General features: G+C 41.4%; 1 protein-coding gene across 3 annotated transcripts; it reads right to left on the bottom strand.

Moving 5' to 3' along the window:
• Window positions 1-40,148: 40,148 nt before the first annotated feature.
• On the bottom strand, window positions 40,149-66,086 carry NDUFAF6 (NADH:ubiquinone oxidoreductase complex assembly factor 6). 3 transcript variants are annotated; one of them, XM_032421910.1, is made up of 9 exons: window positions 65,890-66,086; window positions 59,710-59,809; window positions 57,853-57,975; window positions 53,848-53,904; window positions 49,135-49,237; window positions 47,979-48,112; window positions 47,452-47,553; window positions 43,604-43,660; window positions 40,149-41,111 (listed from the first exon to the last, which is right to left on the bottom strand). In XM_032421910.1, exons 1-9 carry the CDS (start codon window positions 66,084-66,086, stop codon window positions 40,983-40,985), a joined length of 1,002 nt encoding a protein of 333 aa, XP_032277801.1. In that variant the 3' UTR covers window positions 40,149-40,982. The 3 variants fall into 3 exon arrangements, with proteins under 3 accessions (XP_032277801.1, XP_032277804.1, XP_032277802.1); XM_032421913.1 differs by lacking the exon at window positions 59,710-59,809 and having other exon boundaries at window positions 65,890-65,951; XM_032421911.1 differs by lacking the exon at window positions 65,890-66,086 and having other exon boundaries at window positions 59,706-59,920.
• Between the last annotated feature and the right edge of the window lie 5,750 nt (window positions 66,087-71,836).

Below are 71,836 nucleotides of genomic sequence, written 5' to 3'. Positions count from 1 at the left end.
TCAAATCAAAATTTCTTAAAAATCACTTTGTACTCGGGGCTCCTGGGTAGCTCAGTTGGTTAAGCATCCAACTCTTGGTTTCAGCTCACATCGAGCAGGGAGTCTGCTTGAAGATTCCCTCTCTCTGCCCCCCTCTCGCTTACTTGCTCTAAAATAAATAAATCTTTAAAAAGAATTACCTTGTACTTGGCATCTACACTAATTGAAATATTTTTCTTACAACAGTATACTCATGCGAAATTTTGCCCCTAGAAAGCAGAATTTTAAGCCGTAAAACCCAGAGTATTTCTCTCTGCCCCCACTGGCAATGTAGTGTGGACAAAAACAAACTGCCACTGGTACCATGGCTTGGCATGCGAACCCTATCGTTTTATCAAGAACGGAAAAGTAGAGGAAGTTGGTTGATAATATTGTTAACACTATCTTGTCTTCACCATCCAAACCGTTGTTACATTATTCATACTAGTTAAAATGCAGTAAAGCTTTGATGGTATTATCAAATAGTTTATCAAGAAAAAAGTAACAGTAAGTACCACTTTACTCTGAATTTGCATACTGCTATCATTTTAATACTTAGAAGAAATACGTGCTTTACTATTCTTTATTTTTAGCAGTTTTGAGCCATAATTCACATACCACACAACTCAATTCAAGGTACAAAATTCAATGGTTTTTGGTATATTGGCTAAAAGCATGCCACTATTTCCAGAACATTTTCATCACTGCAAAAAGAAATGCACTGTTAGCAGTCTTTCCCCTTTGATTCCCCAATCCCCTAGCCCTAAGCAGGCACTAATCCACTTTCTCTCTATGGATGTGCCTTATCTGGACATTTCACAAATGAAATCGTGTATTATGTGGTCTTTGGTGACTGGTTTCTTTCACTTAGTATGTTTTTAAGAATCATTCATGTTGTATCAAGTAAGAGTACTTCTTTTTATTGCGAAATATTCTATGATATGGATGTCCCATATTTATATTCATCAGTAGACATTTGGGCTGTTAACACTTTGGGGCTATTACGAATAATGTTGCTGTGAACATTTGTGTTCAAGCTTTTGTGTAGACATGTTTTCCTTCCTCTTGGGTATATACCTCGAAGTGGAACTGCTGGGTTATGTTGTTCCTCTATCTTTAACGTTTGGACATTTTTTCCAAAGGCTGCACCATTTTACTTTCCCATCAGCAATATAGGAGGGTTCCAGTTTCTCCCCATCTTCCCCAACACCTGCTATCTCTGATTATAGCATGTGAAATATCTCTGTTTTTCATTTGCATTTTCCTAATGGCTAATGATGTTAAGGATCTTTGCGTGTGATTATTGGCCATTTGCGTATCTTCTTAGGAGAAGTGTCTATTCTGATCCTTTGCTCTAGGTGGTTTTTTATGATTGAGCTGTAGGAGTGTTATTTATATAATCTGAATAGAAGACCCTAACCAGTGCAGGATTTGCAAATGTTTTCTCCAATTCTGTGACTTGCCTTTTCGCTTTCTTGATGGTACTGTTTGAAGCACAAAAGTTTTATTTTAATGAAGTCCAATTTATCAATTTTTTCTTTTGTCAATGATGCTCTTGGTGTCCTTGCCTCACTCAAGATCGTGAAGATTGACGCCGCTGTTTTCTTCCACCTCTTGAGTCTGATGAGGACTCTTGGTTATTGATACACAGAACATAGTCTTAATGTCACCCCCAGAATTAAGATTTGGAAACTATTTCTCTGACAGTGAAAGACTGGGTCGTATTTGCTTTAGTATATTTAAATTATTTGATCAGTCTCCCTGTTTGTAACCTGTCTCGTCACCACTGCTACCTCTCTCTCACATGGATACTTCTAACCCTACTCGGGCTCTGATGCTTCATACCAGGCTGTTCCCATCATAGATGCCCCCCTTATCCCACTTAGGTTCCAACACCCCATGCTGGGCCTCCCCCACTCCCACCCCCTGTGAACATCTTCACCCTCTGTTTTCTAAAACCTCGTTCTGGGCTGCCCTCACCTATGGATACTCTCCACACTTGGGTTCCAGTCCTCATCAGTGGACCCCCTCTCTCTGGGGACACTCTCCTCACTCTGCCCAGCTCTGAGCCCCCATGGAAGGATACCCTCTCTCCTCACTGGGCTCAAGCTCCAGCCACCATGCCAAGCCGCTCCCCACCCGTGGACACCTTGCCCTCTTTGGGCTCTGACTCCTTGCACCAGGCTATCGAGCCTCCCACACCCTTCACACCCCGTCTGCGCACTCTCCTCTAGTCTCTGACACTTCACACCAGCTGCCCCTCTGCACAGACCCCTGCCTCGCTCTGGCCCACCTAATGGCATTAGGACAGAATCATTCGTGCAGAAGAAGGGAAGCGCTGCACATTCCATACCTCCTAGAAAAAGAAAGGCAGGAGGTGGCGCAGAGAAAAAAGAGAAAGCAAGCAAGCAAAACAAACTCAGTGGTAGCATATACAAGTCAGACAGATAAAACCAGAGGTGTGAGCTACTCTGGCTGAAGGGAGCGTTGGAGAACCAGGAACCAGGCCCACCCCTCACTTGTCCTAACTCCACCCCTGCTAAGACCCCAGGGGTTTGAAACCCGCTGCTTTACACCGAGTCAGTGGACATCTGTCACAGCACCCGAGAACTAGCTTTCCCAAGATAAGCCAGGTGGTTTCCAGTTGTTCTTACTTCATGATGATGATTAAAAAGTAAAGGCGTAAAGTTATTTTCAGGGCTTCACTTTAACTTCTAAGTAAATCACAAATCAACTGGTTTTAACAGTCGTATAAACCTGACAGAGAGTAAGCTTGAGGGAGAAGACTTAGGACCTCACATTGGATGAGGAATTCATGAATGAAATCTATTAAATTTTGAGAGGGTTTTAGTGAAAAGCCTTGAAGTGGGTTTGAAGCACACAGTTCTCCAGAAATTACTTGAAAATGTATTTCTGCAATAGGAAAAATAAGTGGTCACTATTCTATACAATTCTATATCTGTGTTTGAGCCAGTATGACACATCATGGTATATTTCAGGAAAATAAAATATGTAAACAGAAACACTGGTATTCACACGTACAAAGGGAATGTTGCTAATTAAATGAAAATAATTATACAGCGCGATGTGTCAGGAAATAGAAAAAGCAGAGCAAACCACTAGAGCAAGGACAATAAGGTTAAAAGAGATTATATTTTTGAATACCCAGCTTTTTTTGAAACCAGTTTACTTTTAACTTGGTATAATAAGGCATATTTGGGAGCGTAATGACTCCCAATTTTATAAGCTTCTGTCTTTTAAAAGCATTTCTCAGGGCAATTTTATCTAAGTCTGTCAGTATAGAAGCTAAAACCTGTGTTAATGAAAGTCAGGTTTTTCCCTGTTGCTTTCCTTGCCTGAATAAAAGAGTGAAAAGCATGTTTGATGTATAAACATAGATGACTTATAAAACTGTTAATGATTTCCTAAAATTTATATTCCATAATAGGGAGGTATCAATGGTAACATCAAGTTTACAGCAATAGTTCGACATTTTACATCTGGTGGTTTAGAAATAGCTTTTGTGACTCAGAATATTTCGTAGTAGCTTTTAGGGTATTAAAAACAGAATCAATGACAAAATATTAAAAGCGGCTTTCACTTGGCCAGTTGCTAAGATGCCAGATTATCTTAATTCCAACCAAAGCAAGTTTTAGAGTCTGACTAGAAAGTGTAAATTAATATACAGTTGGCCCTTTAACAATGCAGAGGAAGGGGTGCTGACCCCCATATGTTGGAACGTCCACTATAACTTTTGACTCCCCACAAACGTCGCTGATAGACCAGAAGACATAAAGTCAATCAACAAACATTTTGTATAAGTATTAGATACTGTATTCTTACAGCAAAGTAAGCTGGAGAAAAGGAAATTATTAAGAAAAGCATGAGGAAGAGAACATCCATCTACAGTACTGTACTGTATTTATGGATATGCTAAGTTGATATCACCTGTTTCCAGGTTGGATCATCTGTCATTAGCTACATCAATATTGTCTTATAAGATATAAACACTGTAGCTGTTACATGTATTATTCACACTAGACATCAAAAATGAAAAGATAATGTGAAAAAGAAATTCTTATTGACAAAGATAACAATTCATGCGTTGATAGTGAAGAAGCAGCAATACAATTACTTTATGGCAGCCTACTGTAATCAATAGTATTGCTTCACGGTAGCCTAGCCTATGCACTAATGAGTGGTTATAAAATTTTTATGGCATACCATATTACAGTCATATTTATAATACAATATTTTTTTGGTTTTTTTTTATTTTATGTTATGTTAATCACCATACATTACATCATTAGTTTTTGATGTAGTGTTCCATGATTCATTGTTTGCATATAATACCCAGTGCTCCATGCAGAACGTGCCCTCCTTAATACCCATCACCGGGCTAACCCATTCCCCCACCCCCCTCCCCTCTAGAACCCTCAGTTTGTTTCTCAGAGTCCATAGTCTCTCATGGTTTGTCTCCCCCTCCGACTTCACCCCCTTCATTTTTCCCTTCCTACTATCTTCTTTTTTTTTTTTTTAACATATACTGTATTATTTGTTTCAGAGGTACAGGTCTGTGATTCAACAGTCCTACACAATTCACAGCGCTTACCATAGCACATACCCTCCCCAATGTCTATCACCCAGCCACCCCATCCCTCCCACCCCCCACCACTCCAGCAACCCTCAGTTTGTTTCCTGAGATTAAGAATTCCTCATATCAGTGAGATCATATGAATGAAAGAGGAGAGATCACAACCAACACCAAAGAAATACAAACAATTATAAGAACATATTATGAGCAACTATATGCCAGCAGATTAGATAATCTGGAAGAAATGGATGCATTCCTAGGGATGTATAAACTACCAAAACTGAACCAGGAAGAAATAGAAAACCTGAACAGACCTATAACCACTAAGGAAATTGAAGCAGTCATCAAAAATCTCCCAACAAACAAAAGCCCAGGGCCAGATGGCTTCCCAGGGGAATTCTACCAAACATTTCAAGAAGAATTAATACCTATTCTTCTGAAACTGTTCCAAAAAATAGAAAGGGAAGGAAAATTTCCAAACTCGTTTTATGAGGCCACCATTACCTTGATCCCAAAACCAGACAAAGACCCCATCAAAAAGGAGAATTACAGACCAATATCCTTGATGAACATGGATGCAAAAATTTCTCACCAAAATACTAGCCAATAGGATCCAACAGTACATTAAAAGGATTATCCACCACTACCAGGTGGGATTTATACCTGGGCTGCAAGTTTGGTTCAACATCTGTAAATCAATCAATGTGATACAATACATTAATAAAAGAAAGAATAAGAACCATATGATCCTCTCAAAAGGTGCAGAAAAAGCATTTGACAAAGTACAGCATTCTTTCTTGATCAAAACTCTTCAGAGTATAGGGATAGAGGGGACATACCTCAATATCATAAAAGCCATCTATGAAAAACCCACAGCAAATATCATTCTCAATGGGGAAAAACTGAGAGCTTTCCCCCTAAGGTCGGGAACACGGCAGGGATGTCCACTATCACCACTGCTATTCAACATAGTACTAGAAGTCCTCGCCACAGTAATCAGACAACAAAAAGAAATAAAAGGCATCTGAATCGGCAAAGAAGAAGTCAAACTCTCACTCTTTGCAGATGATATGATACTTTATATGGAAAACCCAAAGGAATCCACCCCAAAACTGCTAGAACTCACACAGGAATTCAGTAAAGTGGCAGGATATAAAATCAATGCACAGAAATCAGTGGCATTCCTATACACCAACAACAAGACAGAAGAAAGAGAAATTAAGGAGTCGATCCCATTTACAACTGCACCCAAAACCATAAGATACCTAGGAATAAATCTAACCAAAGAGGCAAAGAATCTGTACTCAGAAAACTATAAAATACTCATGAAAGAAATTGAGGAAGACACAAAGAAATGGAAAAACATTCCATGCTCATGGATTGGAAGAACAAATATTGTGAAGATGTCAATGCCACCTAGAGCAATCTACACATTTAATGCAATCCCTATCAAAATACCATCAACTTTTTTCAAAGAAATGGAACAAATAATCTTAAAATTTGTATGGAACCAGAAAAGACCCCGAATGGCCAGAGGAATGTTGAGAAAGAAAAGCAAAGCTGGTGGCATCACAATTCCGGACTTCAAGCTCTATTACAAAGCTGTCATCAGGGGCACCTGGGTGGCTCAGTCGTTAAGTGTCTGCCTTCGGCTCAGGTCATGATCCCAGGGTCCTGGGATCGAGCCCCGCATCAGGCTCCCTGCTCCGCAGGAAGCCTGCTTCTCTCTCTCCCGCTCCCCCTGCTTGTGCTTCCTCTCTCGCTGTGTCTCTCCCTGTCAAATAAATAAATAAAATCTTAAAAAAAAAAACAAAAAAAAAAAACAAAGCTGTCATCATCAAGACAGTATGGTACTGGCATAAAAACAGACACATAGATCAATGGAACAGAATAGAGAGCCCAGAAATGGACCCTCAACTCTATGATCAACTAATCTTTGACAAAGCAGGAAAGAATGTCCAATGGAAAAAAGACAGTCTCTTCAACAAATGGTGTTGGGAAAATTGGACAGCCACATGCAGAAGAATGAAACTGGACCATTTCCTTACACCACACACAAAAATAGACTCAAAATGGATGAAAGACCTAAATGTCAGACAGGAGTCCATCAAAATCCTAAAGGAGAACACAGGCAGCAACCTCTTCGACCTCAGCCGCAGCAACTTCTTCCTAGAAACATCGCCAAAGGCAAGGGAAGCAAGGGCAAAAATGAACTGTTGGGACTTCATCAAGATAAAAAGCTTTTGCACAGCAAAAGAAACAGTCCACAAAACCAAAAGACAACCGACAGAATGGGAGAAGATATTTGCAAATGACATATCAGATAAAGGGCTATTATCCTAAATCTATAAGAACTTATCAAACTCAACACCCAAAGAACAAATGATCCAATCAAGAAATGGGCAGAAGACATGAACAAAAAGACATTTTTCCAAAGAAGACATCCAAATGGCCAACAGACGCATGAAAAAGTGCTCAACATCACTCGGCATCAGGGAAATCCAAATCAAAACCTCAATGAGATACCACCTCACACCAGTCAGAATGGCTAAAATTAACAACTCAGGAAACGACAGATGTTGGTGGGGATGCGGAGAAAGGGGAACCCTCCTACACTGTTGGTGGGAATGCAAGCTGGTGCAGCCACTCTGGAAAACAGTATGGAGGTTCCTCAAAAAGTTGAAAATAGAGCTACCCTACGACCAAGCAATTGCACAACTGGGTATTTACCCCAAAAATACAAATGTAGGGATCCAAAGGGGTACATGCACCTCGATGTTTATAGCAGCAATGTCCACATAGCCAAACTATGGAAAGAGCCAAGATGTCCATCGACGGATGAATGGATAAAGAAGCTTTGGTATATATATACAATGGAATATTATGCAGCCATCAAAAGGAATGAGATCTTGCCATTTGCAACAACGTGGATGGAACTGGCGGGTATTATGCTGAGCAAAATAAGTCAATCAGAGAAAGACATGTATCATATGACCTCACTGATACGAGGAATTCTTAATCTCAGGATATAATACAGTATTAGAAACATGGTTACATGTTCTTTTTTTTTTTTTTAAGATTTTATTCATTTATTTGACAGAGAGAGAGGTAGCAAGAGCAGGAACACAAGCAGGGGGAGTGGGAGAGGGAGAAGCAGGCTTCCCGCTGAGCAGGGAGCCCGATGCGGGGCTGGATCCCAGGACGCTGGGATCATGACCTGAGCCGAAGGCAGATGCGTAACGACTGAGCCACCCAGGCACCCCCATGCTTTTCTTTCTGTTGGGGTTCTCCTCCCTAGTGTTGACAATCTTCTCCTTACAGTACCATGTGTAATGAGCTTGAAAGGTCCTTATGACTCCCTGATCTAGAGGCTGAACTAGAAATGTTATATTTGGGGACAAGTAGATTACTTTGACTCCTTCACTTTTGAACTCATGGGGTCTGGGTGGCCTGGGGCATTTGTCCAATATCAAAAGAACTTTAAAAGGCAGTCCCTTACTGGAAAGGTACTCCTGAGTTCAGGGACAAAGCATGGATGGAAAAAATCTAGAAAAGTGTTTCTCATTGTCCAGGCCTTCTTGTACAACCAAAAGCCTGACAGCTGGTGTTTATCTCTTCCCTTCCAGGCTAGGGCATTAGCAACTTTATAAGTAAGGGCAGTCCTGATCATAAACCCAACTGCATTTGCACAAAACAGTAAAGCAACCTATCCCTTCCTGCCTTAAATCCTGGTTCTCACTTCTCTTCTTTACTAATAAATGTCCTTTGTGGCATTTTTTTTTCCAGAATAGGACACTTACACCTGCATTAAAAATTTTTCAGGTAGGGGCGCCTGGCAGGCATGGCACTTTTGATCTTGGGGTCGTGAGTTTGAGCCCCACGTTGGGCGTAGAGCTCACTTAAAAAAAAAAAAGAAGAAAGAAAAAAATCTTTTCAGGTAGATATCCTTTCTCCTCAATGATTTTTTTTCTTTTTAAATTGAATTATAGTTGACACACAATGTTACATTAGTTTCAGTGCACAACATAGTAATTCAACAACCCTTACATTATGCTACAGTCACCACAAGGATAGCTACCATCTGTCACCATACAATGCTATTACATTATTGACTCTATTCCCTATGCTGTGCCTGCAACCCCATGACTTATTCATTCCATAACTGGAAGCCTGTATCTCCCACACCCCTTCACCCATTTTGCCCATCCCCCACCCATCTCCCCTCTGGCATCCATCAGTTTGTTCTCTGTATTTACAGGTCTGTTTCTGCTTTTTAAAATGTTTGTTTGTTTTGGTTTTTAGATTCTACATATAAGTGAAATTATATGGCATTTGTCTTTATCTGACTTATTTCACTTAGCATAATACCCTCTAGGTCCATCCATGTTGTCGAAACGGCAAGATCTCATTCTTTTTCATGACCAAGTTATTTTCTATGACTATGTGTGTATATTTCTATATATACACATATATATAAATGGCACATCTCCTTATCCACTCATCTATCAGTAAGCCCTTGGGTTACTTCCATATCTTGGCTATTGTAAATAATGCTGCAATAAACATAGGGATGCATGTATCCTTTTGAGTTAGTGTTTTTATTTTCTTTGGATAAATATCCAGTAGTGGAATTATTGGATCATATGGTAGCTCTATTTTTAACTTTTTGAGGAACCTCCATACTGTTTTCCACAGTGGCTGCACCAGCTTGCATTCCCACCAATGGTGCACAATGGTTCCTTCTCCACATTCTCACCATCATTTGTTATTTCTTATCTTTTTGACACTAGGCATTCTGACAGGTGTGAGGTGATATCTCATTGTGGTTTTAATTTACATTTCCCTGATGATTAGTGATGTTGAGCATCTTTTCATGGTCCTCAGTGATTTTCTTATCGGCGTCTGGGATCTCGTCTGTTGCCACTCGGTCAGCAGAAGCTGCTTCTCCTTTTGACATTTTTTAACCAAACCTCTTTCTAAAATTATCAGACCAGGATGCCTGGGTGGCTCAGTTGGTTAGCGTCTGCCTTCGGCTCAGGTCATGATCCCAGGGTCCTGGGATCGAGCCCCGCATCGGGCTCCCTGCTCAGTGAGGAGCCCGCTACCCCCTCTCCTCCCTGCTTGTACTCTCTCACGCTATCTCATAGCTATCTCTCTCTCAAATAAATAAATAAAAATCTTTAAAAAATAAAATTATCAGACCATTCTTTGCTGGCATTAAATTCTCCAGCTTGAGATCTTTCACCTTCCTTTTGCTTTCAGTTGTTGTATAATGACTTCACTTTTTCTCAAATCATATTAGCGTCCATAGGTGTATGCCTTTCTTTTAGCAATCCTACACCCATACAAAGGCTGCATTTTTAATATGAGACGAAAAGGTATTTTGCAAAGAGTGCAAGGTTTTTGCAACCTGCTGGCGTAGCTGCAGCATAGCTTCACGAATTTTGTTCCTTTATTTTTTTTTTTTTTTACAATGATCCTTACACTGGATTCATTTATCTTGAAAGGGTGGGCCACTGCAGGTGCAGACCTCAATCTGTGGATGTATCAAGCAATTCAACCTTTTCTTGTAATGTTACAATTGTACTGTCACTGGTGGCTCGGCATGTGGGTCTCATGATGTTATTCAAGGTTTAAGGTACTGCACTAAACACGATGAAAAATATGTGGGAACAGCGAGATCAGTTTTTACAGGGATACACGATTTGCTGCAGAGACAAAGGCTTCAGGCAGATAATTAGCATCACGTGACGTTTCAAGCGGCTACTCACACCACTTGAGCTCAGTGCAGTAGCAACAGGAGGTGGCCGTGAAATTATTACAGTACTACAGTAATTTTATGCAGTTATGATTTAATACTGCATCTTTCCATTTGTTTACATTTTCCTCCACGCGAATAACACCATGTACAGTCTGTATGCGCTTGTGTGCATAAATTTTGATACATTTTAACTTTTTATAATAGATTCATGTGTTTAATGGTAGTAAATGACAAAATAGTCTAGAATCTCTATATATTTTATACATTCATGACATACTTAATTTTTTAAATATTTCTAGGCTACGCCGTTTGTAACTTTCTTCAAATTACCACAAATCTCCAAAAATCTTTCCAATATATTTATCGAAAAAAAATCTGCATATAAGTAGACCTGTGCAGTTCAAACCTGGGTTGTTCAAGAGTCAGTTGTATTTTGGATACTATTTCTATGGGTAAGGATGGATATAGGAGAGTTTATTATTTACTTTAAGAGGCTTTGTGAACCTAATAAAAGGTGCTGACCAAGTTTGGGGGTCTAGCCTGGGGATGATTAGTATGGAATCAAATTACGTCAAAGGGGAACTTGAGGTTAACCACATGGTAGATAATTCCATTGAGAGACAGTGGAAGACACCCAGGTGTGATTCAAAACTCTTGAGTGCAAGGTGACGTTGGGAACACTGGTCTAGCTATAAGTGACAAAGCGTAAATGTGGAAGATGAACAACATCAGCTGTTTATGGTTAGCATACAGCTAGGCAAATTGCCCAAGAGCGTGACAAAATTAGAAGGAGTGGGCAGAGCTGGGCTTGCTTGAAGGGCATACGAAAGAAAGGGGAAGAGGAACAAATGAGTTATTTTCATTTGTCTGAAAGAATGAAGGGAAGAATGGGGGCGGGAGGAGATATGTCAAAGGATAGAAGTATTTCTGGAAAAGCTTCCAGGAGAAAATAAAGAAGACAGATCTCAGCTTGGGGTGGGTGTTTGGAGAATGGGACAGATGATTTTCATAACCGTAAGCAATAAGCAAGAGTAGCAGCAAGAAAGAGTGGGAGAAGATAGCTGTTGAGAGGAAATGAGAGGACCGTGACTCAATTTTGTCTTAAGCCTGAAAAGGGGGGGAGGGGAGACAACCAAGGAGAATTAATAAGGGAAAGATGAGGAAGGATTATGAGGTTTATTGTCGGAATCTCAAGTCTCCAAGGAAAGTAGATGTTGAAGCATAGAGCTGGAGACACCAGTAGAACATGAAATAAAGCAGAACAGGAGGAGAAGGATATTAACATTATGACACTTGAGTAGCAGGTGGGACCATGCTTCTTAAGTGGCCTGGGAATGGAAAATTCTAGAGATGGGGCCTCTACAAGGAAAACTCTAATGTGACACAGAGAGGGCCACTTCCTGTGCACAGAGACCGCCGAGGGGGTTCTCCCCACCACAATGGATTATTTGGGGAAGGGGGCCCATTGGGTAGACTCCGGTGTGATCCGAAATATAGAACAAGGAGAACTTCCCACAGCAGTCAGGAGGTGACCTCTGCTGAGGCACAAGTCTGGACCCTCACACTGTGCCGGGACACAGGAGGTAGGGGAAGATGTCCCAGAGGAAAGGGCTGGGAAGAGCCCAAGGTAGGGGGACTCTCAAGATGGCTGATATTTACCCAACCAGTAGGAAAGTCCAGTAAAACTGCACAATTGTGTCATAAGTGGGGGCCAATATTTAAACACAGGCCCCGCTATTGTGAAGTTATGAAGGATAATGTTTTTCAAAATATTTTCACAAAAAGCACACATGATGGAGAAGCTGATTCTGAGCCCCACTGACGCCACACTGAACTGCCCAAGCACAGATGATCGCAAGGCAGTGAACTAACCTCACCCCGCCCCCAAGGGAGGACCTTCGGCCAGCGAGGAAGAGAGGTGCCAATTACCAACGGTGGCACATGCCACATCCCCTATGAAGGGGATTGCTGGGTTTTGAGGGAGTGAGCCGTGTGCTGTAACTTCCTGAGAATGACCGCTTCCCCCCACACTAAATGCACAGAAGCTCTGAGGTTTAAGAGGATGGTTGGAGAAGTAAATTGTAGGGGGGAAATTCTGTTAGGAAATGTGAAAAGTAAGAATATTGACAACTCCCCTTCCCTTTTTCTCCTCAGCAGTTTATAACGTATATACACTTCTTCTACATAAAGTGACACTGGAAGGGAATTTCAGAGGAATCTTTAGGAAAGTGATTCAGCTGAAAATCCCCTAAAGCCGCTTTCTGAAGCCAGAGCCTTAGGTCGCTCTGTGAGTAACAGAGCTAGCATCTGCAGCTTAGTAGGAAAAAGGGAAGTCGGCGGCCAGGAGTTGCCCTGCAGACCCATCCTGGCGCTGAGACGGCCGGCCGGGTGGGTGTGTTCTGCGGGCGGGTAGAAAGGAGCAGAATCCAACCAGACAGTGTAAATAGAATAGCCACCTCTTGCACAACTTGGGGACAGTAACGACCTTGATCCTTCCACTTCTAGTTTCTGGAAGGAATCTAGAAAGACCTAGAATGGGCAAGGGGAGGTGCCTCACGTTGGGACGCCATCTAATGGGCATGCCTGTCCCGCTCCAGTCCTGCCAGGGCTCTAAGGGTCCAAGATGGGCGAGTCGGCCGCAGGGGTGAGAGAGCGGTCTCGGCCGGTAGAGGCCGACAAGCCAGGCGGGCGCCCTGGCCTCTGAGGTCGCTGCGGCGGGGAGGGCTGCAGAGGGCGCTGCAGGCGGCGGGGGGGGGGGGGGGGGGGGGGGGGGGGGGGGGGGGGGGCGCCCCGGAGGCCCCCCAGGGATGCGGAGCTGCTCGGCGCTGCGGGGAGGGCTGCCGGGCGAGGCCGGGCTTCCCACGGTTAGCTAGCTAGGGGAGGGGGTCCTGAGAAAGCGAGTGTTGTTGTAAGCGGGCGCGTGCCACTCCGCGGCCCGGAACCGAATGTGCAAGCGAGACTGCAGGTTGGGAAATGCACGTCGGAAGACGCCGCCTCGCTGCGGGTCTTGTGGTTGAGAGTGGAAGCGGGGCCTCCGAGGCCGGGGTACCAAGCCCTCAGCGACTGTGCGGTACAGAGAAACGCCAAGTAAAATAAAAGGACAAGGGAAGGATATTGGGATCTCTTTTCAAGGAAGCACAGAATGGTGAGAAATGTTTTTAAAATGTTGTAAAATACAAACACGTAAGGAAAGGAGAAAGCCAAAGCAAGGGTTTTAAACCACAAGCAGGTATCTGGCCGCCCGGCAGTTTAAATGAAACGCATAGGTCAAGGCGAGAAAGGTGGAGAAATGACACAGCAGCCAGAGAAATGCAAGGAACCGTTGTGGTAGACAAGTCATAGAATGAGGCAAAGGTCCAGGGGACTTTAGGGGACATGTGAAAGGGAACAGAGTGTCTTACTCCCAGAAAGAAAAAAAGTACCAAGCACCAGATAAGGGGATAAAGAATCTGGAGAGCAGAAATGTGGGCGCCTATAAATGTGTAAGAGGCAGCCAGAACTAGGAAAAAAAAAACATTATCGAAAGGAGAAAGTGTAAGCATGAAGTGGTTTGGGGTTTTTTTTTTTTTTACCCCCCGGATTTTATTTATTTATTTGAGAGAGAGAAGGCGGGAGGGGTAGAGGGGGAAGCAGGCTCCCCGCTGAGCAGGGAGCCCCCATGTGGGACTGGGTCCCAGCACCCTGGGATCATGACCTGAGCCAAAGGCAGACGCTTAACCGACTGAGCCACCCAGGTGCCCAGCATGAAGTGTTTATTTGGTCCCTGGTAACCCATAAACTGCCACCAGCCCTCAGCGAGGATAGCAAACACCTGCATCGGGTAATGGTGGCCACCACCTCACAGCCGTGGACTTGGTGTGGGGACACGAGGTTGTACTGACCTGACTGCAGGGAGGGAGGGAGGGCACTCCCAGAGGACCAGAGAAAGGAGGGAAGCATCTTCTGTCAGGATTCCGAGGAGGGTGTGCAGGAAAGGGCTGTTTCTGGATTCATTGCTGTTTCTCAGGCAGCATTCGGAGAACCAGGGGTTAACTGAGAATCGAGTGCTGTTCGGGGCTGAGCAAGGGGCTCTCCACAGTGATAAATGTAAATAGCAAGGTAGGTCTGGGGGTGTCATTGATACGAATCAATAATCACTCGAAGAGAGGGATATTATGACATTTTACAGTCTTGAGGGAAAGAAAAATGTTTTCCGTTTATTTTGCAGCTGGCCTTATCTGTCTGTCCTCCCAGCGTGGTTAAAGGTAGGACTGCGTCCTTTTTTCTGTCTCAATTTGAGTTGGTTTTTACTCGTAAGTATCAGTCAGGTTTTTCTTTCAGTCCCATTTTGGCCAAGAGCAGACAGCATCAGCCCGTAGGACACTTTTCTGTGAAATCCAGATCTTCACCGTAATCTGGGTCGCTCTAAAGGCAGTTCAGAGAACTTAGCCTATAGTCAGATGAAAGGAAGCTTCTCATTCTTTCTGTTGCCAGATAAACTGCGGCTCATCTGATAGGACAATGGCTATGCATTAGCATTTGGACTCTGGAGGTCACACATTTGATTACAACAACACAGACAAATACTAGCAGAATAGATCATGATCAGGGCGTGTCGTCCATTTCTAAACCAAGAGCCAATTTACTCAAAATTATGCCAAGAGAACCAGTCCCATCCCCAATCTGCAGAGCCCGTAGAACCAGGGACAGGGGTATTAGCTAAATTGCCCAGTCTCCTGATTTCCACGTTTGTTTCTCAGATCTTTTTAATAATGTTTAAGATCCTAAAGAGGTCTATAGGAATGCAGGTGCAACACTCCTCTAAGATGACCTATGTTCTACCTTAGGAAGCCTCTATGGTATCTAGAGGGTTCTATTCTCTACCACCACCTGTCTGATTTTATGAACCTCCTGGATGAGGTTTTCCATCACCTTAGTGACAGTATCTAGCTCTCTTGCTATTCTCTGAGCCAAAGTTCATACGATTTTTCTCATTCTTCAGGCCTTTTGTAAAGAATGGAATGAAAAGAAATGGAATGGGGAAAGATAGCCCCAGATTCCTTTTGAGCGGTGAAAGTTTTTGAACTCAGATCAAAATCCAGTTTTTCTCATTCTCAGACTCACATAATCTAAGGGAATTTTGTGGGTCAGGTGGATGATCCTAGATGATCCTGAAGGCAAGCATTAGTTTACGACAATGGCAGATCTCTGTCCGATTTACAGGTGACAGCCAATAGGCTTTTGTGCTGCAAATCTGACCCCAGTTATTAGCGTCCATCAGAGATCTTTGACCAAAACACCACGAAGGAGTTGTCAGATGGTATTATAATGTTATTGCACATTTACCAAGTATGGTTCAAGGCCAAGCAATTTAGTTTTTAGTATAGAGATCATCAAGTAGATTGAAACCGAAATTACTTAAAATAAGATCTATAAAAGTAAGGCAGCCTCTAAATATATTCCTTCTGCTCCCCAATACTTGCTCAAGTTCTATTTCTGTGAAAGTTCAGGTATAAAACCTCACTCCCATGATAGGCACCCAAGTGTTGTTTTGGTGCAATAGGGAACCTCCCTTTCCGGGTCTGATGTGAGAGGGGGTTTTAGATTTCTAATTGTCTCACCTACTGTGGAGTTTGCCATCTAAAGTCTCTAGGTGTTTGAGTCCAATTACCTAGAAAGCCAGCTGAATTGGTATCAAGTCAAGGTAATGGTACCAGAGGAAGTTGAATGGCACCTAATGGGATATGAGTACAAATCCACTAGTTTGAGTAGATGTTTTAGCCAAATCACACCCCAACCTAGCGAGGTGTTGGACTCAAATCAAGGAGAGACTAAGGACATCAAGAACAATATGAAGGGTAATATTGGGGTTTCTCTGTATCCTAATTTAAACAAACCGTTACTTTTTTTTTTAATTATGAGACAATCGAAAAAACTTAAACAGACTGGATGTTAAGAGATTGTTGTTGTTTTTTTAATGTAGTAGTGGTTTTTTTTTTTTAAAGCATCTTTATCTTTTAGAGGTATATACTAAATATTTACTGCTGAAATGACAGGATGTCTGAAATTTTATTCAAAGTAATCTATTCTACATGATACTATAATGGTGAATGCATGCTACTATGCATTTGTCAAAACCTGCAAAGCTTTTCAGCACAAAGAATGAACTGTAATGTATGCAAATTTTTAACCCATCATTTAGGAGGTTGGGGGAATCCCAGGATGGAATGTAGAATGTGAGCAAAGCATCTGACTACTTTATAAATGTGTGAAACAACCTCACTGGAGAGGGTAGGAGTAAAGGTGCTGACCTAATTAATTTTGGAAATGATTAGAGTCTGTAAAGCTAAACGCAAAAGTAACCACATCAGCACTGTGCTCTAGTTGATATAGTTGTTTCTCACGGGGGTGCAAGTTAGTTCTGAAACCACTATACATGTGTACAGGAATTCAAGGATTAAGTAAACGATGGTGGATAGTAGGAGCCCGAATTCCCTCCGTTTGAGTGGGAGGTTACAGACATATTATGATTAGATTGGGACACATAGTATGAACTCATGTTTAGCTTAAAAACTCATGTTTTCATGTATATAGATACAGAAGGGGACATGTAGAAATATTTACATATACATACGTAATATATATACGTGGCTTAATATACACACATTTTCCCTTGCTCTGTCAGCCGAGGGGATCTAGAATCAATATTCCAGTAGCCATGAGTACATGTAGCACCCAGATTTTGGTTTCTTTTTTTCTTTTTTTTTTTTTAACTCTTTTGAGGCCACATTGCCTTTTTTTTTTTTAATTTTTTTATTGTTATGTTAATCCCCATACATTACATCATTAGTTTTAGATATAGTGTTCCATGATTCATTGTTTGTGCATAACACCCAGTGCTCCATGCAGAACGTGCCCTCCTCAATACCCATCCCCAGGCTAACCCATCCTCCCACCCCCCTCCCCTCTAGAACCCTCAGTTTGTTTTTCAGAGTCCATCGTCTCTCATGGTTCGTCTCCCCCTCCGATTTCCCCCCCTTCGTTCTTCCCCTCCTGCTACATTCTTCTTCTTCTTTTTTTCTTTCTTAACATATATTGCATTATTTGTTTCAGAGGTACAGATCTGAGATTCAACAGTCTTGCACAATTCACAGTGCTTACCAGAGCACATACCCTCCCCAGTGTCCATCACCCAGTCACCCCATCCCTCCCACCCCACCCCCCTAGATTTTGGTTTCTAAGATCATTCTCCAATAAAAGAAACCAGGGTTCTTAGGCAAAATGGCCAATTCTAGGACTGGGGCCAAAAATATACAAGATGAGCCTGGAGCGTCTTGTAGTTCCAGAATGTAAGGATGTGCTCCAGAAAGAAAGAAAAGGGAGGAAGAAGGGAGGGAGAGGAAAGAAAGAAAACACACCTGCACACACAATGAAGGGACACAGGAGCTAACTAAAAGATTCCCAATGGCCAAAGCTAGGCCAATTTGAGCAACCAAATAAAGTGCTGTTGAATAACAACTCAAAGTATCAAATAAATATATAGGAGTCTGTGCTGATATAAATAAAAGATTGAATAAATAAGAAAAGCAGGGAGGGCGGGTAGACAAAAAGCCTGTGCAGAAGGATTCCAAATCATTCATGGAGATACTTGGCCCTCAAGGAGATGGAGCATAATTCCCACTCCTGAAATGTGAGCTGCGCATTCCAACTTCTGCTGCAGAGAATCCAGTGGGAGACAGTGGGGGTGGGGAAAGTAGCTTTACAGGAGAAACACCTGACAGATGTGACCTCAGCAAAGGCGATCAAGGCCAACATCAACAGTAGTAAGTCATGTTGATGTCCCCTTGACATGATGTGATGAGAATGGTACTTTACTCCTGTGGTCTTCCTCCCCAAAACCATAACCCTAAGCTAAATTATTAGCTAACCCTAAGCTAATAATTAACACTAATTCAGTGTTTTTTAAGAGGCTTTCTACCCCTCTCCTCCAAAGAAAGGGGAGAGGCCTGAAGCCTGCTGCTCTGTTGCATTTCCATGAGCACTTTTGAGGACAGTTTTCTCTTGATTGACTTCAACTTAGAACATTTCATGATGAAACTGTCAAAGCTTTGCATTGTCCTTAGTTAAAAACGAAGTGCTGCATTTCCAAAAGTTGGTCCCTCTGCCCCCATTGGTCAGTTAATAACTTTAATCATAATGTATTCCATTCTCTTGGGAAAGGGTCCACAGTGGAGTTTGGGGACTTTTGGGGTTGAGGGGTGGGTGTGTTTGCCTGAGTGCTGGTTATGTAGCATTCATCTGACTTTTCCTTCAGGTCACTTGTTAGATGTGTGACTTATCTTCCCGTCTGCGCATGATCGGTATCTATCAGTCCTTCCCGCAATGAATATGTCCTGAGCACCTACTGAATACCAGGCACTATGCTAAGTCCTGGGGATACAAAGTGCAAAAGTGGACTTTGTCTCCCCCCACCCCACCTCACAGCTTATGATCTACAACAATTAACTAATTACTAATAATTAATCAAATTATCCAATAAACAAAAGCAAAATAGTCCCAGTTGAGACACACAAAGGTCCAAGGGAAGCTATGTGCTGCCCCAGGTCTGGGAAGATGGCCCAGGGAGAAGTGATGCTCCGGAGAGATCCAGAGGAGGGCCTGCCGGGCTGCGGGAAGGCACAGGAAGGGGCAGGTAGGGGATGGGGAGTCAGACAGCCTAGCCACTGCCTCTTCTTTCCGAACATATCGTGCTAGTTCCTCCAATGTGCTCAATCCGGAAGGACTTGAAAAGGGACGTGTGTCTCAGAGGTCATTAGCCAACCCTGATGTCCTCTCCAAAATGAAGACGCATTGAAGGCTCTGCAGCTGCAGCAGAACCAGCCTCAGGGGACTGGGTCCCAGCAGAAGCCCCACTGCCCCGGTGGCTCCCGCCTCCATTTCTGGTTCCCTCCACGGGCTCCTTCTGCCAGCCGGACTGCTTACTCGAACTTCTGCGCCTCCTGAAGTTTGTTTTATGAGTGGCCATTGTGCTCTCATTCTTTCAGTAGCTCTGGGCTCTGTCCCCGCTGCTGGCTCCCCCCTGCTACGGGAGATGGGCTTGGTCAGCTGACCACTCCCAAAGCCCCTCTCCCCGGGTCGGGCACGCACCTGACACTGCCTTACGGACCCACGGCCTGGCCACCTGGGGCAGAGGTAGGAAGGTGAAATACGCAGCAAGGACCCTGGCCCTGGGCTCCTTGGTGGGGCAGGCCCTTCTCAGGAGCTTTACAACCCAGAGTAACTCCCCCTGGGAAACTTCCCGAACACTCTGCCTCCTCTCCAACGGTTGGGGTAGATGCTCCCTCCTGCCATAGTGCTTGCAAGTCTCTATTGTACTTGCTGCTTTGCTCACTTGTCTCTCCCTAGATCGTAAGCCCTCCTGTGTTAGTTTGCTAAGGCAACAAAGCACCAGGGACTGTGGAAAGGGAGTGAGCGTAACCAGTGCGAAGGCATGCAGAGAAGAGCACCATCAGTGTAAGATGTTTGTTTTGTTGAGCTGTGGGACATGAAGTTGAAGGTCAAGCCCAATTCTGGAAGTCCTGACTGCCCAGCTGAGGCATTTGGAAATTACCCTGCAAGTGGCCCAGCTGCCCTAGAGGTCATGAGCAGAGGAAGAACTTGAGGGAACTAGCATTTGAGTGTTAGTGGAAAATCTAGCACTGGAGAACTTCTGCCTAGGATAAGCAGTTTTTTTTTTTTAAAGATTTTTTATTTATTTATTTGAGAGAGAGAGAGAGCGAGAGAGAGCACATGAGAGGGGGGAGGGTCAGAGGGAGAAGCAGACTCCCCGCTGAGCAGGGAGCCCGATGCGGGACTCGATCCGGGGACTCCAGGATCATGACCTGAGCCGAAGGCAGTCGCTTAACCAACTGAGCCACCCAGGCACCCCAGGATAAGCAGTTTTTATTAAGAATTTGAGAAAGTTGTGAAGAGTGGGCGGGACCTACCTCGTTCCTGTCAAAGTTTGATTTTTCTCATGATGTAACATTAGGTAACAGGATCACTGAGTCCTCATTTTAAAATCGACTCCTTTTATGACGTAACCAGGTCATTTTCTAGGAGAGATAAATCACTATCCTTGTTTAAAGCTTTTAAAGAGTTGGGGTCATTCCACTGGCCTTCTGGGAAACCCAGCAAGTGGTTCTCCTCTTTTATTGTTTTGATTTCATGGGGTTACCTTGCCCTGCTCACACTAGCACTGATCTGTGTTTGTCGAAGATTCTCTTGTGGTAAGTGATGAAAACCCCTAGAGCTAGTTAAGCAAAAAGCTTTCTACACCCGAGTAACTAGAGGACTAGGGGTGCATCTGGCCTTGGTCATGCCTAGAACCAGGAACTCCAGTCCTTCATTCTTTCTGGCTGACTGGCTGGCTGGTTACATAAGACTCACATCCTGAACGGCTACATCCTTAATTTCCTCCAAAGAGGAAAGAGGAGGCTTCCTTACTAGAACCAACAAAGAGTTATGGGGAAATACTGATTAGTTCATTTATCTACCCTTGCCCCAAGAGATGCTTATGATTGACCTGGGAAGGAGAAAATCCCTCCTCAAAAAAGGGGGTGCTAACCTAGGCTGATAAAATAATAAATGTCTGTTTTGGGGCCTCAAAGAAATCATTTTTATTTTCAAGCATTTTGTGGCTGGCTGTTCCTGGTGACCTCACAGCCTGAATTTTCCTGAATGGCTCCAGTTTCATTTAATATAATTTTTCCTCAGTAAAGATGATTTTTTTTAAAGATTTTCTTATTTATTTGTCAGAGAGAGAGAGAGAGCACACAATCGGGGGAGTGGCAGAGGGAGAGGGAGAAGCAGACTCCCCGCTGAGCAGGGAGCCCGACGTGGGGCTCGATCCCAGGACCCTGGGATCATGACCTGAGCCGAAGGCAGACGCTTAACGACTGAGCCACCCAGGCGTCCCGGTAAAGATAATTTTTAAGTGTACACCTAAGTATGATTTTTTTTTTTGGTACAACTTCATATGAATGAATGAACAGATCTGAAAGTGATTTGTCAAATCTTCTGTCCTCGGTTTAGAAGACCTGATGTGTTATTGCTGTCCTGTAGGGCATGCTAGAGAAATTAGCAGATATCTCTGGATCTTCCTCCTCCTGTCATTTGAGTTTTCATTTATCTGTTGACCCAGTTGAATGGGATCCTTGTGACCTTGGATTCTACTTGTTGATCATCCAGATGTGGGGTGTTGTGGACCTATCAACAATTGGTGAAGGATGTATTGAGAAGTAATGTTTTACACGTTAGACTCTGTTGGAGGTGTGGTGCCCTTTTTGTTGGCTGCCTGATAAATTATCATTCCAAGTTCGAGATTGTCAGGGTACAAATTCGGGGTTTGCGATGCCTACGTCATGACTCCCCGTCTTCTGGCTTCAGACTAAATATGAGGCTCTTGATCTCATGGCACTCTCTAATGGTTGGGGGCGGGGGGGACGGCTGGAAGGATGGCAGTAAGGGCAGGGAACGGCACACAGGACAGAGGCCACGCCTGGGATTGGAGGATAGCTGTAAGGGTGGAAAGGAAGAGGTGAGTCTGAGAACCACTGTGAAAGAAGAATCCATAGAACCTGCTGAGTACGTGGATGTAGGGAGAGAAGAGCCGGCGGTTGAAGAGGGCTTGGCGGGGTGGCTCTAGTCTGTGACAGCGGCAGAGGAAGTACTCAGATGGGGGATTCAGAGCGAGAGCAGGAGCTATGTGGTTTCAGACATACTGGGACTGGAGGAGCTAGAAACCTGCCTTTCAGGTCGTTGGAAACCCAGGACCACTTTTCGTGAATGTTCAGGAAGGGAAGTGCAGTGGGTTAGAAACTCCAGTCCCAGGTCAAAGATCACCCCGGGCAGGGGTCAGAGGGCACGCGAAGAGCCACAGGCTCGGCAACCCCAAGTCCTGTCCGGTTGTCTTCATATACTTGTATGTAGCCCCGGAGACCAGTCAGCTGGAATATACCCTTTTCTTTCCCCTTTTCTTTTTTTTAACTTCTTATTATAGAGAACTTAAAAAATAAGCCAAGGTAGAAAGAACATAACGAACACGCATGTTCCCATCATGCAGCCTCGGGAACGATCACATCATGGTCCATCTTGTTTTATCCCGCCTGCACCCACCTCTCCCTGCATTGGGATTTTGAAGCAAATTCCAGACATCACGTCTTTCATTATAAATATTTCAGTATGAATTTCAAAAGATAAAGACTCTTTTTAAAAAAAAAAAATAAGCACAATACCATTATTATGCCTTAAAATTGAATGATATATTATTCATATCAAGTCAGGTTCACATTTCCATTTAAAAAAAAAAACTAGTTTATTTGAATCAGAATTCAAATTAGACCACAGGTTGGGATTGGTTGATAAGCTTTTAAGTCTCTTCTACTCTGTGGATTCTCTCTCTCTCTCCCCCACTTTGGGGCCTCACTCTACTTCAGAGTACCCCCTACCCATTGTCCTCACTGCTGTGCACCACTGTTTGGAGTCAGCCCTGGCCTGGGCCTTCAGCGAAGGACACTCCCATCCTGCACACAGGCCAGACTAAGCAGCGGGTTGCACCACGGTGCAAACACACCTGGTCTCAGGTGGGTAGATCAAGCCATCCTGGTCACCTGTGTCCCAGTAATGCCCATTTGGCTGCCTTGCTCTGCCTTGCTGCAGAGCCAGGAGCAGTTAAGTCCTTCTTTGCCTTGGAAAGTTCTGGAAAGAGGCTGGGCTCATCACAAAGGTCTCTCTCGAGAAGGAAATGCCGGGCAGGGCTGCTGGGCAGGGCTTCTGAGTCCTGATAAGAAACCTGTGAGCTGAGAAGCAACGTCAGTTCAGCTCCCCTTCTCCAACTACCCAGACACCCCCAAATCTCAGCATCAGCCACAGCTTTCCTTCGGCACCTGAGGCCTCTGGCACAAGGTTAACTCGGTACTAACAGATACCCAGTGCCACTCAAAATGTACTATAAAATGTAGATGAGTATAAAGGATACGGTGGCTTCAACAATGAAGATGAAGATGTGTAGGGAATGGGACAAAGGAGAGTTTGGTTCTGATGGGGGTTGAGCAGGCTCTAGCAGGGGTCCAGGTGGGCCTGCACAGTGGGGCAGCCCAACGTGAAGGCCCTGGGTCTTAGTAAGTGGCCAGGAGGGGAAAGACAGCAGATAGGCCAGGAAAGGAAACTATCAGGAAGCCAGTGTGTGCAGAATGAAAGAAGACTTGAAAGAAGTGGATGTGAAGAGCAAGAAACCCCCCGTGCCTGGCCCTGAATTCTCTGCCAGTGTAGCTCATTTCTCACCAAAAGCCCCATAAAGGGGTCTCCGCCTCCGACAAGGCTCAGGCATAGGGCTGGCCCTGGAGGCACAGCTGGTTCCAGGGTGCCCTGGGGCATTGCTGGAGCTGAGCCCCGGGCCAGGAATGCTTTCCGATCACGGCCCGCGACATTCCCAGCGGCCACGCCAGCCACCAGCTCTGAAAGTAGGAGGAACGCGTCTCTACCGCCACCCAAACTCATGTCTGCAGGAATTCTGCCAGGAACTACTTCGAGCCAAATGGGGCCAGGCTGGCTATTTTCCAGCCCATGAGCCATTTTCCCTGTGCCCTCTGAACAGGATGCAGGACCCTCACGGAGAAGCTGCAGAGGCCACTGAGTCTGCCCTGGGGAATGGCCAACCTCTGCGACCCATCTGCAGGCCCTGAGCCCCAGGACAGCCCGCGTGGGCACGCGAGGCAGTGAAGCTGACTGGGTAAGGGGATACTGTGCTGCTGAAGTCTGCCTTAGACTTTCACAGAACCCTACGGTACCAACAGAAGCAAAGTGAGTTGGTTTTCCTGGGCACGGAAATTCCGCTGCTAAGTGATCTGGATTATCACCAATCTTGATTCCCTGTAATAGAAAAAAAAATTTTTTTTTTTTTTTTTACTGCTTGTTGCTTTTCTAAAATTATTTTCTTCCTCTGACTTAGAGAAATAATATAGGGAAAGTGATTAGAGGGGGGAAAAATCATGGGTGATGTGCTTCCAAATTATAAAGCTGAGAAAAGGAGACGTGCGAGAGGCTTTTTCTGTTTTATCATCGCGGGTGAATTATACGGCAAAGTGCTATAGAAGCAAATTATGACACCAAAAATTCTCTGCCCGGCTTCTAGTTGTTTATACATTTTAATCTTTATGTGTGACATTAACAGTTTTAGTGTATATTAATTACCTGCCATCTGGCCCATTTATTTTAAATATAGCTTCTGAACTAATGGATTTTTATGTGCTTTGTGTATATGTGTATATATATATGTGTATATGTATATATATACATATATCTTTTTTTTTTCCATAATCTAAAGTAGGGAGAAACCCAACACTTATTTTTAGAAGCTCATTCTCTGAGGCTGAAAGACATAAAAATGTATTTCCTCTCTTAAAGTTATTTGTTTGATAACCTGAAGTCATTAAAGCATCCAAGATGTTAAAGTCCGAGATTCAAACCTTAATGTCAGTAAGATTCCAACAGATAAAATAGAGTGACCCAGTTTTCTCTGAACGGGAAATAGGTATGTATATGGATAGATTAAAGGAGCAAACACATGCAGTACTTACTAAGTGCCAGGTACTATATAGGTATTTAGTCATTTAATCTTCATGACAGTTCTAGGGAGTAGACACCCATTTTATGGATGAAAAAATAGAGGCACCGAGAGGTTAAATAACTTGCTAAGGGTCAAACACTAGGAAGTGAAGGAACTAGCACATAAATCCAAGCTGCCTGGTCCCAGAGCCACATTCTTGCTCTATATGCAGTGTTTCTTTAAAAAAAAAAAAAAAAAGAGGAAGAGGAAAAAGACGTCCTCTTCTCCTTAGGAGACAGAGGACCCTCAAGACACCTGCCGTGAGTTGAGTCCTTGTGTGGGGATGAGGTTCACGAGTTAAGGCGTTCCTGGTGACAAGAATACAAGAATAGGGGCGCCTGGGTGGCTCAGTCGTTAAGCGTCTGTCTTCGGCTCAGGTCATGATCCCAGGGTCCTGGGATCAAGCCCTGCATCGGGCTCCCTCCTCAGCGGGAAGCCTGCTTCTCCCTCTCCTGCTCCCCCTGCTTGTGTTCCCTCTCTCGCTGTCTTTCTCTGTCAAATAAATAAATAAAATCTTTAAAAAAAAAAAAAGAATACAAGAATAATGTTCTTGTTCAGAGAGGTTAAGTCTGCCTCTGATCGTGTGGCTGGTGTGTGGCTGGACAGGTTTCAAAGTCACTGTGTCACAGGGGCACCTGGGTGGCTCAGTCGTTGAGCGTCTGCCTTTGGCTCATGTCATGATCCCAGGGTCCTGGGATCGAGCCCCGCATCGGGCTCCCTGCTCCGCGGGAAGCCTGCTTCTCCCTCTCCCACTCCCCCTGCTTGTGTTCCCTCTCTCGCTGTGTCTCTCTCTGTCAAATAAATGAATAAAATCTTAAAAAAAAAAAAAAGTCATTGTGTCACATCAAGAACACATTAAACTGCTTTGAGGTATTTGTAAATAAAGGTCTTAGAAAAAAATTAATATTTAATAATTCAAAGGATTTTTAAAATCACCATCTGTGTGAAAGCCCATCTTTCAAGCAAACCATAATGCAAATAAATATAAGGTGGTAGCATTAGTCTTATGGAAATAACACAGTTCTTACCTTCAGTAATTTTAGAATCTAATAGATCATTGAGATTATGCACACCAAAGTTTACAAGTTTGATTAATATTGTTGAAATGTCATATGGCTCCATAACTAACTGACTGGTTGCTGTTTCTTACTCTCTGTGTCTTCTACCTAGAATATAAGTTCCATGAGAAAAGCCACCTTGTTTCCCTTGTTTCCTGCTGTAGTACAGTGCCCGGTACACAGCAGGTGTCCAATAAATGAACGCTGAACGAGTGAATGAGATGAGTGAGTGAGTATATTGCCAGCCTTGTTGAGGCCATGGGCTTAGGGAAGCGATGTGAGGATGAGACTGCCATTCAAAGGATGGGACCGAAAGAGCAGACAGCACGCAGCAGGAGAAGATAAGGGCAACCCCAGAAAGTGGAGGACCATGAAAGCCAAGACTAGGGGTGCAGTTTGGGAAGTGGTGAGCAGCATTAGGAAGCACCACAGAAAGATTTAGAAGGGTGAGAATGGGAAGACGCTGTTGCATTTGGTCTTGGGGCTGAAAAGAAGGGCAATTGCGGGAGAGAAACTGCAGTGGGACCCCATTTTCACGGGACTTAAGGAGTAATTGGGACGCTAGACAGGACGTTTGGCAGTGAATGGAAGGAAAGAGAGATGACAGCATTGGACATTTTCTTGCAAATGCAAGGACATTGTTAATTCAGTAGAGAAGAGTCTTGTTGTCACTTTGTTACTGTCTCAAGTGGAGGCTCCGTCTCACTTGTCCTTTGTCCTAAGAGAACAAAAGGGGCCTTGAATTTCATAAGTGCCCCAGTGATGCTTCTGAGAGCTTGGGCTTTGAAATCAGAATGCCCTGGTTCAAATTCCAGTCCTTCCTATTACTAGCTATGAGACCAAAGGGAGATGACTTAATTCCCTAAGTTTTCTCATCAGTAAAGTGGGGATTCAGTCACTGAATATTGGTCACTGAATATTATTAAGTTCCTACCATGTGCCAGACTGTTCTGGTGGGGAGGTTAGCATACTGTAGGAAATAGGTCTCTGTACAATTCCAAAAACATGAAGCCAACTAATATTTTAAAATTATATCTTGGTTTCCACTTCAAGGAAGATGGAGTTAGATGTGCTTTTTCCTATTGCTCCCACTAAGTACAGCTAAAAAGCCTGGACATCATATGTAAAACATGAGAAGACTGAAAGGTAGAGAGAGAGAAGGGACAGACTAGGGCCTGTGGGATCCAAAGCACAGCCTGGTGATGAGTTGTCTGCATTTTTTCTTAGCTTCATATATACCAGGATTATAGCTGAAGAAGCCAGCAAACTAGAAATGCCAACTGGAGCAAACAAATTAAAAAATCCCCAACAAAAGCCTGTTCTCTCAAAGTCCAGGAAAGGGGCAGCCTAACAAGACTAAAAACTTCTAGACGGTAATCACTTACTCCAGCAAAAATCACAGGAGGGGAGCGCCTGGGTGGCTCAGTTGGTAAAGTGTCTGACTCTTGATTTCAGATCAGGTCATGATCTCAGGGTTGTGAGATCAAGCCCTGCATTGGGCTCCACGCTGGGCATGGAGCCTGCTTAAGATTCTCTCTCTCCCTCTCCCTCCCCCCAACAACAAAACAAAAACACAGGAAAAACGGTGGCCCCACTCCCACCCACAGCAGTAAAGCAGGCAGCAGGAACCTAGACTTCCTGCTTCACCAGGCTTTATCAAAGGACTCCAACTGCACACCACACACCACACACACACACACACACACACACACACACACATACGCTGGGGTGCTATCAGAGCAGGCCATAGAGAGCTGGGACTTTTATCCCAACATGACAGTAACAAGGCCCCTGCCACCACAGCGTCAGTGGGGACCACATGGAGAATCTGAACTCTACCCACAGACAGCAGTAATAGGGTGCCGGTCCCCCCCCCCCCGCCCCCGCTAAGGTGTTGTCAAAGGAGGCCGAGTAGAGAGTCGGGACTTTCAGCACTGCCCAGAGGTAATGAAGCCACCTTCCTGTGGTGTCAGCAGTAACAAGGCACTTCTGCCCCTCCCAGCCAGGGTGGTATGTATTAGTGGGTGCCTAGTGGGATCTAGAGCTCCCACCCCTGCCCAGCAGTAACTAGGAGCCCTTTCCCTGTCCAGTGTGAACAGAGGTCAGGTGGTGAATGTGGCCTCCTACCCCCTCAGCCCCACACTCCCCCACCCTGGCAGTAACAAGGCAGTGCTCCTCCCTTCCTCTGCCAGATTGGCATCAGAACAGCCAGTTCTTACTTAAACAGGAAGTTTAAGTAAGATCAGAGTCTCATAACATAATTTCCAAAATGTTCAGTTTTCGATCGAAAACCACTCATATGCCAAATATTTGAAAAATCTCAGAAGACGAAGGATCATCAATAGATGCCAACGCTAAAATGGCAGAGATGTTAGAATTATCTGACAAAGGTACTAAAGGAGCCATCTGAAAAGGCTTCAAAAAGCAATTACAAACATGCTTGAAACATGAAAAAATTGAAAGTCTGAGTAAGGAAATATAGTCTCAGTACAGAAATAGAAGGTAAAAAGGACCAAATGGAAACTTGAGAACTTAAAAATACAATAACAAAAGTTAACTCAGTAGATGGGCTTCTTAGAAGGATGCAGGGGCCAGAGAAAAAAGAAATCTGTGAGCTGGAATATACAGCAATAAATTTGCCCAATCTGAATAATAAAGAGAAAATAGACTGGGGGGGAGAAAAAGAAGAAGAAGAAGAAAGAAGAAAGAAAACTAGCAGAGGCTCAGGGACTTGTGGGCCCATAACAAAATTCTAACATTTCTGTCATCCAAATCCAAATACAAGAGGAGAAAGAGAGCAAAGCTGAAAAAATACTTGTAGAAATAATGGCTGAAAACTTTCCAAATTTGACAAAATACATAAACCTACAGATTAAAGATGTGAGTGAATCACAGACAAGATAAACCAAAGAAATCCATACCAACTCAAATTTCTCAAAACTGAATATAGTATTTGTTCTTATATTTATTTAAATGTAATTTTATGCCTGCTGAGTATAATAATAAAATTCAGAGCTTATTTTTTTTTTTTTAACTAAGACAAAAAAACCTTGAAAGCAGTCAGAGAAGCAATGTAGAACAAAACAACTTACATGTAGAACAAAAACAACTTGAATGATGCAGATTTCCCTTCAGAAACCATGGAGGCCAGAAGAAAATGTTGCATTTTGCAAGTGATGAAATGAAAAAACTGACAACCCAGAATTCTATGTCCAGTGAAAATATCCTTCAAAAATTAAGGGAAAATCAAGATATTATCAGCTGAAGAAAAACTAAATGAATTTGTCATCAGCAGACTTAAGAGAATGGCTGAAAGAAGTTCTCTAAACAGAAAAGAAATGCAGAAGGAAAGAATCCTAGAATATCAGGAAGAAAGAAAGAACAATAGAAAGAGTAAAAGTTAAAAGTAAATACATTTCCTTCTCCTCTTAAGCTTCTGAATTATGTCTGATGGTTGAGGCAAAAATTATAACACTGTCTGTTGTGACTCTAAATGTATATAGAGGAAGGGCACCTGGGTGGCTCAGTCGGTTAAGCATCTGACTCTTGATCTCAGCTCAGGTCTTGATCTCAGGGTCGTGAGTTCAAGCTCCACATTGGGTTCAACACTGGGTGTGGAGCCCACTTAAAAAAATGTATGTATGTAGAGAAAATATTTAAAAGAATTTATAAGCAGGGGAAGGCAAAAGGATATAAAGGGATTTAAGTTTTCTATACTTCACTTGAACTGATAAAATATTGACAAGAATCATTAGACTATAATAAATTATGCATATATAAAGTAATAGCTGGAGCAACCATTAAAAAAGCTACAAAGAGATACACCCCAAATACTATGGTCCTAGGAGAATGTACAGAATGATTTTAAAATAAAAATTAAAGTTAAGGGCACCTGGGTGGCTCAGTCGGTTAAGGTTCAGTCTGCCTTCGGCTCAGGTCATGATCCCAGAGTCCCAGGATCAAGTCCCGCATCGGGCTCCCTGCTGAGCAGGGAGTCTGCTTCTCCCTCTACCCTTCCCCCCTGCCCATGATCTCTCTCTCAAATAAATAAATCTTTAAAAAAAATTAAAGTTAAAAAAACCCTCTATAGATGAATAAAAATAGAATTCCAAAAATTGTTCAAGTAATCCACAAAAAAATCAAGAAAAATAAACAGAAGAATAAGAAATAGAACAAATAGAAAACAAAAAATAATATGGCAGATTTAAGTCCTAATATCAATAATTATATTAAATGTAAATGATCTAATCAAAAATCATGAGATACCACTTTATAATTGTCAGAATGGCCTAGGATCAAGCATTGGTGAGGATGTGGAGAAAAGGGAACCCTCATGCACTGTTGGTGGGAATGTAAACTGGTGCAGCTACTGTGGAAGATAGTATGGAGATTCCTCAAAAAATTAAAAATACAATACCATATGTTCTAGTAATTCTCCTACTGGCTATTTACCTGAGGAAAACAAAACACTCATTCAAAAAGATATATGCACCCCCAATGTTTATTGCATCATTATTTACAATAGCCAAGATATGGAAGCAACCCAAATATTTATTAGTAGATGAATGAATAAGAAGATGTGGTATATACATACAATGGAATATTACTCAGCCATAAAAGAAGAATGAGATCTTGCCATATGCAACAACATGAATGGACCCAGGAAATATTATGCTAAGTGAAACAAGTCAGACAGAGAAAGACAAATACCATATAATTTCACTTATATGTGGAATCTAAAAAAAAAAAAAACAAAATAAAAACAGAAACAGAATCATAAATACAGGGAACAAACTAGTGGTTTCCCGAGGAGGAGTTGGAGCCAGGTTGGGGAAATAGGTGAAGGGACTAAGAGTTACAAACTTCAAGTACAGCATAGGGAATATAGTCAATAATATTGTAATAACATTGTATGGTGACTACACTTATCATGGTGAGCATAGCATAATATACAGAATTGTCAAATCATGATGTTGTAACCTGGAACTAAAAGAACATTGTATGTCAACTATACTTCAATAAATAAATAAAAATAATTCAAAAATGTAAATGATCTAAATCCATCAATTGAAAGAGATTGGCAGGATGGATTAGAAAATATGACCCAACTGAATGCTGTCTATAAGAAACTCACTTAAATATAACTATATTTATATTTCAACCTATTATATAGGTTGAAAGTAAAAAGAAAAAGACGTATCATGCAAACATTAATCAAAAGAAAGCAGAAGTGGCTGTAATAATATCAATAAAGTACACTTCAGAATGAAGAAATATACCCACAATAGGCATATTATGTAATGACAAATGGATTAATCCACCAAAGAGACATAGCAATCTTAGATATGATGAAGGCACCAAACAGTGAGCTACAAAATATGTGAAGCAAAAGGTACTAGAATTAAAAGGAGAAGTAGACAAATCCACAGTTACAGTTGGAGAATCCAATATCCCTCTCTGTACAATTGATAGAACAGCTAGACGTAGAATCAGCAAGGATATAGAACATCATCAAGTAACAGGATTTAACTGACACTTATAGAACATTTCGCCCAAAAATAGCAGAATACATAGTCTTTTCAATTGCCCGTGGAATATATGCCAAGATAGGGTTATAACCAAATTTCACAATTTAAAAAACTCATTAATCAGACCTATTGGCCCTTTAAATATTTAGATATAACCATTGGGTTTATATTGGAGTTAGTTTATCAAAAGGGAAGATTTAAATTTTATTTTACTTTCATTACGAATTGATGTTGACTGCATCTTATCTGCCACAACCAATAACTCTGTTCTTCCCTTCCCCAATAGGGGGCAGCAACCTGAGACAGGGGAGGCACTCACTGTAAGCAAACCAAAATTATGAAAATCTGGATTTACAAAGATGTTTTCATAAAAGATTGGCCAAAATATTGCTCTACTGGAAGCTCCCCTATTTAAGCCTAAATTCTCTTTCCTGAGTAATACTATGTACATTCTACTTCGTTTATTTATTTGTTTATTTATTCATTCATTCATTCATTTTTTAGAGAGAGAGTGCAAGGCAGCGTGAAGGGGGAGAGAGGCAGAGGGAGAGGGAGAGAGACTATCTCAAGCAGGCTTCAGGCTCAGTGTGGAGCCCGAGGCGGGACTCGATCCCACAAACCCTGAGATCATGACCTGAGCCAAAGTCAAGAGTTGGGCACCCAACTGACTGAGCCACCTAGGTGCCCCTGTACATTCTACTTCTATAGGCAATTTCTTACATTAAAGCTCATGTATAGCGGCTGTGATGAAGGTTTGTCATTTACCTTCTCTGGACATGCAAACAAACTCATAAGCACACACCTGATCACCATGGTCACACAGCAGCAAGATGATGGTTGGGCCTTTTACTCAGCAAAGGATGTAGCACATACATCTCATTCCTTCAAGCTCTCAGCCCCTCTCTTGACCAGACTGTTGTGGTTATGAGTGACAGAAAGTGAACTCAAACTTGCATAAGCGAAAGGGAGAAATTTACTGGAAGACTCATAAAGCCAAACTGTTGGCAGGACGTGGCGTCCTGTGGCATCATAGATACCTTTGCTTACCAGATCATAACAGAGCATCCAGTTTGCTGAATGACTAATATATATATATATATATATATATATATATATATATATTTTTTTTTTTTTTTTTTTTTAAACAAAACTCCCTGGGCAGCTCATTCCAGGTGTAGACAATGAGGAGTTGGAGCCACCAGTGGACTCAGTAATGTGCGTGAAGTAGTGACTGGCCTAGCACAAGAAATTGCTGATGTTCGCCCGGGAGAATGAAGAGGCCTATCTCTAGGATTGGGTCACACTTAACATTTAACTGCATTCTCTACTCCCTAATGTGGTTTCCTTGTTTTGGGAAAGATAAAACTCCAAACAGGAAGTATCATGTCAATCTAAATAGTGATTTAAATTACGACTACGTATCAAATGAGCTATATCCCAGAAATGTCTTTGGAAAAAAAAATTCCCATCTGGGGAGTTTGCATCAGGATTGAAAAAATGAACAATCAAGACACACACAAGGACCCTTCTCCTTTCTCCCTCGAACAAAGAGAGAAAAAGATAGCCAAATGACTTTTTTTTTTTTTTCCATTTAATTATGGGAGAAAATTTACCAGTGAGAAGAAAATGCCCTTTGCCCCAGAAAAGAACGTGTCCCTGCACTGGGCATTCTGGGCAACTGCAGAACCAGGCCCAGGCCTCTCAGCGGACTGTTCTGTGGTCAGGACAGGAGAGTAGTCTTTCCACGAAGCAGTCATCCCTCAGATCCGTGCCTGCCCCAATTTCCTCTTCTTTCCTGCTTCTCCATCCCCTTAAGTGTATTTTCTAGGAACATTTCATGAGCCAGGACCAGTGCAGCTGCACTGGCGATTAGCTGCAATAGAAACTCTTCCTCTGGAGGGAGCAAAAATAAGTATCTGTCTTTGGTTCTCACCAGGACCCAGCTGGGTGGATCCTTTGGAGCCCATACAGCCTGAGGCACACACTGGTGTAATTTTGCCTGTGACATTCAGGCAACAGAAGATAAATTTCATTTACTCCTCATCCATTCTCTCTCTCTCTCTCTCTCTATCACACACACACACAGGCACACTCATGAAAAAGAGAGAATAAGAGCTTGCCCCCCACCCCCCAAACTAGTTTAAGAGGTGAGCTGAACAGCTGTGTGGGGTGTGTTCAGTCCAGATGAACCAGTAAACATCACAGGAATAACAGGTCCCACAAGCATCTCCTCACATAGCCAGTAAATGGAAACTGGTCCCGCTCCCACAGAAGAAGAAGACAGTGCCTTGAGTGGGGAAAAATGGTCCTCATGGGCACCAGCTCCATCCACACTAAATGAATCATGAAATTTTATTTAAATGAGTATTAGTTTGGATGGAGCTAAATTATTAGTCTGCCTCACATTCCTGGGTCAAGCCCAGGACCCAGCATGCCCTTCCTCTTATGACGGCTCACATCTGAGCTAACACTTCAGGAAACAAAAGGAAAATCCTGTTGTCTTTTGTAGCTGTCCAAACTAAGAAAAAAAGAAAAAGGTCGAGATGATTTAGAACTGTGTAATATGTTGAGAGTCACTGCCCAATTCTCAAAGAGTCCTTTATTTTTAACAAAGGGGAGTTAAAACATTTCTTTAAAAAGTGACCTCCTCTAATTGATTTAAAATACCCTTCAGATTCAAATTGGAAATTGAGTGTATGCTCAACATGGCTAATGGTATTGGTTCAGTTGGGCAACCATCTGGATCCATACTTCACATCTTGCCACACATTCATTTCATGTGGGTTCACATGTAAAAAAAAACAAACAAAAACATTAAAAGAAATTGTGAGAGAAATGTTTTTTTATAACCTTCCAGTGGGCAAAGAATATGAGGAATTAAAGGATAAACAAATGACTTTTAAATACATAAAAAGATATTCAAATTCATCCATAATAAGAGAAAGGCAACTGAAACTATATGGAGAAGTGATAGAAGTCTGTAAATCCTGTGTTCCATTCTACCCTGGAAATCTTATAAATATTGGCAAAGGTTATTATGCTGGCTTTTCATAGAACATTCCATGGGATGTGGCCTACACCACTTTATTTGGTTATTCAAGGAAAGATTGACTTCAGATGGCTGAGGGCCTTGATTGCAATTTAGATTGTAATTGCAAAACAGGAGAACATATTCCTACTAAATTAATGTTCTATAGAATAAAAATTAAGAATAGTTTTCTAGTATCTTTTTACATTGTATTACTAAGCTAAAATGCAGGCTAAAAAACAGCATATAGAATATACCAATTTTGTGTATATATATATATATATATATTTTTTTTTTTTTTTAAGATTTTATTTATTTATTTGACAGAGAGAGACAGAGACAGTGAGAGAGGGAGCACAAGCAGGGGGAGTGGGAGACGGAGAAGCAGGCTTCCCGCGGAGCAGGGAGCCCAATGTGGGGCTCGATCCCAGGACCCTGGGATCATGACCTGAGCTGAAGGCAGATGCTTAACAACTGAGCCACCCAGGTGCCCCCCAATTTTGTATATTTTGTATGCCAAGGAAAAAATTGGAAGAACATAGACCAAAATGTTAATGGTGGTCATCTCTTATCTAGTAAAATTATAGTTGATTTTTAAAATACTTTTCCTGTTATTCTTTTGTATTTCTTTTTCCCAATATTTCTGCAATGAGCACATGTACATTACTTGTATAAAAAAAAATATGCACATTAAAAAAAAAAAATCTCTCCCAGGAAAGAGTGCATGATACATTTCTCCAAGCCAAGACTCAAACAGATTTCTAACAACCACATGGAATAACTTAAAAAGAATGGAGGAAGTGTCTTTATGTTGATTAATTTAAGTGAGAACTTTCTCAACTTGTTTGTCAACTTAGGAGATTAATATAGGATAGAACCACTACAACAAGAAATTAATATAAGATGTAGTGAAATAGTTTCTCAAATCATTAATGTTGACTTCCTAAAAAATCTTTGTAGCACCCGTAAAAGGGACCCTGTGGTTTTAAACAGCTCTTGAACTTGCTCTCTGAGAAATTTAATCTGTAGGCCTGTGTTTAAACGCACAGAATATTATTATGTAACTAAGCAGCTGGGAACATTAATTGTGATTAAAAATAAAAAGGGAAAACACACAGTACACCAAGGCAGGACTGTTTAATGAGAAAAGGGTAACTTGAAAGAAAACAGTATTTGTACAGGTTAATGAAAAGTCAACCCACAGACTTATCAAATAAGAATAAGACATTGTATCTCATATTTGACTCAAAAGGTACTGCTTATCCAAAGAAATGATTACGCTGGAATTAATGCAAATACTATCCATGAGCATATACACAGAATACATGTATTATGGACCATTTGCAAAGTGTTTATTTTCAGATTTCACTCCCATTCTTAAAAGCCAAACACCTGACTGTGTCTGTGATTTCTCTTTCCTTCCTCACACCCTCCTTTGCAGGGGTACCCAACAACCTCGTTTCTTGAACGCCATGGGCACTGCCTAAGCCACCACACCTTCGACATGCATTTCCAGTTCAGCCTGCACGTACGAGCCCCAATGTGTTCACATTTCCTCAGAGCCCAGCATCCCGCCTCATACTACAGCGTGTTCATTCAGATACAAAGATGCATGGAGCAGCATCAGGATTTATGGGAGGTTCTGGGGATGAATAGAAAGATGAATAAAACATTGTCATGGGCTCAAAGAACTTGGGCTGAGCGAGGGACCGACATACCAACAATAGTTACAAGCCGGTTGGCTTTGGTGGAGAAAGGGGGGGCATGCTTGTGAAGCCAGCCTCAGACTGGTGACCACTTGTTATGGACCCACAGTCCACAAATTCTCCAGCAAACATGAGTGCTTAGAGAGTAAGCGAGTAACATGGATGCATGCATCAGGCTGGCTGTTGGAGCTCCTGCTGGGGCTGAGGTCAGATGGAGAGTACACATTCTGTCCAAAGTCACTCAAGGTCTCCTTTTTCAGATGCCATGCCTGCAAAATAAAATCTACCTGCAGGCCTCATTGGGTTCAGGCCGCCAGTGTATAATATTGACACATCATTTAATGTTTAGTACATGTAAATCCTTGTTCTAGGCACTTTACCTGTGTTAATTCATGTACTCCTCACGACCGTTGAGATTGATATTACGATTTTGCCCATTTTATAAACGGACCGACTGAGGCACTGGAGAGATCCTGTCCCTTGCTGAGATTTTTTTTTTTTTGAGAGTGCATAAAATTCTTTATTTAGAACAATAAAGTATATGTATATATAATGTAATTTCAAATTCAACCTGTATAAAAAGGGGTCAGGACATATACCTAGTTTAAAAAGTACACATACAGTATATACACATACACATCACATTTTACAACCTTTTTTATTTAATTACACTTCAGTCATAATAAACTAGAATAGTGTTGACATACATTTACATTACAATATGCAAACTCCAATCTATAACTGAACTAGCAATATATCTATGCATCCATTTAAATGTCTGAATACTTTTCAAGTCCATCAATTTAAAAAATAGTGACAAGTGGACACTATAATCACACACTAATCCTTAGAATATAGAATAGGATATTCTTATTGAAAATTCTTGAGTCTTATAACTGAGAAATCAAGTAATTGAAAATACTATGGTTTTTAGGTTAAACAATTATCTTAATTTTATTTTTAAAAATAACATCATAAGGATGTAGTTGGAGATGGCAGTTATAAATTTACAGTGCTTAGGAAACATTTTAGGATTATGAATCCTAAAACAATTTAGGATCCTGTCCCTTGCTGAGGTTGCACAGCTAGTCGGGTGGTGGAGTTGACGCCAGCCAGTCTCCAGAGCCCACACCCTTAAAAGAAGTGAAGGCACTCTACTGCTCTGTGTCTGAACTTTTAACATTTCTTTATTCAGCTTATCATACAAATGGGTTACATGGTTAATGTTTTAGTGTGCCATATATTCTTCCATTTTGTTGAACAAACTCTTTTATCTGGGGTATACAGTTTTGATGGAAAAATTCATGTCCATCTATCCATTGTTTCATAAACATAATCACATTCCCTGCTTATCACCATCTTTCTGATCTGAAGGATCCTAATATTGTGTTCCTCAGATGAGAAAGCAGGCCCAGGAAGGGTCTGGTGCTTAATGGATTCCCTCTCTTCAACTCCTTGCCCTCCTTCTGACCCACTGCAAATACCCTTCCCAAGTCTGGGGATTAGTGCTTTCTTCTCAGTCCTCCTTACAGGTACAAACAGGATAATGCTTTCTTTTCAATAACTGCCTGCGTAATGTTTACAACTCTGTGGATCTTTCTGGACAAGGCAATCGGTTATTAGGCCAGTGTCTTCAGAGAAATCCTATTTATGTGAGCTAAAACAAATCCAAGGGCACTCAGGGATTTGGTGAAACGGGCAAAATATAAACTCCCAACTCTTTGATCTTCATTCAAAATGTTTCACTGGACCAGGGGACGTGGCCACATTTTATTCACAGACTTTTCTGAGAACTCTGGACATTACATTCTGTTTTTACTTACGTTAAAGCCAAAATATTAGGAGTCTTGCCATAGGCTATCCATTTTGCCTCCTGGCTTTTGTTCCTACTGCACCCTCAGCCAGGACCTCTCTACATCTACACCCCCTCCCCAAACTCTGGCTCCTACCCAACCTCCCTGACACTCTTCTCATGCCACATCCCCTGACCTCCAAAGTGGTGACGTGTCTCCCCTGTATATATCCCATGCCCGGCACTTAGTATCTATTTTAGTTGCCTATTTATTTCTCTCCCACCTAATTGGTAGTTGGAACTATACTTTTTAACCTTATTTGTACCTAAAATACATACAGTCATACTTACTTCTGAAAAAAGTTGTGCCCTTGAGCTTTTAAAGTTGGCAGTTTATTTTACAATCGCAAGAATGGTAAAAATACCTGGGTTGTGGGCTTTGGCGTTGAACACATGTGGGTTTGGCATCCAACTCCAGTTCTAACGGCTACGTGACCTTGAACTTGACATCTTGAGGCGGTTTCATCCTTTGGAAAGTAAAGACTTCCTTCTCTGTGACGATTAATGCATAAGGGTGCAGAGCTGTCACCTGCCCAAATTCATGCTCAGCTGAGTGTCAGCAGCTATTGTGCTTCTCAAGAGGAATTTAATTTTGTGAAAAGGAGACATTGAATCAAAAAGAGAGGAAGAATGCTGCCAGTTGAGTAGGAATTACTCAATACGTATTTTATGATATGCACTTTACCTACATTGAGATTAATCTGTAATTTATATTCAACATGTTATCTGTTGCTCTCCACCTATTCAATATCGAAATACATCTTAAATGGTCTGAAAATGTATCAGACTCCTTTAAAATGCTCAAATAAGAAGAAATTCAAAAAATGAAAGAGAATGTTGGCACCATCTAAGGGAGTGTCTTTTCTGCCGTGAAGTTAATCGTACAGTAAATGTCACTGCATAAGACCCCATTTTAATCTCTAGAAGACTGGAAACCTCGGCTCATCCAAATTTCTAAGCATCAAATTTAGAACGGCTTAGAGAGTATTTTGAAATTATTTACTTAATAGTAAATTGGTTTCTGAGCCAGTAAAGAATCCAGTAATCCACTTCTTGTTTAAACCCTTCTTTTTAAGACCCTTAGACAGGAACCCAAATGCTTAGTAGCTGATTGCTGCCAGAGTTAACTTGGGAAGATGCACAGACGATGCTTACTGACAAAGAATGTCTCTAATGAACTCAACTCAGAATCCCAGGAGGAAATGTGTCCCATTTCCTTGTACTTGCCTCTTTTAGATAAGCTAAAAGGCCCTCTAAAGCCACAGAATTAAACAAGAGGATATTCTTTCGGCATCAGTATCAACCGAGACTATACTAACATATACAAGCACACTGCACGTTCACACGGGTATACATTTATTAATCTCTCATTTCTCTACTTGCTCTAAATCAGAAGCCATTCTAGGTGCTGCGGGACCCCAAGATGCATAATACAGTGCAGTTTTGCCCTCAAGCAGCTCCCAGTTTGAGTTTTATTTGCAACAATGTAGTCTTTTAAGCTATCGCTAGTTCACCATTGAAGTGGGCACTAATTCAAACCAAAGTAATTAGGAGAGAGGAGGTGGGGGGACAGAACACCAGAGGCGTGAGTGGGCAGCAGACAGGACCACTGAGAGGGCAGAAGGAAACGGGCATAATCCTGGTCTTGGGAGTCAGACTCGGAGTGCAGATCTGCCAACGAGCAGCAGTGCGCACAGGTGTGGTTTTTGCCGTTAGTATGTATTCGATGCTTGAAAGTTTTTAATTACTAAAACAATCCTTGTTTCTTTTTAAAATATCAGATGAGAACACTGATGAAAGTATAGGGCAGAGCTTATCACTGGGAAGCTTAACTAGTATACTAGTTTTTTAAAAATGTAGTATTCCCCCCCTTTTTAAAGATGTTATTTGAGAGAGTGAGCGAGCATGCGTGGGGGAGGGGCAGAGGCCGAGGGAGAAGCAGACTCTGCTGAGCAGGGAGCCCCACGCGGGACTCGATCCCAGGACCCTGAGATCATGACCTGAGCTGAAGGCCGACGCTTAACCGACTGAGCCACCCAGGCGCCCTACAGTAACCCTCAATATGATTTCGGTAATATACTTTACATTAGTACACATTTTGTTAATACAGTTTGGGTCGTGATCAGGATAATGCTAAAGGACAGAGAGTAAAGCAGTGGGGTTAACAAAACAAAAGCTTTCAAGTCAGCCAGACCTAAAGTCAAATTAGGGTTCTAGCTCTGGACAGCCAGCTAGCTTACCTTAAGGAAGTTATTTTCTCATCATGGGTAAATTGTCAGAGTTGTAAAGGTGAAATGTTTGGGATATGAAGCCCTCACCATAGTGACTGACAGTCCTCAGTATTAACTTCATTCTCCGTGACCCTAAGGAAAGGCACTTCCTAGCTGGACCGGCCCCTCGAGTTGTGGCTGCTCCACGAGCACGCGGGGCTCACCTGAGCTCCCCACCTGGTCTCCAAGGGCGGGGGAAGGGAGGAGACGGTCCCTCTCCCTGCCCCCTGGTGGCTGAAGCTCGGCCTGCAGGCTCCGTGCAGCTGAAACCACAGTCCCTTGGGGGCTCCGACCTGACAGAGAGCACAGCACACTGGGTCCGGGCTGCCGGGGACCGCGGGAGTGCCTGTGGCTCACTCTGAGCGGCGTTGTGGCGCCCTCGCCCCCCAGCAATGTCTCATCGATTCTGTGAGCCACGCACACCCAGCCTAAAAATCCGCTTTCTCCTCAAGTAAATAGTCAGCTCCTGTTTTCTGTGAACAAGAACCCTAACCAGTATACTTTTGTAAAACTAATAAAAGAGCAGTGCCATAAAATTATTTTAATAACCTTTTCTCCATGACTGAATATACAATGATAATGGAAGTAACGTATTCTTCCGCTGTAAAGATGGGTGGAATATGTCAAAATCCACCTGTTGAATTTTCTTTAAGTAGTCCTCCAGAGCAACCTGGAAAAGGAGAATAATGGTCATGAGGTCACAGAATGATTAAGGTTTTTAGAGAAACTAAAGAAAAATTTTAAGTATTAAGGCTATTTTAGTTTCCCTGAGATGGTCTTCTATGTACTAAGAATTTAAATGAGAATTTTAAAAGGGAGAAAGAAAATAAAGACATCTAAGAAGTTTCTATTAGACCAGTAAAACAGCATCAGAGCTAGTACTAGAAATTTCAAGTCAATTCTGATCATAACTTTTAGAACGTAAATTTATTACAATCTGTTTTACACAAGATGTGTAAAAAATTAGAGAAATTATTGTTTGTCAGGTATTATTACTATATTCTGTAGAAAACAGAAGAGGTGTTTCCATCAAGGACACTGACCACCACCACCACCTCCCCCTGTACGAATGCATTGTGCCCTGAGGACGAGCTTAAGTTGTTTGTTAAAAAAAAATTATTTTGTGGAAAAGTTTAATGGGTCTCCATGTTCTTGTTAGAAAACAATTTGCAACCTGGGAGAACAACCACAGGTCCCTATAAATGTCACCCCACGCTTCCCCCATCACACAAAACTTGATTAAGCTTTCGTGGGGATTGGGGAGTAGGATGGAAAACAGTGGCAATGGACCGTGCTCTTTATTTTATGGTTTTCAGTTATTTTTATTAATTTGTACATTTTAAGTTTATTGCAATAACTTGATTAAACAGAGAAGCCACTTAGTTTTGCACTGCACAATGCTGAGGCACCTCTTGCCTTCTCAGTCCACGTGCACAGCACCCCCTAGTGTCTGCAGGACAAGCTGTGTGATCCCGCAGAGGCCCTGCTCTGGATTCGCTAGAATATCCGGATGAACCAAAAGACAACAAAAGGGATTGTTATTTTCTCCCAGATTCTTTTCCTACATACACACACAGACAGACAAATGTACGTACAAATTTAGCATCTACATTTTAAACCCTAAACTTAGAGATGTGTACAACAGGAGATCCGTGCACAGCTGCTGTGTGTTGTATTAGCCAAAAACCTGCCAACAATCCAGGTCTTTGACAAAAAAAAAAAAAAAGCACTAGTCACACAATGAAATGTACTGCAGTGAAATGTGTGACCTAGAAGACATACAGGTATGATCCATTTTTATAAAGCTCAAAACGAAAACTAAACAGTATGTTGTTTAGGAATATATAAAACGGGGAAGAGCCCTTTTGGAATAAAAGCAACAGAATAATAAATTCAAAATTCAGAGAGCTATTTGGGGGAGACAAGCAGAGGCAGGGGGATGAGATGGGGGAAAGCACACAAGTGTGGTTTGATGGTGACATTCTCGCTCCTGGATTGAGTGGTGAGCTCATGGGTGTTCGTGACATTATGCTTTAACACGTGCACACATATATAGATAGACCATATTCATTTGTACATATCAAATATTAAAACTTTTAGAAGAGAATGAGAAAGAAAAAAACTTTGAAGATATTTTAATATACTTTCACACGTTCTCTCTTTTTTTTGGAAAAAAGAGCTCCTGTTATTCATAATGTTCTGTAACATTATGTGATAAATAGTTAATATTTTGTGATCAACTTTCCATCTCTAAGGATTCTATGTTCATTTTAATAGTTTATAGTATCTACTTATAAGGAATAGTTAATGAAATTAAGGTGCCGGCACATGATAGGATATTATATAGCCATTAAATATTGTATTTATAAATATTTTTAATGATGTCGCTAGATGCTTGATAAGTAGAACAATGACATATAAAGTGTGATTTCAACTATACACAAAAATTCATTGAAAATAAAAAAAGAACAGAATAAGCAGTGGTTATGTCTGGGTCCCGGCATTATAGGTGATTGTTCTCTCCTTCTCATTTTTTTTTTTTATATCGTCCAAATCTCTGTTCTGAGGATGTAGTTTTTACAACTAGGAGAAAATTCCATTAAAATACAGAAGAAACGTGACCTCCGAATCAGAGCTCAGCTGGACATTCACAAATAAGGATTTGATCCAAAGGAAAGTCTGGCTAATGGTGTGTGTGTACACGTACACACACACACACATATAGACCTATGCAGTCTGGTGACTCGTGTACACACACACACACACACACACGTATACACACACACGCACACACCCATACAGACCTATGCAGTCTGGTGACTCGTGTACACACACACACACACGTACACACACACACGCACACACCCATACAGACCTATGCAGTCTGGTGACTGTGTACACACACACACACACACACATACACACACACACACACACACCCATACAGACCTATGCAGTCTGGTGACTCCACTCACCTGCCCCAGAAACACAGGCACGGCTGTGACCAAAAGCAGAACGTAACGAACAAAACCCACCAGAAGGGAGGGAAGCAAAAACAAAGTCCCACGCTAAAGAACTGCACTGGGAACCTTACAAAATAGAAAAAGAGATCACACACATCTGTTTCATTAATTCAACAGCCTTCTCTGTTAATCTACTTACCGTCTGAAGAAAAGCAGGAAATGCTCTCACAGGAACACTTTTCTGGAAGGACCTAGCCTACAAAGGAAGACAAAAGGAAACTGGTTTCAAATGTAAATATTTCTGGAAATAAACACTCTGCCTCTAAAAATGATCACAAAGCAACACTACAAGTTTAACAGCACAGCTAGGGCCTCTCTCAAAGGCAAGAAAATAGCTCTCTTGCCAATTAAAATTAATTTCTTAAGCCTAAAGGACTCAGGAAAAAGTACTTTAATAAGAATCCCATTCTTTCTTGCAGACTGGCTTTGGCCTTTTCCAGCTGCCTTATAACATCTTACAACCCTGGCCCTGTATCTCTGTAGCGAGGGGGGAAGGAAGAAATACTTGCACTCACAAGTCCCGGCACCGCCCTAGCTTAGATGGTGGGCATGTCCTGGTTACGTGAACTTAAGAGCCTCCTAACTGATCTCCTGCCTTCATTCTCAACCTTTTGTTCAGTTCACTCAGGCAGCCAAATGAACGTTCTTAGTCACTATTTTATTTTTACTTTCTTTAACTTAACTCTCTGAGATACACCAAGTCTTATGTCTTCATTTTGGAGTTCCAGGGCCTCCACATCTTGGCTCCAACTTCACCTATTCCACCTAAGTCACTACTACCCTGGACTGTGAAGCCCTGACGCACTCACACTGATGCCCAGCATCCTGCACTCACCACGCCCGCTCTTGTCTCCAGGTCTTCGTTCATACTGCCAGACATTGCCTCTACTTCCTGACACTTTTACGGCCTGCACTCTGGTTTTACCCTCAGCTGTCTACTAAAATTGCTCCTTTCAAGATCATTCAAGATTTACTTAATCACCATACCCTTCTTTTCAACCTCTCTACAGCATGCAAAACTTTAATATTCCCCTTTCTTAGAATCTTCTCCTCCCTTGGTTTCCAAGAGACTGATTCTTAGTGCACCTACTTCTTTGATCACTAATAAATGGCCCTTCTTCCTAATAAATGGCCCTTATTCCTTTGACCTGAGAGGCGGAGGTGGGCCTCGGGTTCTGCCCTTGGTCCTCATGTCTAGATGTACATTCTCCTTGATACCATCCACACTTAGAGCTTTAACCACAGGTTTTCTATGTGGATGACTCCTAAATCTCTATCTCCAGTTCTGACCTCCCTTCAAAGTCACAATCCAGCCATCTTCAATAGCCTGTCTCCCTAGTGTTCTCGAATCCCCTTAAATTCAGTGATGTCCAACAGCTGGTCCAGAGGCTACTGATCAGCACCAGCACCCCACTGCTTCTTTTCACTGTAGTCTCTGAATGGAACCACCACTACCTAAACTTGAACTCTGCAGCCTTCCCTCTTCCTGATCCTGCCACAACCCAATCTGACATCGAGTCTAGTTGATTCCACCTCTGTTGTGTGTGTGTGTAAATCTATATACACATCTACCGTCTCTACGTCAGATCCTCTTTCTCTCTGTCCTAAATAAGCCTCCTAACTGATCTCCCATTCCCCAGATTTGTCTCAAACACTGCTGGCCAGGTTCTCCCATGTGCAACACGACTGTCCCTGCTCTACTTGATGGTGACAATGAGGAAACATGTCACTTACGATATGCCAGGCACAGTTATGAAGTCTTTATGCATGCTAACCCATTTATCCAAATCACAGCCCTTTGAGTTAGGTACTAATATAACCCTCTTTCCCAGAGGAGGAAACTGAGGCACAGAGGTTAAGATCACATGATTAGTAAATTGCAGAGCTAGGACTGAAAGTGAGGTTCCGGCTCCAGAGTCTGCACTCTCATCTCCCGTGCTCCAGTGCCTCTCCAAGGCCTCCCAAACTCCGTACTTCAGTCCTTCAATACTCTTCTCCAAACCTGTTTTCCAGGGCCCTAGTTCACATAACCTACAAACTAGTAGTTTTCAAATGTGGCTGTTTAAAATCATTTGGAAATTTTAATTCCTGGCCCCATCCCAGACTGACTGTATCTCCAGGGGGTGAGGCCTAGGAATCTGTATTTTTCAGGTGCCTTAAGTGTCCATCAACTGGCGACTATTCAGGTTCCAAGGTTCCAACACAGGGCTTTCCTGATTTAATGATTCTGTTGTGTTCTCAGATCTTACCTAAAACTCTGCTAGTTTTAAGTAATTTCTCATCTAAAGTTCCATGTATTTTATCTACACCGTGCTTCAGGAAATTAAAAAAAAGATTAAGATAGACTCTTCGCCTTCAAAAAGCTTACAATCTGATTACCTATTTAATATTTCACAAGTATTTACTGAGTGCCTATAATGTACCAGGCACTTTAGATGCTGAAGAAATACAGCATAGAACCAAAGTCACTTACATTCTATGAGGTGGGGACGCATTAAACAAACTTTTAGTATGTCAGGTAGTGAAAAGTCCTAAGCCAGGTAAAGGGACTGAGGGTGATGGAAAGGGAGGATGTTATTTTATTTTTTTATTTTTTAAAAATATTTTTATTTATTTATTTGACAGAGAGAGACACAGTGAGAGACGGAACACAAGCAAGGGGCGTGGGAGAGGGAGAAGCAGGCTTCCCACCGAATGGGGAGCCCGACGCGGGGCTCGATCCCAGGACCCTGGGATCATGACCTGAGCCAAAGGCAGATGCTTAATGACTGAGCCACCCAGGTGCCCCGGGAGGATGTTATTTTAGATACGGTGGCCAGGAAAGATCTTTCTGATAAGGTGATATTTAATACTGACTATGGGGTTGGGGTGGAGGAGTTGGGGGGTGGAGAGCATCTTCCAGGCAGATAAACAGCAAGTACAAAGGCCCTGAGATTTGCAGGTAAATGACAAGTCTTTAGGATCCACTGAAGCTCAAAAAAAAAAAAAGGGAGGCAGGATTCACAAGAAGAACCAGGAAGAAATAGCATCATGAGAATCAAGGAATAGTTCCAGGAGAATCGGGAAGGAATAGCATTATTGGAATAAAGGACATAGTTTCAAGAAAGGGGGGGTTGCGTGCGCCTGGCTGGCTCAGTCAGTGGAGCACGTGACTCTTGATCTCAGGGTTGTGAGTTCAAGCCCCACATTGGGTGTAGAGATGGCTTAAAAATCTTAAAAAAAGAGAAAGTGGGGGTGGGGGGAGTCAACAGAAGACAAGTTACAGTTTGAGAAACCATGAAGAACTAACTCTTAGGAATCACCGAAAGTGGTATGCAGGAGAAATCAGGAACCAGTTTAGGTCAGGGAATCAAGGGAAAAAGATTTTAGAAAGTTTCAAGGAGGAAAAAATGTCTGTGGTGTCAAAAGCGGAAAGAGTTAATGTGAATGAGAGTTTTAGGTGCCATTAAACGTGGCAATAAGGAGATTATTTAGTTGTGCTTATCAGAGTAGGCGAGAGGGAAGCGAAATGAGAGCATGATGAACAGTGCCAGGGTGATGCTGGCCTTGAGGGAATGATGAATACGGACCACTTACTCACAAAAGTTTAACTGGGAGGGGGAAATGAGCCACAGAAGGGTCCACAGGCTGCCCAGAAAAGGGGCAAATTATCAGGCCAGCTGCAGACGCTGAGACCATGAGCCCCCGGGAAAGGAGCCATCAGCCCTGGCAAGGCAGAGAAACAGCCTGTCCCCTGCGAGCGAGAGCTGGTGGGGGCACAGAGCAGGCAGGGGCTCAGCGAGGAAGCTGAGGAAGGATGTGTTCATCCGCTGAGAAGGAGAAAGCGGGACCATAAAAAACTGGAGAGAGTTCACAATCGTCCCTGAGATAAACCTACTGGGATTTCAGGGAGAAGCGGAATGAAGGCTGGGGACCATAACCACGCTCTAGCAATGGCCACGTCTAGAATGGCCGTCTCCCAAATGGTCCGGCAGAGGGGCTACTTACGTGCTTCAGGTGCAAGTGTGCCTGGCCAGCAATGTCATATATCACATCTCTCACGTTTTTATCCTGGCTCTTCCGTACAAAATCCTCTTGGGAAACCCCATGCTGTGTGGGAAAATACGTATCACGTTAGGAATCTAAAGGCACACTTTAACTTAGTTCAAGAAAAACAGGTGATAGGATAGTATGTACAGTATAATGCCTGTTCTGCTTTGAACATATACGTAGATGCACGTGTGTGTACACACACACACACACACACACACACACACTCCTAGAAGAATATGCAACAAGATGTTAATTAACCACCGCTGCAGGTAGAACAAAATTATACAAGCAAGAAAACAAACATATGTATCCCTCAGAGCCCAAAGTGCCTGACTGATAAAATTCTGGCTAACCGGAGCCAAAAGGCAATCAGCATTCATTTCAAAGCAGTTATTTGAATAGATGAAGCAAAGAACCAAGACACCACGGCCCTCCCCGAGTTCCTGAGGTAAATCATGAGAGGAAACAAGTAACAGTCTTACCAGCATACAAATATCCATGGGAAGGAACACCCTTCTTCTGCTTCCATGATAGGGCGTTGCTCTCAAGCAAGTCACAATGCCCTGGGCTTTTCCAATGTGACTTGCAGCATGATCTGCATGAAGATCCTTTACACCTATGATTTCAGAAATTAAGCAACAGGGCTGCTCTTTACTCCTTATATGCACAACAACTCAATAGAAGCAGCTTGGAGAAACCACCTACGCATGGAAAAGCAGGTGCTGATCCTATGTTTTATATCTGAAAAACAGGACTTCTTTGAGCAAAACTGGGCATGAGAACAAGCTGACTGTTTACCAATGAACAGGTTTCCGAACCTCAACTTTTAAATAAAAAAGTCTTCCTCGGACTACAGCACACTGAGAACACATTTGGAATTTTAATCAGCTGTCTTGGAAAACCATCACAAGTCTTCCATTTCTTCTCCTCCATGCAATTTCCATATGACCTCATTTTAAATATACGCCTCACAAACATTCTGCTCTTTGCTCCCTCCTTTCATTGTGTTGGCAAACATGTCACCGGGTGTACAGGCAAAAGAGGCTTGGGAATCTCAATAGGGACTTGTGTTATTCCTTTAGGGTGACATAAAGATATATGACCTTCTTCAAAAGAGAGGCTATTGTCTTTGGTCCAAATAATTTCCTCATTACAATAAGACTTCACCAACTTAAAGTCAGGTGAGGAAAAGTATCATCTAAATTTATTTATTTTTAAGAGGAAAGAAAAAGAAAAATCTCATAAAAACTTTGAGAAATGCAGTGTTATATTTTCTACTCTTTTTTTTTTTTTTTTTAATGTAGGGAAGTATTATTGACAGGAAGAGTCAGGCCCCAGGCCTTCCAAATTGTAGGAGACACTTAAAAAAGAAAAATCATCTGCAATTACCAGAGTATTAATCACAGTATTCCCATGAGGCAGCTAAAGTACTTTTATGAGAGCCTGAGTATTGTGATTAGTCTGTACTCCAAAGAAAGCTATATATTCCCCTTCTTGTTTAAAAACAAAAAAAAACTTCCTTTATTGGTGGTGCAAAGAAAAACTTCAGTGTTAAACTAATCAGACTGTCAAATTATGAGTCAAGTCTGAAGGGTATTTTCTTTGAAAAAGAGAATTATAAAACAGAAAAAAACTTACCCAGTATTTCTAGTGTTAAGTAAAGAAGAGAGCTCTGTGTGTTTTCAGCGTAATTTTCCAGTTCCTGGATATTACGATATGCTCTGTCATCCAAATTTTTTTCCTACAGTCAAACAAAATGCAAATAAAGTTTGATGAATTGTCAATATTTTATAAAGAAAAGGCACCATTGTTTTTGCCCTAAAGAACTAATAAAGAATAAAAAAGTTAGTATATATTGTTTAGTACACAATAAGTTTAAAATTAAAATATTAAAGTCCTACACGTTCAATACTTACAAATCACCCCTCAAAATAATACCTTGGGAATAATGTCAGCGTACAAATCACACAGACATGGGGTTAGTTTAATTTTTCATTCCTTTGAAAGCCCAAGGAATCATGAGAAACAGAACTGAGTTCTCACTTATGCACCTTAGACATTATCTTCTTAATCCTAAAAACCTCTTCCCAAAAGATAAGGAATTAATGCTTTTTCCACGTGGCAGATGAAGAAACTGAGTCACAGATACATTAAGTAATATGCCCGAGGTCACATAGCTAATAAGTGGTAGGGACAGGATTCAAACCCATATATTTTAACTGTTAAGTCCATGTTCTTAATAAAGAAAAGGTGCCTAGAAGAGGAAAGGAGATCATAACCAGCCCCCACACCCCAAAGAAACCATGTTCAATAAAGTAACAGGGATGATTATGTTACCTGATCACACTATATTCCAGAAACAGAAAAATGTACATCTCAGAGCAAGAACATCTAGCTACTTTTATAATAATACATTTACAAAGACTCTATTGCTAAGGAAACATACTCTTTCCTCTTTTTTTAATCAGAAGAAAATGGCACCAGCAATGATCCCAGGGAAAAAAATTATGTCTTATCTTTTACATTTTTAAAAAACTGAGACTTAATTCACATACCATAAACTATATCCTTTTCAAATGTACAATTCAGTGGTAACGTATATTCACCAAGTTGTACAACCATCACCACGATCTAACCCCGAGATGTCTTCCCCGCCTCAAAAAGAAACCCTGTACCCATGAAGCAGTTACTTCCCATCTCCCCCTTCCCTCATCCCCCAGCAAACCACTCATCTACTTTCTGTCTCCATGGATGTTTGTTCTGTACGTTTTATGAAAATGCACTGATACATGGGGCGCCTGGGTGGCTCAGCTGGTTAAGCGTCTGTCTTCGGCTCAGGTCATGATCTCATGGTCCTGGGATCGAGCCCCGCATCGGGCTCCCTGCTCTTCGGGGACTCTGCTTCTCCCTCTGCCCCTCCCCCCTGCTTGTGTGCTCTCTCTCTCTCAAATAAATAAAATCTTTAAAAAACAATGCAGGGATACGATATGTAGTTTTTTGTATCTGGCTCCTTCCGGTTAGCAGGTTTTCAAGGTTCATCTGTGTTGGGAGCATGTATCAGTACCTGATTTTTTTTTTTTTTTTTTGGTGAAAAAACTTAGATTTAGCCAGCTGGACTCAGTTTAGATGATTCCAATTTTGTTGGCAACATCCAAAGCATCACAGTCAGGAGCCAGCTGAACATATGCCTTCTTCTCTCCATCAGGCCCGATCAAGGTGTTGACCCTGGCCACGTCAATGCAGAGCTTCTTCACAGCCTGTTCGATCTGGTGCTTGTTGGCCTGGACATCCACAAGGAACACAAGTGTGTTGTTGTCTTCTATTTTCTTCACAGCTGACTCAGTAGTCAGGGGGAACTTGACGATGGCATAGTGATCAAGCTTGTTTCTCCTGGGGGCGCTCTTTCGAGGATATCTGGGCTGCCTTGGCAGACACGGTGTCTTGGGTCGTCAGAATGTAGGTGACATGCAGATCTTTTTTGTGACTGTGGACGCCTTTCAGCACCACTTTCTTGGCCTTCAAAGCCTTTGCTTTGGCTTCGGCTTTGGGAGGGGCAGGGGCTTCCTTCTTAGCCTTCAGCACCATCTTCGTAAAAGGGATTTCCAAGGCCAGTACCTGATTCTTTTTAACTAAAGAAATTATTAATAATATTCCATGTATGGATATGCCACATTATGTTTTTATTTACTCATCGATAGACTCTGAGTTGTTCTCACTTTTGGACTGTTATGAATAACGCTGCTATGAACGTCTGTGTGCAAGTTTTGTGTGGACACATGTTTTCGTTTCTCTTGCGTATAAATATAGGAGTGAATTGCTGGGTCAATGGCACCTCTATGTCTAACTTTCTGAAGAACTGCCAAACGGTTTTTCCAAAGTGGCTGCACCATTTCCTATTCCCATCAGCAATGTATGAAGGTCTCTAATTTCTCTGTATCCTCACCAACACTCGTTATTGTTCATTTCTTTTATTACAGCCATCCTAATGAGTGTAAAGGAGTCATTTATTCTGGTTTTGATTTGCATTTCCCTAATGAAAGTCATTTGTAGATCTTCCTTGCAGAAATGTTTACTCAAATCCTTTGCCCAATTTTAAATTGGTTATTTGTCTTTTTATTGTTGAGTTATAAGAGTTGTTTACATATTCTAGATACTTGTTCCTTATCAAATACATAACTTGCAAATATTTTCTCCCATTCCATGGGCTGCCTTTCACTTTCTTGAAATTTTTAATTTTGTTGAAGTCCAATTACCTGTTTTTTCCTTTTATTGCTTAGGCTTTTAGTATCGTATCTAAGAAATCACTGCCTAACCTACAATCCCAAAGATTTATGCCAATGTTTTTTCCTAAGTGTTTTACAGTTTTAACTCTTACATTTAGGTGTTTGACCTATTTGGAATTAGTTTCTGTATATGGTGTTAAATAGGCATCCAAATTCATTTCTTTGCATGTGGATATCCAGTTGTCCTGGCATTATTTGTTGAAAAGGCTATTCTTTCCCCATTGGATTATCTTCACACCCCTGTCAAAAAAATCAATTAACTATAAATATATGGGTTTATTTCTGGACTCTCAATTCTCTGCCATTGATCTATATGTCTATGCCATGCCAATACGCCATAGTCTGGTAATTGTAACTTTGGAGCTAACTTTCTTCTTTTTCAAGATTGCTTTAGTGATTCTGGGTCTCTTGCATTTCCATATGGATTTCAGGATCAGCTAGTCAATTTATGCAAAAAGGCAGCTGGAATTTTTATAGGGATTACATCGAATTTAAAGATCAACGTGGGAGACTGACCCCAGTCTTTTACTCTTAAATATCCCTCCCTACAAATGCCAAATGTTATTTTCCATTAAACCAAAAAGTCATCTCTGTCTTTACCTCATAAAAACACAAAACACCTTTGGTGCTTGGGTGTCTCAATCAGTTAGGCCTCTGACTCTTTGTTTTGGCTCAGGTCATGATCTCATGATCTCAGGGTCATGAGATTGAGCCCCCCCTCCCCCCCCAACAAGCTCCACACTCAGTGGGGAGTCTGCTTGAGTCTGCTTGAGATTCTCTCCCTCTTCCTCTGCACCGCCCCCCCCACACACGTGCACATGCACTGTCTCTCTAAAATAAATAAATCGTAAAAAAACAAAACAAAACAGAAAACACCTGAAAAATAGATCTTTTTAGTGCCAATTAACTCCGTAGGCCAACTGAGCAATTTTTTTTTAAATGCTGAATCATTATCTCCCATTTTGGCTTGTATTATAATTACTATAGCCTATGGTTATTAATGGGTTGTAGCCAAATAAACTAAACTTAACATTTTCATGACAACAGTATGTGATAAATATCAGGCTGATGAGAACACTGAGCCAACAATGAGTCAGAAAGATTATATAAGTTAGCCCAGGACAGAGAGCAATTTGCATGCTTGGTTGGACCTAGAACTCAGTTCTTAGAATGTAGTATAGTACTCCATTCACTAGAACCATCAGACTTTCCTTACTGCCTCTACTATCTGGATAGAGATCCAAATACTAGGTGTACATAAAAGTATGTGCATGACTGGGGCGCCTGGGCGGCTCCGTCGTTAAGCATCTGCCTTCAGCTCAGGTCATGATCCCAGGGTCCTGGGATCGAGCCCCGCATCGGGCTCCTGCTTGGCGGGAAGCCTGCTTCTCCCTCTCCCACTCCTCCTGCTTGTGTTCCCTCTCTCGCTGTGTTTCTGTCAGGTAAATAAATAAAATCTTTAAAAAAAAAAAAAAAATATGTGCACGACTACTCAAGTTTTGATGATATTAAGGAATTATCTGTCATTTTTTAAGGTATGATCATTTATTGTGGGTATGTTTTCTAAAAGCCTTTTTTAAATCTTTTCAAGATACATATACATTTGCAGATTGACTAATATGATATCTGGGGTTGGCTTTAAAATAATCCTGTAGGGTTTAATGAGAGGAGTTGGTAGAATATAGATGAAACAAAAGTAGACATGTGTTCATAGCTAAAGCTGGGTTACAGATACATGAAAGTATATTACACTATTCTTTCTACTTTTGTGTAAGTACGAAAATTTCCATTAAAAAAAAAAACCAAAACCCACAAACCAGTAGCCTGTAGGTGTGCACACATCTGCCTCTGCCTGCGTGCTTGTGTTTGCCTGTCTGACTCAAGACACAGGGGCAGGGGGCTGAGGTGGGTGGCACGCAGTGAGGGAGAATGGACAGAATGGCACAGTCCTCTAAAAGTGTCCTTCCTCCAAAATATAATACACATATTAAGACATTTCCTCCCTGAGGAATTAGCTTACAGATTAAAAAGGAAGAAAACACTTAAGACTTGAGCAATTTCAACTTACTCTTTCATCAATGATTTTCATAAGCCATCTTTTGGTCAGATTATGTCTTTTGACAGCCTAAAAAAACAAGAGTGTTGTAAATTTTTAGAAAGTACTAGAAATGACTTCAGCAGACCTGAATAAAATAAACAAACCAAATACAAAACTAGGTAAGGAAACATTTGTAATAACTCATCACCAGATAAACAGCCATGTTAAAGAAATATCAGGGGAAAAGAAAATGTCCCTAGCAAACATTTCAAAACATTTCCAAGTACAGATGATACATCCAAAACATTTCCACTAGACTTTTTTTCTTATGCTACATGATGCGTCTTGACTTCTATGCTTCTTTACCCCACATAAAAGTTTTTCCATAGGATAAAAATTCTACTTAGTGAAAATAACCACTTCACCAAACATGAAAAGAATAACTAAAGGTCTAAAGAAAATAATCCACAGGGCACAGTGTTATCTTAGCCAACAAAGACACTCAGTAGGAAAAAGCACATCTCTCAGATCATGGTCAGCAGTCCCATTCCTCCCAAAGGAAACGAGACTCTGGAGAAATGGGTGATTCCAGAGCCGGGGCAGGGGAGATTCAAGGTGATCCTAGAATATTTTACTGTGCCAGAATATAGAAAGTGCCCCCAAAAGTGATGGGGGTGCACGTTATAAGGACACAGGAGCCAGTTTGAAAGGGCTCCCACTATCCAAATCTGGGCCAGTTTGAACACCAAAATAATTAAGTATAGTAATGAATTATAAACTACTGGAAAAAATAGGAATTCATGAGTTCATAGCAATAATTAATAAACAAATAAATAAACACAGGGGATTGAGAGCTCTTCCTCATGGCAGAATGCCAAGTGCCAACCAGTAATGTTGACGGAGTGCTAGAGTCTGGAAATTATCATTTTGCAATCATCAAAGGTAAAGAGTGAATCAGACAAGAACCATCAATGAATGCTAAGTTTAGGAAGAAACTGATGAGGAGGAAGATACATGCATAGTCTTAAAGTCAATTACTTTGTAAGAGGAATTATAATTATAGACTGGGAAAACCAGGCAACACCTTGACCAGGTAATGAAAATTAACAATGCCAATAAAAGACAGATGGACAAAGTGTGCCTCCAGACATGACACCCTGAGAACATGTTACCTTCACAGTATTCTGGCCAAACACACATAAACCGAATTAGTCATGAGAAAACATCAGACAATACCAAAATGAGGAATACTTTAGAACAGCAGGGGGGAAGGGGCTATATACTCTTCAAAAATGTCAATGTCTTAGAAGACAAAGAGAAGCTATGGAAATGTTCCCGATTAAGCAGGCAAAAGAGACATGACAACTAATACCTGACCCTAGACTGGATCCAATACTGGACGGGGAAAAATACTATCATAGACATTACCAGAGAAACTGACAAACATGGAATATAAATGGAAAATTAGATAGAAGTATTATATCAAAGTTAAATTTACAAAAGTCAATAACTGTTCTGGTTACAGAAGAGCATATCCCTATTCTTAGGAAATACTCATTTAAAGTATTTAGGGATAAAGGGCCATGATGTATATAACTTCCACTCAAGTGATTCAGATAAAAATTATGAGTGTGTAAATGCACACGTTGCACGCACACACACACAGCACACATGCACATGTAAGTGAGCACTGCACAAATCATTAACAAATAGGATAAAATGTTAACAGGTGAATCTGGATATAGCTTATAGAAGTGTTCTTTGTACTATTTTAAATTTTGCAACCTTTCTGAAAGTTTGAAATTATTTCCAAGTAAGTTTTAAAAACATTGTTTCCTTATCAAGTCAACAATGAGGTATGTTTTCATAATAAATAAATATGGTAGTGAAACAAAATCTTAGGACTATCCCATACTCCACCTAAGACTCTAAGATGTCACGATACTAAAATGTAAAAGTTAGCATGCTCATCAACACACATCTATGTGACAAAGGCTGGAAGCAGGGAGCACAGAGCCCATTTTGCTCGGCAGGAACCTAATAGAAGCTCCAAGTGCTGCATGGCCTTGGCTGCAAAGTGCTCTCAGCCCTGCCATTATTACATGGTAGGACTCCCCACAGGTCTCTCCCCAGTCCCAGGAATCAGCCTGGGATTCCTCAGTCATACAGAATCCTCATATTGCTTTATTTTGTACATGTCTAAGTGGAGTGAGGCATATTTGATCTTTGCAACCACCATCAAGCACCATTCCTGGTACATAAAGTACTCAAGAAATATTTAACCACTGAAAGTCAGATTCCTGTTTACTCAAGGCTGAACCCATACTGGCTGCTGTTCCTTGACTGCAAAATATAATTCTTCCGTCTGATTCTGGAGGAATCAGAGATCAAGGTAAAAAACAAGTATTTAATAAGAAGCTGAAAATCTGCTGAATAAAGTATCAACAATTTTGGAAACAGATGCCAAATAGAATAATAACCTTGGCTATAAACATAAATTCAAACTGCAACTAACATTAATACACGGAGAAATGAAGAAGCCCATACGAAATATATATGTAATCATAGATATGCAACTATTTTGTACCCTAAAAGCACCAATGAATCGCTGTGGCAGAAAAGTGCTCTCTGAACAACACGCTGTCACTCTTTCCCTATCTAATCTTCTAAAAGAACCTGCCCCTCTCCAAAGAACCAATGGAAGGTTTTACTGGACAGTGGCCCAATAAGCATACGCTCCAGCAGAATGGGGAGGAGAGAACATGCAGTGGGAACAACTGCTCTGCACACTACCTGCTTCTTTCAAATATTCATATTAACTTCAACACTGGTCATATCAGAAAGCTGCCCAACAGCAATCATCCAAATTTAAGCGGCTATTAAAATTGGACAAATTGGCACATGTGTAAACATTCTACAATTCAGATACGTCCTCTGGGTTTTTTTTAAAGAGAGGCCAAGAACAAGATAAATTTGTGTTGAAGGAATCTCTGGTCTTCCATGATGTTTCCTGACAAACGCCAGGACCTTCAATGCAAGTCTTAGCATAAACCCCCACTGCACTGATGTTTGTGTATAAAATCATTGTTTTTCTAGGCTTTAGAGAAACTTTTCTTTAAACGGAGTCACCAAGGTTGAGGTTCTTAAAGTGAGATGAACAGAGGTAAACAACTAATCTAATACTCATAGCTTCCCATCCACTTTTTCTTCTCAGTCCCCAGTTGTGGGGGGCCTGGCTTTCCATCCTTACTGGGGCTCTGTGAAGTCAATCGGGGGCCCAGGAACGGGGTGTGCCTCTGCTTGTGGGCAGACCTGAGAAGAGGTGCAGGTCAGGTCTGTTCGGTGGCTCCGTCACAGAACCTGTCTTTTGGCACTCATGACACTACAGTGGGGACACAGATCATTGACAAAAGCACTTAATTCCCTTCCTTCAGTCATGGTGTAGCACATTTCCAAACTCTGCAGAGCTGTGCATGAAACTATTCACTAGATCCATCTAGCTACCCAAAGAATTCTCTAGCCCATAGGTTTCCATTCTCTAATGCTTCAAATTCATCAATGAATATGCAACTCTATCAAACTCAACAAGACAGTTTTATATTTGTGTCTGGACAATGGTGAGGGCAAGTCTCCCTTCACCAAAGATCAGTATGTGTTTTTCTACAGCCCACAGTATGGATCGGAGCACTGGAATAAGGAGGTGCTGGGCAGACAGAACAGACAATTAACCTGCCACTGCTTCAAAATTTGTGGGGCTTAATTTCTACAGCAAATACGTGGAAAATAAATACATCACTTATAACGCAAAGAGACCAAATTCCTTTTTTTTCCTTTAATAAAGAAATTCACTAAAGATCTGTGCAAATTATTAGCAGATGATTTTAAATTCTTTGTCAAAACTAACAGAGCTCTGAACATTACATGATCCTGAGATTATTTTCAGGATAGATTCCCCATCGCCACTAGCCAAACTGTATGCACCAAAAGGTATGCTCAAATAACACTTAAAAATTAAAAGTAGCATTTTGTTTTTACCTTCCATAGCTCGAGGGCCACAGGCTGCTGGGGTGGGTTGTCACAGTATATGTCGTCCACTGTTTTTTTCCAAAACGCCATTCTCATCAGTCCAATTGTTTTCTCAGAGACGGAGTCCTTAACCTGTAAACAGCGTTCAAAAACCTTAATAAATGCACTCTTCACAGTCTCAAAATCAGTATCTGTGACTGCGTAATCACATAATTCAGCCAAAAACGAAGTTTAGTTTTTTACATTTAATTTAATTTTTCCTTGAAGCTATATATCAATTAAATTGTTGTCATTAAGAGTTTCCTAAGTAACCTGCAAATTACTTCCAATATCTTCAAGGTTTGCATTCCAAAATAAGAGATTTCTTCTAGAAATAAATTGTAAGAAAAAAAACGGGGGCGGGGGGACATTTAGATTAAAAGAAATTTGATAGAGGAACCAGTTGCAGTATGTGGAGTTTATCTGAATCCTGATTTGAAGAGAGACAACTGGGAAAAATCTGAACACTGGATGTTTAATGATATTAAGGAGTTATTAAATTTTTAATGTATGACAATGGTATTATAGTTATCTTTTTTTTTTTTTTTTTTATTTGAGACAGAGAGAATGAGAGAGAGAGAGAGAGCACATGAGACGGGGGAGGGTCAGAGGGAGAAGCAGGCTCCCCGCCGAGCAGGGAGCCCGACGTGGGACTCGATCCAGGGACTCCAGGATCATGACCTGAGCCGAAGGCAGTCGCTTAACCAACTGAGCCACCCAGGCGCCCCTATAGTTATCTTTTTAATGAGTTATCTTTTAGAGATACATACTGAAATATTTACAGATGAAAAAATTTATCTGAGATGGAGGTGAGGATGGGGTAGGTGGGGATAGAGAAGAAAAATCAAGATTGGCCATAAATTAGTAACTGGTGGAGCTGGGTGATGGGTTTATGGGAATTTATTATAATACACTCTCTAATTCTATATATGTTCAAAGTTTTCCATAATAAAAATTTTTTTTAAAATAAGTGGAAGAGAAGAAAAACAATCTTCATTGGATTAGTGATGGTAAAATTATGTCAAGTGTGGAGATAAACCTAGGAAATAGAACCAGGGGCTTTCTAGAGGAAGCAGGGAAGGAAGTAACATGTATCAAATGTCCAAGAGTGTGAGGCCCTTTACTAGGTTCTGTCCCAGAGATTATCTGATCGCAGTCCTCACCACAAACCCACAGGGTCATTACCAATATACCTATTTACAAATAGAGAAATTATGGCTCAAAAAAGTCGTAGTTTATCTCATGCTCTGCATGCTCACAGCTCTTATAATGGAACCAGAAGGGTATGCAAAAGATTATGGGTGAGGGGAGCATCTGACTACAAAGAGGCACATGAGGGAATTTTGGGGGGTTGATAGAATTTTTCTTTTTTCATGACTATGGTGGTGAATGCATCACTCTATGCATGTATGAAACCTACAGAACTGTATACCACAAAAAGTGAATTTTACTGTATGTACACTTAAATAAACTCATTCCTTTACTAAGTAATTTTTTTCTTTTTTTTTTTAGAGAGCAAGAGAGAGCACACATGCAAGCAGGGAAGGGGTGGAGGGGGAGGGAGAGAGAGAATCTTAAGTGGACTCCACACTCAGCGAGGAGCCCTACCCAGGCTCGATCCCACAACCCTGATATCATGACAAACATTAAGTTTGTTAGCTAGTTTATTTTTGGAATTGAATTGGTTAAGTCTAAATAGCAGGACAAAGAAATCACCAGCAGAGACCTTATGCACATCTAAGTTATAACTATTTCTTTATTGTTCAGCATTAAACACATTTTATCACCATTTTTGCAAATAATTTTTTAAGGTATTTTAATACCAGCCTGAGCCAGTTCCACATTGAAGGCCCTCAGTGCAAAAGCAGAGCTTCTGGATTCTGCAGGGAGCAGGAGAGAACATAAATAGCCTTCATAATCTCGTTTCCTATAACAAACAGGCAAAAAAAGACAGTCACTTTTCACTTTCTAAACTGTACACACACACAAAAATGCTGACTAGAATTAACTGGAAAAAAAAAATCGAGGCTTCAATTCAAAATAGGCCTGAAATTTCTTATATTTTATACTTGTTTCCTTAAAATTACAAAAAATGTATCTGCCCCCAATCCCAGACCAGTTAAAAAGAAATAATCTCTATTAATTTATTTGGATTTATATAGTACTTATAATTTTTATTGTTTCAGAATCACTTTGGTTTCAGTAAGAATTCAAATGATCTACTGAGGTAGAAATCAAGAAAGCAATACCAGCAAGTACTGGTACGAACTCACAGTTTTTAATACATAGATAAAGACACAGATAAGACATAAAAACAGAAAATAATATGGAGCGTGTGGGTGTGTGTGCCTGGGCGTACACTTATGTGTCCTAGCAGCATCTGCTGAGAGAGCCTAGAAGCAATGATATCCCCCAAGCCCCCAGTATCCGTGAACACACCTAACACCTAGATCTTTGGTTCCTAAGTACCATTCTCCACTGGAAGAAACTAGGGCTCATTGGAGGAGGAACTAAGTCAGGGCTGGGGCAGGGAAAATACAAGATAAGCCAGAAACATCTTCCTGGACAGAAAGTAATGAAATATTCAGAGTGCAGGGACTTGTCAAAATGACAAAGAAACTGGCCTGACAAAGTTCTCACTGACTAAGTCTGGGACAATCTGAGCATCAAAAAAAATAATGATAGGGGCGCATGGGTGGCTCAGTTGTTAAGCGTCTGCCTTCAGCTCAGGTCATGGTCCTAGGGTCCTGGGATCGAGCCCCACATTGGGCTCAGCTTCTCCCTCTCCCACTCCCCCTGCTTGTGTTCCCTCTCTCACTGTGTCTCTATCAAATAAATAAATAAAATCTTTAAAAAAAAATGATAGTAACAGATTGTAACAGAATGCTGTAAGCCCACACCAATATAAAAGAATGGATGAATAGGAAGAGAAGGAAACTTGACAGAAGTACAATGCCAACTGATAAATCTAGAAGACATGCTGAAAAAATTTTAAATAATCATTGGATAACTATCAAGTAACAATTCAGTCAAAAATCATCAATTAATATCTTAAAATGTTAAATGGGTGAAAGTTTGATAAAAACAGATGTTGACATACCTGTGAAGAATATCCTCACAAAATACATGTTACTAATTAACCTTCTTATTAACTAAATTTACAGGGGAGAAACCCAAAAGATACCTTTTCAACCAAGTAATAAAAGGTTCACACCACAGAAATAGGATAATCAACATCATGTGCTTCCTGAAATGATACTGAGAAAAACACAGCATGGCTTCTGTAATATTCCTGCCAAAAATGTATAAATCACAAGGAAACATTAAACCCAACTGAGGAAAATTCTACATAGTAACTGGCCTGTTCTCTTCAAAAACTGTCAAGCTCATGAAAGATAAGGAAAGACTGAGAAATTGTTCAAGGCTGGAGAAGACTAAAGAGATTTGACAAATGTAGCATATGATCCTGGATGCATGAAAATCATAATCGAATAATCAGCAAAATTTGAATGGAGTCTGTGGATTCGATGGTAATACTGGATTGATTTTAATATCCTGATTTTGATGGTTGTACTATAGTTACATGGAAGAGGGCCCTTGTGTGTATTAAAAAATACATACCAAGGGACACCTGGGTGGTTCAGTCGGTTGAGTGACCAACTTTTGCTTTTGGCTCAGATCATGATCTTGGGGTTGTGGGATCAAGCCCGACGTCAGGCTCTGCACTTGGCAGGAAGTCAGCTTGAGATTCTCTCTCTCTCTCCCTCTCCCCCACTCACACGTGCACTCTCTCTCTCTCTCACTTGCTCGCTCTAAATAAATAAATAAATCTTAAAAAAAATACACACCAACATATTAAGGGGAGGGAATGGGGCATCATGTCTACATCTTATTCTCAAATGGCTCAGAATGTTAACAATGAGGGAATTTGGATGAAAAGTATATTGGAGCTCTGTGTATTATCTCTGTAATTTCTGTCAATTTGAAATTACTTCAAAATAAAAAGTTTAAAACGATATAATCCTTATTATATACATCATAGGATGACTGCCTATCGACAAGGCTACTTTCACGATAATACATTGGAACTTTAATATAACATTATTTCCTATAAAACAGTAATCTAAATAAAGGGGGTCCAACCTCCTTCCATGGAGTTTAGGTACTGAAATTCAGACTACTCCCACATTTCAACTGGTTCACTTTTTTTTTCAGTTTAATTTAATTTTGTTTTTTGAGAGAGAGAGAAAGAATGTGAGCAGGAGGGAGGGGCAGAGGAAGAGAGAGAGAATCCCAAGCAGGCTCCATGCTCAGTGCAGAGCCCGACTTGGGACTTATTCTCACCACCCTGAGATCACCACCTGAGCCGAATTCAAGAGTTGGACGCTCAACTGACTAAACCACCCAGGCACCCCTCAATTGGTTACATTTTGTTGTCTGCCTAACAGAGAACTTAAACCTCTTCTAGTCGCACCCTTCACAATTTCCTCCAACTTCCACATAAACGAAAGGAAGCAATAATGACAAGTAACCCTGCTATCACAAAATAGCCCTACTAAAAAAATCTCACCCTAAGTGGTTGCAGCTACAAAATGGACAGTGTGGGCAAAACAGCTCTCTAACTTCTACTTTTAAATACATATAGATATATTTTAAATTTTAATATAAAAGTCTCTGAACTTCAAAACTGTTTAAAACACTAGGATGTTAATATGAAACAGTGAGAAAATAGTGACTAGGAATCAAGACTACAATCTTAATTTCCATTCAAGTAGTTGACAGAAATGATACCTGACACATCTATTTCCTAATTTGCAAAATGAGGCTTGATAACCTGTTTCATATCTCCTAAAAATAATCAATATGTGAAGTACTTCAGGTTTCTTACAGGGAAATGAAAAATGACACACTAGTATGGTAACAACCTTTGGGAAATAAGATACTCTACAGAGAAGGGTTTCCCTGTAAAGTTTTTTTTTTTTTTTTAATTTTAATTTAAAATTTTTTAAATTTTGGCTGGAAATTTCTCTAAACAATATTGCCAACCTCTTTACACTGAGTAAGATATACTGACTATTTAACCATTTCTTCATCACTCAGGATCATTGTTATAAATACCGATTATTGGTAGACAAGGGTATCTTAAGTAGCCAAACAAGGTCCAGTTATTGGAGAACTGTTCCAGATAGTGAGAAATTCCATACTATGATGGTTTTATACAGCAACAGGGCCAAAAACCTTCCATTCATTCATTCACTGTAACATTTATCCAGTGCCCACTATGCACCAGCAGTGTGCTAGACATTAAGGTATAGATTTCAGTCTGGTAGAGAGAGGCAGATATATGAAAAATAAGCACATCTGGTGTTAGGATTGCTGTGCTAGTTCTAGTTCCATGGACTGTGCCATCAAGGCACAAAAAAGTGGTTCCCCGGTGTGGCTGTGGGAGAATGGAAAACAGGTACACTTTCAGACATCACCACTAGCACCTCCTTACCTCCTTATAGCGCTAATCCCAAGGCCTGAGGCAGCCTTGGGGTTCCTCAAAACCATACCCCCAAGAAACCTAGGTAAATTAGGTTTGAGATAGTCCCAGGAACCTAGCCTCCCAGCAGAGCTCTGCCTGGCTAACCTGAACTTCTGGCCTGGTATCTTTTTTCAGTATTTGGAGGCCTTACATAAGATACATGTCCAAAACAACCCTGCCCAGATCATTTCAGAGGCCAAATCCTGCAAAGATTAATGGACAATCAGAAACTAGAAATTGTAATCTTTCTAAAATCTTTCTAGGGGCACCTGGGTAGCTCAGTTGGTTAAGCTACTGCCTTCGACTCAGGTCATGATCCTGGAGTCCCAGGATCAAGTCCTGCATTGGGCTCCCTGCTCAGCAGGGAGTCTGCTTCTCCCTCTGACCCTCCCCCCTCTCATGTGCTCTCTCTCTTCTCTCTCTCTCTCATTCTCTGTCTCTCAAATAAATAAATAAAATCTTTTAAAAAATAAAATCTTTCTAAACAAAACAAATTTTGGTTTTTATTTAAAAACTACTACAGCAAACAATGAATCATGGAACACTACATCAAAAACTAATGATGTAATGTATGGTGATTAACATAATAATAAAAAAATAATAAAAATAAATAAAAATAAAAACTACTACTGTGCATATGTTATATGCCAGCATTTTTATATACATCGTTGCATTTAATCCTCATAACCAGGCTATAAAGTAGGAGTAGAAATTTACAAATGAGGAAATAGCTGAATCTTAATGTGAGTAACTTTTCCAAGCAATGGACCTAGGATTAATAAACTCAGATCAGGTCTGCCTGCAAAATCCAGGCTTTTTAATAAATCCCTAGAGTCAAAAGCATCCATTCCACTCAAATACCTATATGGACAGTTTAAATATCTGCCCATTTGTAAATATATATTTGAGAAAACTGTCATGTGATACCCTAGAACAGTATGATCATTTTATATACATACTATATATATGTAGTATATATATACACACTATATATGTAGAAATATATACTACATATATGTAGTAATATATATGTAATATATGTAGTATATATACTACATATATATAGTAGTATATATGTAATACAATGATCATACTATTACTTACATATAATAATACATAAGAAATTAGGAAGAGTGAGGGTGCCTGGGGGGCTCAGTCAGTTAAGCGTCTGCCTTCAGCTCAGGTCATGATTCTGGAGTCCCGGGACTGACCAGGGAGTCTGCTTCTCCCTCTCCCTCTGCTCCTCACCTCCTCATGCTCTTTCTCTCGCTCACTCTCTCTCTCAAATAAAATATATAAAATCTTAAAAAGAAAAAGAAAAGAAGGAAGAGTGATTATTCACCTCTAGATAGGGAAGGTAGGCCACTACAGATGTCAAAAATTGCACTAGACAAGTGGATATGGGTGGTAAACATTTTGGCAACTTGTGTCTTTTTATCATCAAAAAATGATAACTTTAAAATATATAAAAATGAATATAACTTTTTAGCAGTTTTGGCTTTTACAAGCTCTTATTGCTCTGATTTCCACTATTGTTATCTTGTTTCAGTTATAAGTAATCAACAAATAGAGTGGGGCAGGAGCATTATTTTTAAAAGTGATAAAAAACAAAATTCTGAAATGCATGGGAATTCTGTTTTGTTACACTACACTGTGCTACAATGAAATTAAAAAAAAATTGGATTTATTAGCCCAATCAAATCCAAGGTAGCTTAATGATCCTCGCACTTCTTAGAAGTTAAGACCAGGTACTTTGAGCATTTCACCACTGTTGTAAATCAAAGGCAGCGGAAGGGCAGCAGGGCCTAAGCCACTGGTCTTTGCAGTCAGGCCCAATTCCAAGGCTGGAGCCTGCCCAGATCTACTGGTCACCTGGTGACCTGATTCATCTAACTCGACTGCACACGATTAACAGCGACTGCCATGTGCCAAGCCTTTCTGGTGTTACCAGGGTGAACAAAATTGTCATCAGGCCTTGACTTTATGAGACTATTCTACTGATCTCAGGTAAATTCCCTAATCTCTCGAAACCTTCGTATCCTCATCCATTAAATATGATAATAATGGCTTATATTGTACTCACTGTGCCCTTGCTTTGTGCCAGGCATTGTTCTAAACGCCTTAATCCTCAAAACCCTAACTGGTAGGTCTACATTTGTGCGTCACAATTTGTAACGAAGAGTAAGTAAATTACTTGTCCTTTGCATAGTGCCTGACACGTAAGAACTCACTTAGCTAAAAATTACTAGTCGTCTGTCAAATTTTTAAAAGGTGTGCATGCAGTACGTTTAACTAGGTAAAAATTAAGTTTCGGTCAAGGTGACAGACAAAGGAGTTTTGCCACAATTCTGTGACCGGCGTGAAAGTTCCCGTGGCCTCACTCCCCGCCAACCGGAGCGCAGCAAGGCGATGGTCCGCTCGCCCCGGCCGGCTCCGAGTCGCGCCGCGCCCACCCGGGCCCCCTCGGGCCGCTCGCTCACCGCAGCAGCTCCATGCAGTAGCGGTCGGCGCCCGAGGCGCCCGATCCGCTGGCCGCGGCCACGCTCCGCCCGGACCCTGCGGGCCCCGGGAGCCGCCGCGCGCGCGCCCCCAGGCTCCGGGGCGGCCGGCGGCGGCACAGGCCGGCAACGCCGAGCCTCAGCGGACCGCAGGCGGAGCCCAGCACGGACGCCGCCATGACACCGACGCCGCGTGCCCTCCGACCCCGCCACGCCTCCGCAGGTCCACCCGCCCCGCTCTCGGCAGCGGGCAGGCGGCCGGGGTCGCCGCTCGGGGGGGGAGCCAGGTGTCGCTGTGGTCCTCTGCATCTGGGCCGTCGCCGCGCTCTTCTGCCTCTTGGGTTCCAGAAAAACCCCGCCTAAATCCGGCGGACCCCGCCCCGGCTCTCCGCCTTCCTTCCAGGTCCTTCTGAAAATGTATTTATCGAGGTAGGAGGATAGAGGATATGTTGTTTGACAGTTTACTAGCTTAACTTAAAACTCTTAAGTATTTATCACGTGGTATGTGAGCCTTCTTTGGTACTCTTACCCGCGGCCTTTCAAATATTAGAGCTGGGTCTAGTTGCCAAGACCTGCCCTGGTCCAAGCCATCCCTGCCTACATCTGAATCCCAGTGACGCCTGCCTGCAGATTTGCCCGGACTGTTCATGCGGTAACCAGACTGGTTCTTTCTAAAATGTACATCTCATCATGATCCTTGCTTGCTTGACAATCTTTACTGTGGATTGGATAACGCCCCTCCATGATATGGCCTCTATTTACTTTTCAGCCTCAACCCTAGCTGTTTGCATTTGTGACTCCACCTCCTTAAACCCGAAGGAGTGTACCCTGTTGCCTGGACCTACGAACTCTAGCCAGTTTACCCCGCTTTAGTTTTACTCCCTGAGACCCCCTCCTCTCTGCAGCCTGTGCAGGACCTCAGTCCCTCCTGCATAATGTTCTCTTTTCCCTCTGGGCTTCTGTCCTTTAGTTCTGACAGACACACACTAGTGTTTTCAGTACCACAATTTAAACCTGATCCGTAAAAGTAAAAAAAAAAAATCACTCATCTACATCTCCAATTCTGATCTCCTGCCCAGCAAGACTTTTCCATCTAGACATCTTGCCATTACTTCAAAGTCTACCTGTCTAAAAACCAAATCAAATTACTGCCCTTCTTATTCTCTTTATTTATCTGAACAGTATTCCCCCTCTCACAACCAGAGGAAACACTTTGGAGTCACCCTTCCCTTTTCCTTCTTCTATCTCTAATGTAGTATAGTTGGTCAGGTCCATTAATTTTTCTTCCTTCGTACTCACATCCATGGCGTCATAGCTGATGAGAAACCTGGACTCACATCCTGGCTCCACTTCCTATCTCTGTGACCTTGGGTGACAGACTTACCTTATCTTGTGCCTCAGATTCCTTCCCTACGAAATGGAAATAATAATAAATCCTACCTCATAAGGTTCTTAGGAGAATTAAATAAGCTAATGCATTTAAGGCACCTAGGCAGTGTCTGGCCCATAAACAGCACTTAACACAAGTCAGCTATGTAGGGAAAATATTACGAAAGACTCTTTAAAAGGAGCAAAAAGGGGTGTTTTGGTGGCTCAGTCCATTAGGTGTCCAACTCTTGATTTTAGCTCAGGTCATGATCTCAGGGTTGTGAGATAGATCCCTGCATTGGGCTCCATGCTGAGTGTGGAGCCTGCTTCAGATTCTCTCTCTCCCTTTCCCTCTGCCCCTTGGCCCCCCATGTGCTCTCTCTCCCTCTCTCTAAAAAACTAAAAGCAAAAAGATTGCTGGGTGTCCTAGTGGGAAGCTAGACATTGTTCAGGTTATTTGATTCTGTGGGGTCTTTGTGCCTTTCATCATCTTTGAGCTATTTTACAATTCCGTAAGTTGCAGGATATTGACAATAATGCAAATAATTCTTGTCCATAAATAAGCAAATTATGCTCACTGTTGATTATTGTTCTATGGATATTGACCAGTTTTGTGTCTGTTAAGCAGATTTACTTAAGCATTCCTAACTGCCTATATAGTATGGTACTTTGATTACTTCTTTGAATTGGTTACAACATCTTACTGGTTCCCACATTAATTAATGAGTTAAATGAAAAAAAACTTTTTTTTAAAGATTTTATTTTTGGGGCTCCTGGGTGGCGCAGTCCGTTAAGCATCTGACTCTTGGTTTCGGTTCAGGTCATGATCTCAGGGTTGTGAGATCGAGCCCTGCATCAGGCTCCACACTGAGCATGGCATCTGCTTGAGATTCTCTCTCCCTCTCCCTCTGCCCCTCCCACTCATGCTCGCTCTCTCTCTCTCTCCCCCCTCTCAAATAAATAAATACATCTTTTTTTTTTTTTAAGATTTTATTTATTTATTTGACAGGGAGAGACACAGAGAGAGAGGGAACACAAGCAGGGTAAGTGGGAGAGGGAGAAGCAGGCTCCCAGCCAAGCAGGGAGCCCGATGCGGGCTGGATCCCAGGACCCCGGGATCATGACCTGAGCCGAAGACAGATGCTTAACGACTGAGCCACCCAGGCGCCCCTAAACAAATAAATCTTAAAAAAAAAAAAAAAGATTTTTAAGTAATCTCTGCACCCAACATGGGGCTCGAACTCACAACCCCAAGATCAAGAGTCTCATGCTCTACTGACTGAGCCAGCTAGGTGCCCTTTAAATGAAATTTTTGACATGTGATCATTTTATATCTGTATGAGAGTCGTGGTTATATAATCTTGTTAAAAATTGTTCTTTAACAACTACCATTAGATATTATTAACTTCTCTTCCATTTTATTCCCAGTACCTAGTTTCACATCTTTCTGATGGACGTATTTCATTTGTTTCCTTATCTCCAAGTCAGTCAGTCTGTATTGAAAAATACCATTTTTCTAGTAATCACAAATTAATGCAAATCTAAGTAATACATACTATGAGCCTATAGATATATAAACCTTAAGGCAGAATTCCAAATAATGGCAATAGAGGAAAAATTAAGGACTTTTAAAGTTATGCTATGGATAACACCCTGCCACCAACTAACATTTATAAGAACATCTATTATTTGCTAATCTTGAAATTTTTTTTTTAAAGATTTTATTTATTTATTGATAGAGAATGAGAGACAGAGAGCATGAGAGAGAGGAGGGTCAGAGGGAGAAGCAGACTCCCCGCCGAGCAGGGAGCCCGATGCGGGACTCGATCCTGGGACTCCAGGATCATGACCTGAGCCGAAGGCAGTCGCTTAACCAACTGAGCCACCCAGGCGCCCCTAATCTTGAAATTTATTTTTTTAGAATTATGAGCACATAAAATATTTCCTTAGTTTAATTACTTTGTATCAAAACCAATATACTTGAAGTATGCCTATACTTTTATTCACTCAAGGTTACAATCAAGGCAGAAGCTCAATGCTTAACCCCAGAATTAACATTTACAAATAAATGACCACAGAGCACAATTTGTTAACTTGGCCTTTAGCCCTGGCATTTGCTCACTATAGCCTTTCTGAGTATATGGTGATTATAACTGTGCCATCTGTGTAATTATGGATGAAATATAAGAACACTTCTTTCCAAGCTTTAGCCCAATAAAAATTGTCCTATGGTTGATTGCTATATTTTAAAGAATTATGCCTTATTGTTCCAGAATATTGCTCCCCCTCTCATCAAGAAGTGAGTTTCTTTCCTTATGTTAAGAGTCAGTCGGGCATTTTGGCTTTTACATGACACCTTGAGCATCTAAACGGTCTGAGAGGGTCTACACCAGATCACAGCTGGTTAAATCTCCCAGAATAAGACTACTTCACACACTTTCTCCTCCTTCTCCAAGGCCCTCAGGGATCAACTGACTTCTTAGTCCATTTTGTTTTGTAACATATTTTTCATTTTACACACACACACACACACACACACACACACACACATTTGCCTATATTTTCCAGATTTCCTTTAATGATATATATGTAATCATTAAAGAATATATATATATGTCTATATATATATACAATTAAAGTATATAAAGTATACATATGTATGTAGGGGAAAAATCATGCTAAAACCAGTAATTCAGACAGTTACTGTTTACATTTTGGTATTAGCTCTAACCTTTTTTGAACAAACTTTTTGCTTGTTTTTAAATATTGCCTGTACAATATTATTTGAATAGCCAAACATGGTTATAAACATTTATTATGCTATTATTTCATTTATTTTAAAACATTTATTGGAAGTTTACTCTGTTCCTACACGGTAGCAGTTGCCCGAATTCCAGAGTGAGCAAATAGACATGCTTCATGTCCTCAAAGAGCTTATTCTTTAGTAGTAAAGATATTTACCCCAAAATCATCACAAATAAATATGTAATCATAAAATGTGGTAACTGCTATTATGTTAATAAGGATATAAATTCAGCTGCTCAAATAAAGACACAAAGTCACAGTGCTGTAAACAAGGTAAACATCCCTCTGTCACATAGCCATTTGGGTGTAAGCAGTCTCAGATTGCATGAAGATCCCAGAGACTTAGGCCCTCTCAGTCTGGTCATTCTGCTATCTGAGGAGTGTAGCCCTCGCTGGTATATCCAAAATGACTCTCTAGTAGTTCTCTATGGCAGCCAGTAGCAAGGGTGAAAGGATAAGGGGCAAGACGCCCTTCTCTTTAAGGGAGAAGTCATTTTTGTGCCATGGCATATTGCAAAGTATGTGCTTCTTTAAGCATTAACTAATAAACTTGCAGTGAGTCTAATTTCAAATTTCATAGTGGCGATGAACATAAACAATATATTAGATATCTGCAAAACAATTATGTGGTATGAAAATGTCTGATTTTGTTTGGTGACAGGATCACAGTTACTGCCAATATTTTTGTGCTTCATTGCCTGTATTTATAATTGAAGAAAATGCTAAATTTTAGTTAGCGTTCACAAAACTACAGATGTAATTTTTTTCCCATTCTAGTTCACAGGCTCCAAGAATTCTATCCACAACTTCTTTAGGTTAAGAACCTCCTGCTTTTGCTCTGCTACCTGCTGTATTTATTATATGGAAGCATCTAAGCATTGTAAGGATAAGTGTTTTTCCTCATTGTAGGGTGTTATGATGTTGCTTTCTTTTTTCCATTAGTTAAAAAAATTTTTTTTGCCCTTGGAGTAAGGGAATGAAACTTTCAAGATCTCAAGACACTATCAATTAAAAGCATCCCTAATGTCTTATTTTTCCACTTTCCCGTTCTTCTTTGTATAACCCGAAGAGCATTGTGTTAATCTGATTTTTAAAGATCTTTTTATGTGTTATGTGTTAAGGGTTTGTTTGGTATCTCACTGAAATGCTGTACGTTGCAGACCAAACTCTGCTTATATCAGGGGGATGGGACCATTGCATCCTTAGCCATTGTCACAAAATCCGTGGCGTGGTAATTTAAAATGTAAAATTGTAACATACATATGTTTGAAACAGAAATGCAAAGCGAAAAGCTGTGAAATGTCTCGTGTCTTTCGTTCTCTGTATTTATGCAACTGATTTATCAGTCTGTTACTGAAGTGTGAGTTTAAGGACTCGTCTCCAGCCAGTTTGCATCTGTAATCCACCAAGATTCTGGCAGCTGCCACCTCAGTCTCTTCTCTGTATTATCAGTTTGGTTTCAATAAACTATCCAGTAATAATGAAGACAAAAAAAAAAAAAAGAACCTCCTGCTTGGGGCACCTAGGTGGTGCAGTTGGTTGAGCCTCTGACTCATGGTCTTGGCTCAGGTCATGATCTAAGGGTCATGAGCAAGCCCTGTGTGGGGCTTGGTACTGAGTGCAGAGTCTGCTTAGAGTTTCTCTCTCCCTCTCTCTTTGCCCCTCCCCACTATGCACTCTCTCTCTCTCTCAAATAAATAAATAAATCTTAAAAAAAAACAACAACAACAGGGGGTGCCTGGGTGGCTCAGTCGTT

The sequence above is a fragment of the Phoca vitulina genome, unplaced genomic scaffold, assembly GCF_004348235.1.
Source record: "Phoca vitulina isolate PV1807 unplaced genomic scaffold, GSC_HSeal_1.0 scaffold25, whole genome shotgun sequence".
NCBI lineage: Eukaryota > Metazoa > Chordata > Mammalia > Carnivora > Phocidae > Phoca > Phoca vitulina.
This window is presented reverse-complemented; position numbering and strand designations above follow the sequence as displayed.

Coding starts and splice junctions, on each gene's coding strand:
- NDUFAF6 (XM_032421910.1), bottom strand. CDS start 66,086: ATGGCGGCGTCCGTGCTGGGCTCCGCCTGCGGTCCGCTGAGGCTCGGC. Junction 47,554..47,978: donor CCATGGATATTTGTATGCTG/GTAAGACTGTTA, acceptor TTTCCCACACAG/CATGGGGTTTCCCAAGAGGA. Junction 43,661..47,451: donor CACACTTGCACCTGAAGCAC/GTAAGTAGCCCC, acceptor CTTCCTTTGTAG/GCTAGGTCCTTCCAGAAAAG.